Below are 72089 nucleotides of genomic sequence, written 5' to 3' on the forward strand. Positions count from 1 at the left end.
GCCAAAAGAATTCTGGCCCAATTCCTTTATTTGACCTTTTCATTGTTGTAATTGAGTGTTACTATGCATTGTCACATCGCCCAACTGTTAGTTATATAAAACACATCAACTATTACCTTCTCATGCTAATAGCAAGCATGTTTCCTGCACTATTTACACATGTCAAACACATGTTCCAAATATCAAGACAATCATATCTATCAATTGGAAATCAACCTTTACCAAGACTAGTAATCATGTCATAATTTATAGTCAACTCATACTCATTAAACATAACACTACAATTGTCACCTATTACACTCTAGTACATTCCATCTATCTAAACACATATGTGTTAGTAGAATCATATTAAAAGAAGATCGTTCATTCAGGAAATCTTATAGACACGTACTCATATCATGAAATTAATCAAACATTCAGACGACAGATACACGACATAATAGAAACCAACACTCAAACACCAATTAATGACGTAATAAAACATTCAAGCACCAGGTAAATGACACAAGAAAGCTAATACCTTATTATATCTCAAGGGAGGCCATCTTTACTGCACAATCAATCTAGATTAGCATGACATAACTTCACGACATATCAAATAAAAGATAAATAAGGTCATGATACCCATAATAGTCACTAGCTAACATGTTCACATCATAAATTCATAAGCATTTGTAATTTATGCATAGAAATCACATATGTATGAGTAGTATAGATTTTTACAACACAATGTCACAAATAATTCAACTCATACCTGAATGCCTTAACCCTAACCATCTGCATAGGCCAATCCAATTTAGCATGATACATATAACATCAAGATCTTAATGTAATAACCCTAATCATCAAGTTACTAGCACATAACAACAACAAGTTATATATCATGCTCATCAACTACAGATAAATTAACCATTAGGATAACTATCATATAACAAAAAAAAATTAACATATAACATACACATCAACAACATATAAAACAATCATCAAGTTATCTAACATAAAACAACAATAGCAATTCCTACAACCACATGTTACTATCATTCATGACTATCAAACACATGTGCATATGACAACACTAATAAGCTAACATCTATCATGTATGTAACCATAAAATTAATAGACACGTACATAAACCTAATGTATATAACCCTAATGCATATAACAATCCATTAACTAACATACCAGCATGCCCAACATCCAAACATGTATGACAACATGCTCTTGCCTCGTGGTCCAATGTTGCAACTTCACTTTGACTATCTGCATCTCTTGCTCTATCTCAACCAACAGATCAACATCATAATGATCGAGAACATCATGATGACCTAATTTGATACAGTCACCTCACAGTTCATGTCCTACCTACCATACATTCATAACAAATGCATATATAGCCATACACTCATGACGACACATCCCACAATAACGACCTCAACCTTCACATTACGACATCACTACAACCATGATCTACACCATATAAATGCAACACACACACAGAATACAAGCATAAGATACACGTAGGAAACTGACATGAATGCATGACCAACACATTTCCCATCCAGCCCAAGGGGTGAACCATGCTCTGATACCACGCTATGGTATCAAATATGACCTAAAGAGAGCACAACCTTGCTCTGATACCACTCTGTAAAATCCTTTCCCATATCTACCCAAGTAACCAACCAACCGAGGTAAACATGTGGCCAGATGCTACTATGATATGACTTAACGTTCTAGGTATCCTTAATAAAGTGGAATTGACAAAAACCCATTAAACATACCTTCCACATTGACAACAACACTCCCAAGAGCCATCGAAACTACACAAGTATCATGTCGTTAGGTCCCACTGATTTTTTAAGCTATTAGACCTATGGATGCTCCGATTCAATGGGCACGCCAACATCCAGAGAGCTCTGGGTGCTCCCACAAGTCTTCATGTCTACATCCATGGACTATTTCCAACTGACTTGTGTCAGAGTCTACAGGATTTAAGGCACTTTTCAAGGCCATAATTTTGGCCATTGCCCAGAACTTGTTGTAACTTCTACCATCCATTAAACATGTGAAGAGAAGACTAATAAACCAAAAACTAACTTGACAACTAGGCCTGACCATCCCCAACCGGGACTGACATTCTATCAAACACTTGGCATCAATACAATCTATAGGTATAGGATACAAGACAAAGCATGAATGGTTGAAAATTCTTATGAGACATGACAAGAAGGATCACCACCTTCTCCTTTGAACTGTTATGACATCACTTAGGTCTTGCATCCATCATTTTAACAATTACAAGTAAATACATTAAATAACCATGACATGAACCTAGTCACTTAACCATGCTTATAACCAACGTAAAACCATGAAAACAATAGTGAGATAAAAACAATTAAATCCACATACAAATAAGTACAAAAGAAAGATAACTTATATTTTATTAAAGATAGGAAAATTTAACCAGGTTTGGGACTTACACGTATCACCTGATAATAGACATGGCTAGACCAAATATTTCTTTCAACTAGTCACCCCTGTTCTATATTCCAAGCATGAATGTGGGATCTCGTGGAAAAACCAATCCAAAAACAACCAAGGGAATCTAGAGGTTAAATCACGTCCAACCTCACCATTCTGTGATCACACTAAAACCATTGCTCCGATCACAAAACTAAACCCAATTTGGAATGCCATCTGAAATCCATCACTATTCTTTAGGAAATTTTTGTATTCTTGTCTCTAAGGCTTTACCCAATCCAATCCTGGATCATGAGGCCCTAAACTGAGACACCTCCCTCACACTTTACGATGTATCCTGCCAAAACCGGTCAAGGTATTCCTAGGCCTTTTGGGAATGAACCTTGAGACCATGTCCACCGCAGATTCTGAAATCCATCCCGCAATTCCAAAGCTCAAAATGAAGATCAATGTACAAACACACTATGGCATATGAAAAAAGGCAAGGCTAGGCTAAAAACCACTTTCATAACCTGACAAAATGATTCCACCGACAACAAGAGAACCATACGCCAACATGCAAAGCCATGCATGTCAAAACCATCAAGGAAATCATACATGCAATATGTTGCGTGCAACTATTCCCGCTAAACTTTCTTGATCCTGCTCTTCCTTGAATTATCCTTTCTTTCCTTCCTTTTCGTTTTCTTTCTTTTCCTTCCTTTCTCCAAAGCTAGAGTGCTCCAAGAAAATTCTAAGCGTCCAAGAGTGAGAGAGAGAGAGAATAATCAGAGAGCTCCAAAATTGAACTGATGAAGCTTACATTAACCAAGCCTCCCCACTCATCCTCAGAAGCATTTTTACCAACGAGGCCTCTATTTTCTTTAATTTCCATTATTTTCCTTCTGTTTCCTCCTTACATGCAACCCATGATATTTCACCTCTCTTTTCTCCTATTTTCCTTTATTTTCATAAATAAATGTGCCAAAAATTCCTTTTTTCCTTTCTAATGCCTTTTCCTTTGCCTTTGCCAATTTCCTTTAGCCTTAAACACATCCAGTGATTCCCACTAGGATATATTTGCCCAACATTCAACTTAGAAAAAATGTCCCTTACCCTTGGTCAAGTATTTTTCCTTTATTAACTTTTATTACATGGAATTTTCACCAAGGTTGTTACAATTTCACTTGTACTAAAGTAGTTGAACTATTTCGGTTATTTTAGCCCTCAACATATTGAGAATGTGTTGTAATGGTTGCAATGATTATTGCATCTTGGTGGACTATTCCTCTAGATGTTAGCGAATCTTTTCTATTCATGTGTCTCTAGTAGGGTTGTACTATTACCTCTCTCTTAGAGGCTCACTTTCGTTTCCCCCTGCAGTAGAATAATCTTGACACACCTATAAATGGACACTCACCAGGCACACTCACATGCTTTTCGAAGGAACATTTGGGTTCCTCTCTGTTGTTGATAGTTAGAGCCAAGGAAAATCTTTAAGAAAACTATAACCGAGTCATATTCTAGATGGGGCTCTTATCCCAAATGATATGAGGTATAATTGGGACCACATATTGGGGATACCCCTTGAATGTTGGCAGGTGCAGCACTATCAAAAATTAGGTAATACTAAGTCACACACAGATATAAATTATCGTCACCTTGGATTTACCCCCGACGTGTCACTTATATCTTCAAAATTCATTTGTATCTTCCGATGAGTATATTCTCGGTGAATTTGTTTTGTATGTACCAAACAATGTCATATTTACCCAAGAAGTTTGAGGATACACTTTCCCCTAGTCCAGAGCTTTATATATCTCACTACAATTTTAATCATTAATTTGTTAAATTGTTACACGAATTGGAATTTTTGTCATGCAATAATTCAAAACATATTTGTCTTAAACATTCTAGGGAACAGATGGATATGTGATTGTTTTTCTAATTTCACAATTTCTCTTAGAGTAGGCAGCTTTGTATGTGTCCTTTGTGACATTGATATTGTGTCTCTTATGGGGAATTAATATTACCTATAGAATTATACTCCAAAAATATTTCATGTCAGGTGAAAATGTGGAAGTCTATTCAGTCAGTTGCAAAAGCAAGTGATGATCTAATTAAGGTGATTTTGTAATAACGACCGTGAAATTTCAAGGGTGGCATCAATATCATGGGCATATTCAACTATATTTTCACTTGAGAAAGATACTTCACTTGAACACATGTTTTTATAGTCGTCTGATTTGTCCGAAGGTAATAAACCCACTATGATCAACACTACTCCCATTGCATTCCACACATTAAGAATCAAATTTCACAACAATAGAAATGCTTATATAGTAAACATTCAAGTGTGTTTTGTACTTATATATCTACAATGGAAGAAATTGATTAAATTTTTTTCCAAGAACTGTTTTTATATGCTATCCATCTTGTATTAATATTTTCATCAAGAACAATTGTTTCATGAATTCATAACGTACATCACAAGGGGATGTGACAAACCTAGTTGAATCTTTTTTTTTTTCAAACTCTTTAGAGCATGTTCAAGTCACAATTACAACACTAAGATGAGTGTTTTCAACTTTAGCATGTATTGGAGAAAAGGTTGGTTGCTTATACAAATGCCCCTTTTTGGAAGTATATTCAACAACCATTGTCAAGCCATGAATGTCAACTAGAAATTCTGATTGCCATGTTGTCATTGTCATAGTTAATACCATTGTCATTGTCTTAAGTACTACTTTCCAACATCATATATATATATATATATATATAGATATATATCTGAAATTTCTGCACTCCTCTCTATACATATACCCCATGCCCAAATTTCAAAACCAGTGCACTTGTACCCACATCTTCTCCCTCACTCCACCAAATCATCCTTACTATCTAGGCATAGAGTTGTGTTTGAGCCTGGCTAACATCTACCAAGTATGTGTTTTGAATTATATTTGAAACTTATGCTTCAATTTTCACATCATAGTCATTGAGTCTGAAACATATCGATAGACATAGAGACCAACAACTTAATATATATCAGATTGAGTTATAGAGCCAAAAAGCCATAACGTTTTTATTCTATTGATTGAGTTGATGTTGATCCACCAGATGGAAAAGTAGTAAGGGTTGTTATGGTGGCTATAGCCACAGACCTAGAATCCTTTTGATCAGGCCTAACCCCATATTGAGAAAACCACAGTTAGGATAACAATATTATTTTATTGTGGAATTTCCAATATGACCTTAATCATTACCAATCAGTTCATTTCCAGGTTTTTGAATTGTAGTGAATCCTACAATAAGTTCATATTAGAAGTTGATTTAATTTCCCTAAACAATTAATAAAATACACTAGTCAACTCAAAGTGTAAGTCAACCCATGACTAATTTGTTAAGATTTAAATTGAATTTGAATTCAATATACCTCAATAATATTTCAACAAATTAGTGCTTGAGGTTTTCTCATGAGACAAACAAAAAATTGTGAATCACTTCCAAATGGATTAGATCAAATAGTGATGTGATTTCAACTCTTTTGAGCATTCCACCATAATATAAGAATGGCTCGTGGGATTCATATTCTTTCATTTCTATAAACCTAAGCCACATATTTACAAGTTTTGAGTTGTCCAACTTAAGATTTTATTCCACTCTATTTTTTCAAGAGGAACAACATCTAATTGTACTCTCGTGTGGATTATATCTAAACATTAACTTAAATATAATCCACATTTAAACATTAAGTTAAATAGAAAAACTAGTAGTTGATGATTGTTTTTTCTAAGAAAAACATGCAACCTTCTCAATGACAAACTTATTCTTCCTCTTAGCAACTCCATTCTACTAGTGAATCAAAGTTATATATCTTGACCATGTTATATTATTTTGTGTCTCAAATCAAATTTCTTTTATATGAACTTAGCAGAGTCATCTTGATCCATGAAATTTGAGGATATACCTCCCAAAAGTAATCATGATTGTACTCTATAAATCTCGTCTTACCCAGGTCAAATATAGAAAAAAATGTATGCATAAGCATTATTAAGCCCAAGGATGAGACCGGCTGCATGTTTTTAAATTGGCTTTACCTTTATACACACAAAATACTTGTTTCGAAATTCACATGTGTTTTAAGTTGGTTTGAGTATCTCTATTGCTTTCATTTTTCTGTGAACATTTTTTGTGTTTCGTTGTGTTTAAAAAAAGTCCTTGATATTACACTGAATGTTTCCCTTGCAAATAGAATAGAAAAGAAGTCAACTTCTTAATGATTGAGGCTTGGTGTTCACTAAGATAACTATATTTGTCTGCGTATTGTGCTTGATTCATATATCTTAACAAATTTATGTTTGTATCTATTCTGCTATGACAACCAGGTTTCACTAGAATTGTTGTGGGCTCAACATATTATGGGTCACTTTCCATTGTGAAGTTCACGACCTTCAATTTTTCCATGCAAGTTATTAGTTTTTGATCTTATTTCTGTTTTTTTATTGGTGGTTTCAAATGCTCTCGAGTCTCTACTCTCACGTCACTATTCAATTCCAGGTTTATTTGGGTTGGTGTCTTTCATTATGTAAGAATCTTGTAAGTTCTTAGCATTGTTTCTACTCATACTTCAAATTTACACATACTGGAGTTGTCTATAATGCGACTTTTTGAAGATTCCGGTGACGGAATCCGGCGGAAGAATTGAGGTCAAATCTTGATTTCTTGCAGTTAAAATGGTTTTTTAACTGCATATTTGGATTCAGCACCCTGAAAAACCCCTGGGACGCTTTCATTGTGCAGAAACTAGCTATCAAACTTGCGATTCCAATAATTCCTGCCGGATTTCGACCGGAAAAATCCGCCGGAAAGGCTTTCAAAAAGTCGCGTTATAGACAACTCCATACTTAAGGAGTTGTCTATAATGCGACTTTTTGAAGATTCTGGTGACGGAATCCGGCGGAAGAATTGAGGTCAAATCTTGATTTCTTGCAGTTAAAATGGTTTTTTAACTGCATATTTGGATTCAGCACCCTGAAAAACCCCTGGGACGCTTTCATTGTGCAGAAACTAGCTATCAAACTTGCGATTCCAATAATTCCTGCCGGATTTTGAATGGAAAAATCCGCCGGAAAGGCTTTCAAAAAGTCGCATTATAGACAACTCCATACTTAAGGAGTTGTCTATAATGCGACTTTTTGAAGATTCCGGTGACGGAATCCGACGGAAGAATTGAGGTCAAATCTTGATTTCTTGCAGTTAAAATGGTTTTTTAACTGCATATTTGGATTCAGCACCCTGAAAAACCCCTGGGACGCTTTCATTGTGCAGAAACTAGCTATCAAACTTGCGATTCCAATAATTCCTGCCGGATTTCGACCGGAAAAATCCGCCGGAAAGGCTTTCAAAAAGTCGTGTTATAGACAACTCCATACTTAAGGAGTTGTCTATAATGCGACTTTTTGAAGATTCTGGTGACGGAATCTGGCGGAAGAATTGAGGTCAAATCTTGATTTCTTGCAGTTAACAAAGGACAGGGCGACCCCCGAGGAAAAGACAATGAAGGAAAGCGTGAGTCTTTCGGGAAATGCGTAGTCTAAAGATGCAGATGAGGTTGAGGAGTTGCCTTGAAAATTATAGAAATTTCTGTTATATTTAGAGAAAATTTGGTAAGGATTTTTGTAAATCCAAATTATAGTTGTTAAATTTCAAAATTTTAAGTGTCTAAGGACGTTTTTTTATGGTGCTGAATCTATTTCCACCATAAAAACAAGATTAATCACTGTCTTTCAATTTTTTTTGAATTTTTATTGCCCAAATTACAACTACTTTTAACTAACCAGAAAATTCCTCCGATCCTAAGACGACTCCTTTCGAGAAAAGACAACTCCTCCGATCGTAAGACGACTCCTTTCTGGAAAAGACAATGGAGGAGATGAAGACCTTCAGGAAAGCCTTTTAATTTACTTTTGATGGATAATTCAATCACGATTACAGACAAAGACTTTGACACGGTACCTTGGTCAGCCGTCAGATAAAGGACAATCCATATAACAAATTGGACGCTTAAAATTGATTAACGATCTTATAAAGGTCAAAATATCGGAATCGATCATTGTCAATCAATTTCATATATATATATATATACAATAAGATATATTTCAAGGTCGTGGGATTAAAAAGAAAAAGATATGCTGCATATTGGGGTATATGGGAAAGATATACTCGGCCATGGAGCAGCGATTAATATGGGATTACGTTTAATTTTTACTTAAAAGATGATAGATGATTTGTTATATATATTGTGGAAAAGAACGGTGTATTTTATATGCGGTTTAGGATTCTCTAGATTATTATGGAATTATTGTTTTGTTATTAATTTATATTAACGAATATAGATTTATTTTAAATATAAATTTAATATGAGTTTAGAAGGATTTAATTTCTTTATTTGTAATTTTTTTATTATTTAAATATTTTGTATAGTTAATTTTTGTATAGTTTTTTTTTAAATTTTATTTTGGTTGATATGAGCAAAATTTCAACTTTAATAAAAAAGTTACATATCATACTCGGCTGTAAAATGAACCACTTTGCTCAATTAAAGAAGACATATCATAGCGGACTGTAAAATGAACCTTTCAATTCAATTAAAAAAGAGAATATGCATTTTTTTTACACTAGAATACAATCAATTCTTATAATAAAATCATAATATTGAAAATCAATTATATAATATTAAACACTCTCCAAATTAAAAGCAAAACATCCTAAATAAAAATTATGTATATTTTAAATTTTTATATTTCAAATCTTTTTGAAAAGGTTAAATTTATATCTCTTTTATATATAAAATTAATATAAAAAAAGTCCATTCAAAATGAATATGGAAACATTCTTTTCTATATAAAATTAATAGAAAAAAAAGTCCATTCAAAATGAATATGGAAACATTCTTTTATATATAAAATTAATATAAAAAAAAGTCCATTCAAAATGACTATGGAAACATTTTATTTATGGTAAATATGTAGATTTCTTTATTAATATTTTTTAAATATAATGTATTAATTTATTATAAAAAAATTATATATTACAAATTTTAATATCTATTTATACCGTCATTTTTTAGTATTCATGTATATTTTAAATAAGACTTTTCTCAACTAAACTATTAAAAATATTATTGACTTACATTACGACAAGGAAAGTATAAAAATTAAATAGTTAGAAAATTTTAATAGAAACCAATATATCATAAATATCAAAACACTTCATCATACATCTCAAATTAATTATTATTATTATTATTATTATATTTGTTAGTAAAAAGGTTAAAACTAATATATATAATTTATGATTTTAAATAAGTTATGTTACAATACACTAAGCTAATACTGTGAATTATAAATATCACATGTCTAAAACTTCCTAAGTCATTTTATATGACACAAATTCATACTAAACTCTTTTAAATTAATTAATTTAATTAAAACCACAAAATAAACATAATTTTTTTGAAATAAGTTTCAATCTTTCATTGGTATATTTTAATAATAATTTTCTAAATTTTTTTATGAGTTTAAATATATAATATTTATTTAATAATTTTAACCATCTTTCAAAAAAAATACCTATCCACAGAATTATTAATTTCTCTTTCTATTTTTAATTTCAATATCATTCAAAACAACCTATATGAATGCCATGTGAACATTCCAACAACTACACATGAAAGCACGTGAAGCTTTGTGAGAAATTGTAGAAGAAGATTGCAAGAAATAGTAAGGAACTCTCGACTCCTAGAGGAAATGACAATTAACAACGACAATTTGAAACACATTCTAGAATACAGACACTGACCGAGACCTTGGTGATGTGCCCCTTGACACCAGTCAAATAAAAAGAAGCTAACATTGGTACAAATTGAATGGCTAAAATTGTTGAACCAGTCTATAAAAATAGGAATTATCCAACCCAATCGTCGTTAATACTGTTCACAAATACACGTGAATAAGACATATTTCAATGTCGTTCATGGGATTCAAAATAGTAAATTATACTCCATATTAAGGTATAGGGTTTGATGAAGGGTAGATGAAAAGCGACATGCTTTAGATCGATCCGGTTTGAAATGCAACTTTTGAGTTTAGGGTTTAGGGAAAATTTCAAAACATTTACATCGAAGAATGTTCCCTGTATTTGCAAAACGTTTATTATAGCCGTAACAATAATGATATAATTTTAAAATAATCAAAATAATCATGATTATGGTTTAAATGTATTATTTAAATTGATAAGTGTTTTTTTTTAGCTTAAATTTTTATTTAATAGTTATAAATAGAAAGTGTCAATGCAAATGGAATTTCAAATATTAATTACATTATAGATTAGCATAATCACATTTATTAACATAATTGATATAAGTCAATAGACTTATACAACCACATTAATAATTATTATGTGTATTTTTTTAAATAATAAGTATTTATGATTATTAATAATTATATAAATAATAACTATATTCTTATATATTTATATATATTATTATAGGATTATTATATTAATATAATATTAATATTAACTCGTAATAATATTAGATTATCATTATATTATTATTATTATTATAATTATATTATTTCATAATAAAACTATGGGCCAATAATAATTAGAATTGTAATAAGGAAATTATTGTGTATATTGCTTTAAAGATTAACTATTTATGATGGTTAATAAATATATAAATAATAACAACCATATTCTTATATATTTATAATTATTATATTAATATTATATAATATTATAATAATATGATTAATATAATATTAATATTAATCATAATAAAATTATTAGTAATATTAATTAATAATGCTAATCACTGATGATGATAATAATAATAATAATAATAATAATAATAATTAATTATTATTATTATTATTATTATTATTATATAATATATTTATTATATTATTCTTATAATAATAATATTATATTATTACCCAAAGGATTAATACTAAAATCCCAAGAGATTATGAATCCCGGGGAATAATATTAAAAAAAGGGACTAATATTATTAACTCAAGGGATACAAACTCTAAGATAAATATTAAAAATACTAAAATAAACATGGTTGAATTAATCAAGCCTAGGAATTAATATTTGAAACTCAAGGGAATAATAAATCCAAGGGATTATTAATATTATAAACCCAAGACACTAATAAATCCATCTGTTTAATATTATAAACCCAAGGGATTAACACTAAAACTCTCAGGGGTTATGAACCCAAGGCAATAATATTAAACCCAAGAGACTAATATTATAAACACAACATTGGTTAACCCTAACATAAATATTGGAAACACTAAAAGAAACATGGTTTATTTTCATGGTGAGACAATCCTTGTCACAATGTGACATTCAACCATCCCTGACCATGCTTGGCTATAATTGACAATGGTTGACCATGATTTGATAATATAAACCTAAGGGAATAATAAAACCAAGGGATTGATATTATAAACCCAAACGAATAATAAACTGAAGGGGATAATACTAAAACCCTAAGGGATTATGAACCGAAGGGAATAATATTAAACGAATGGGACAAATATTATAAACCCGACGTATATAAACCCTAAGATAAATATTATAAACACTAAAATAAACATGATTAACCATCATTGATTTTCATATTGAAAAATTCCTTATCACAATTCCATGTTGGAGCATGGTTGACCATGGTTGACTTCATAATAAACCATGGTTGACTGCGGAATAATAAACCCAACGGATTGATATTATAAACCCAAAAGAATAATAAAGCTAAGGGATTAATACTAAAACCCCAAGGGATTGTGAACCCATGGGACTAATATTATAAGCCCAACAGGTAAACCCAAATATAAATACTACAAACACTGAAATAAACATGGTTTATTTTGATGGTGAGATAATCCTTTTCACAATGCGACATTCAAACATGGTTGATCATGGTTGGCTATGATTGAAAATTGTTGACCATGATTAATATTATACACCTAAGGGAATAATACACACAAACCCGACATTCCTAAACCCAAATATAAATATTACAAACACTAAAATAAGCATGGTTTATTTTCATGGTGAGACAATCCTTGTTACAATGTGACATTTAACCATGGTTGACCATGGTTGGCTATGGTTGACAATGGTTGACCATAATCGATATTATAAACCTAAGGGATTGATAAACCCAAGGGATTGACATCAGAAACCTAAAGGAATAATAAACCCAACAGATTAATTCTAAAATCCCAAGGGATTATGAACCCAAGGGAATAATATTAAACCCAAGGGACTAATATTATAAACCCAACGTATATAAACCCTAAGATACATATTATAAACACTGAAATAAACACAATCGACCATCGTTGATTTTCATATTGAGACAATCCTCATCACAATTCCATGTTGGACCATGGTCGACATCATAATAAACCATGTCTGGCTTGGGAATAATAAGACCTCTCTCAATTAAACTATTAAAAAAATTGTTGTTTTACATTACAACAAGCGAAAGCATAAAAATTAAATAGCTAGAAAACATTAATAGAAATCAGTACATCATAAATATCAAAACACTTTAGCACACATATCAAATTATTAATATTAAAAATAGTAATTATTATTATTGATAGACAGGTTAAAACTAATATATATAATTTATGATTTTTAACTATATAATTTTTTAATTTGGAAATAAGTTTTGTTACAATACACTAGCCAATATATGACTTATAAATATCACATCTCCAAAAATTCCTAACTCATTTTATATAACACTAATTCATACTAAACTTTTTTAGATTATGTTAGATCTAAGACTTTTGAGATTCATAATTAGAAAAAAATGTTTCAGATTAATCACATTGTAATTAAAATAATTAATTTAATTAAAACCACAAAATAAACATAATTTTTTTAAAATAAATTTCAACCTTTCATTTACATATCCTTAAAAAAAAATTCTAAAATATTTTATAGACTTAAATATATGACATTTATTTAATAATTTTAACCAATTTTCACAATAAAAATACTTATCAACATAATTATTAATTTATCTTTTTATTTTTAATTTCAATACCATTCCAAACAACATAATGAATGCCCTGTGAACATTCCAACAAATACGCATCAAAGCACGTGAAGCTTTGTGAGAAATTGTGGAAGAAAATTGCGAGAAATAGTAAGGAACCCTACCCTCGACTCCAGGTGGAAATGACAAGGAAGGAGATATAGACCATTACTAAGTCTTCAAATTTAATTCGTCCGTAATGGTCATGGTCTTTCTATTGACAACGACAATTTGAAACACATTCTGGAATACGGACACCGAACGAGACCTTGGTGATGTCCCCCTTGCCGCTTGTGAAATAAAAATAAGCTAACCATGGTACAAATTGAATGGCTAAAATTGTGGAACTACTCATAAAAATAGGAATTATCCCACCCAGTTGTCGTTAATACTGTTTACAAATACACGTGAATAAGACACATTTCAATGTCAGTTGATGGGATTCAAAATAGTAAATTATACTCCATATTAAGGTATTGGATTTGATGAATGGTGGATGAAAAGCGACATGCAGACTTGGCCTCTGGCTTTAGATCGATCCGGTTTGAAATGCAACTTTTGAGTTTAGGATTTATTGGAAAATTTCAAAACATTTTACGTCGAAGAATGTTCCATGTATTTGCAAAACGTTTATTATAAGAATAATAATAATTGTATAATTTTAAAATAATCAGAATAACTATGATTATCGTTAAATGTATTAATTAAATTGATAAATGTTTTTTTAATCCAAATTTTCATGGTTATAAATAAAAAATGTCAATGTAAATGGAATTTCAATTTCCAATATTAATTACATTATAGATTAACATATATAAATCTATATTTAGATTTCTGGAAAAAAAAGATTAGTCGTCGGGACATGGCCATAAATCGAGGTTTGCAGATGATTCCGCCTCCATCTTAAAGATAGCGTATCGAATTATAATCAACAAGAACAATAGTAATAATGCAGCATAGTTGTTTCTCATTGCTGGGATGACAATATTCTTCATGATATTCTAGCAATGACTGTAAAAAAATTATTTTTTCTTTGAATGACGGTGGAGAGAGCAACATTGATTAACTTAGTATCGTAGTTTTTGTGATAAAAGAACTATAATATTTTGATATTTATAGATAATAAAAGATGTTGTGGAATAATTTAATTAAACAAGGACAATTCACTTGTCTTAAATACTACATTAAAGTCTAAATAAATTGTAAAAATATGAGACATAAAGTATCAACATGATGCAAAATATAGTAAATATAAAAATATATAATTAAATTTAAAATTAAAATATTGTATTTATGGTTTATAATGAAATGTTATAGTTATATATATATATATGGGGTATGATTGACACATTCAATAACAACAATTTAGGGGTATTAAAATTAATAACCTTTTAACAATAATGTCTAACACAGTAACTTATCATTACCTATTTTATGCCTCATAACCTTGTTAATTTTATGTTAATAATATGAAGAATTATTTATTTTCCTTAACATAACAACTTATCACTATCTATTTTATGCCTCATAACCCTATTAATTTTATGTTAATAATATGAAAAAGTACCTATTTTGCAGTGTAATAAATTGTAAAAAAAAATTAGACAATCAATTGTTAATATCTACTTATATTACTCATCATCTGAATTATATTATATTAAACATTACGAAAATTTTAATCAATATATATCTATATAAATAGACTTTTATTTAAGAGTTTCTTTCGTTGAAAAGTGTTTTTATGATTAAATGTGCATCTTTGTTTTATATAAAAATTTTATAATAATGTTTTTAAAATAAACATGAAAATATTTTATTTATATTAAATATTTATAATAAATATAATTGTTTTTTAATTATTGATATTTATTAAAATTTTATATATTAATTATAATTCTAATTCTAGAATTAATTTTATGTTCATATAAAAGCGATTACGATTTGCTCTGATATCCATTTAGATTACATTTTTCAAAGTTGTAAGTGAGCTAAATTTTTCATCTCTCATTTAACCTATTTCATGTTTTCTTGTCTTACTTTTTATTTTTATTTTTTACTCTCTTATGTTTATGGTTTTTTCTCTCTTTGGCTTCCTTAAAAAATATAATAAGACATCTCCATCTAAACCATTGAAAAGTTAGTTGTTTTAGATTGTTAATGAGTTGCCTGAAATGTTCATTCTGGTCGATGTACAGTTTTATTTTAGCTTCACAACTATTCAAACGAAAATAGATGAACGCGTTGAATGGGCTCTGAGCATTCCAAGGGCTACACATCAAAGGCGCGTCAAGCTTTTCCACAAATTGTAGAAGAAGATTCTAATAAATAGTAAATCAAACCTAGACTCCTTCCAAATACTAAATCAAACCTTGACTCCTTCACGAAATGACAAGAAGGAGATATAGACCTTTTAGCAAAGTCTCCACGTTTAATTCGTCGGTAAGGGTTATGGATTTTTTATCAACAGCTCCAACTTGAAACGCATTCTCGAATAAAGACAAGCACCAAGACGTTGATGATGTGTCCTTGCCACCAGTCAAATAAAGAGACGCTATCCATGAAATAAGATAAGTGGCTAAAATCCGTGAACCACTCAATAAAAATATAAATATCCAATTCCGACCGTTGTTAATCAATTTTGGACAAGTCTACCGAGGCCTAGGAATTGCCGTTAGGGTTATTTTTGGTGGGGAAAAATATTTTAATAGATTTTGTAGATGGAGTGTCTAAATCATATTTTTAAAAGTTAAAATAGATTTAGCATTATCAAAAAAAATCTTGAAATTTAACTATTGTAACCTGGATTTATAAAAAAATTTGCTAAAATTTATCAAAATATTACCAAAATTTTCTTGTTAGGGAAAAAAACCAGTGCAATTAGAGTATAACATTAATTTTATATATGCCTTTAGCTAGATATATTTCAATTGCATTGCCTTCGAAGGCCTATATCAATAACCACCATTTTTTATCATATCAAATTTTAATTAAATGAGCATAAAATTATGTTTGTTTGTTTGTTTTTGTTTTTGTTTTGTTTAGTTTTTTTTGCTTTTGGCTGTGGTTCACGGACTATGTCCACAGAAAAATCTGCTTTGATCGACCTTGAAGGGAATCTAGCCCCACGGCTCACTATCGTCAACGGGTGGGCTGATTGACCCCGAAGGGAATCTAGCCTCAACGGGTGGGCTGATCGACCCCGAAGTGAATCTATCCCCATGGCGCACTAGCTAGGCTTGACCCCAGGGGACCTGCGCTGATCGACCCCGAAGGGAATCTAGCCCTGCCACCCACTATGGTCAACGGGTGGGCTAATCGACCCCGAAGGGAATCTAGCCTCAACGGGTGGGCTGATCGACCCCAAAGGGAATCTAGCCCCACGGCCCACTAGCTAAGCTTGACCCCAGGGGACTATGGCCACTATGGTGTTGGCATTATGATACAGGTGTTGTCCTTGATGGCAACTCTCTCAGAAGTAAGATACAGGTGTTGTCCTTGATGACAACTCACTTAGATGACAAATCATAGTGCAGCAGGTCAAGAGAAAGGTATACGCAGTTTAACCTTGATGAAAGTGTGTATACACGTGGGTTAGCAGAACAAAAGGCACGTATACGTACACACGCAGGTTCACAGAAAGAAAGGCACGTACATGTTGGAAAGCTAAGCTTTGGTCTGTGGTATTTGGTCCATGGTATTTGGTCCGAAGTGTTGACCCCAGGTATTGAGTCCAAGGTATTGGTTCTACATGGTTTTGGACCATGGTATTAAGAGAAGCCTAAACCTATATAAGGAGAAGATAATTAGGCCAAAAGGAGTGTGTGTATTGAATATCTGATGAAGTGTAAAATCTAGTATGCTGGCTATGGGTTTGTGATGCTTAGCTTGATCTGAATAAAGGATGCACCTATCCGATTGATGATGGATGATGGATTGGGATCATGAGGCTTGGAATATATTATCATTATGTGCTTTGATCATGGATGGACTAGATCTGAATTATTGATGCATGTTTTATTGTGTGAACGTTATGATCTGGGTATGACTGATGTCTGGAACAACTCCAAAGTTATGAGTAAATATTTGTAGATCTGTACGCGGGTTGGCTTTTGTAAAAGCGTGTATGTACACCGGTTTGGTTCATCATAGTAACGTATACATTATGAGATATGATATTTGAAGTTACAGTTGGATCTGGTTATTGTTGCAGAGTTCTGTTTTCTGGTTACTGTGTTTTGATGACGGGGTTTCAGTATTTCAGTATTGGGTGATTCAGAGATTGATGACGCAGGTGTAGTTGATGGGTGTATTGCAATAATGATTAATTTTGTGCTTCAATGTTGTTGATGGGTCCAGTATGAAAATTGGATGAAACGTGGCCTTCAGATTATGGTGTTGTGCTTTAGGAGTATCCAGTATGAAAATTTATGAAACGTGGTCCCTGAAGGATCAAAGAAGATTGTAGACTAGCGCCTACATATTGGTAAACATATCGGCCAGTACAAGAGCCAGGGGGTTGTAGCTCCATTCCAAGAGCAGCTGGAGAACGAGTGAAGGTTGGAGCCTTTAGTAGGCCAGCGCCTACGTACTAGTAAATGGATCGGCTAGTACAAGAGCTAAGGGGGGTTGTAGCTCCCTTCCAGTAGAAACTGGAAAACGAGAGAAAATTGTAGCCTTCTGCAGGTAGAAGCCTCGTATTGGTATAACTACACTAGTACAGAACCATTGTAAAAAGAAGTTTCTTACTAAAGAAGATAGAGATGGATTGCAACAGGTGGTTTTCACCCACATTGGGTTTCCACCTTATATCATGGTGTTCATGTGTGCTTCTTAAGTGTGATGATCTGTTCTGTTTTACTGCACCTATTTACTGTCTACATGCTTAATATTGTTCTGATGCACTCGTTAAATATCAACATATGATGAACTAACTGAATCATAAGTTTGTAGGAGATACGCTAGTTGCGTTAAACACAGTTGCGTATACACGTGGGTTGCCTTAACTGAAGTAACATATATGAATCTGTTAATGGAAATGAAAAGTTTATTGATTTGCTAATACTGATTCACCACCCCCCCCCCCCCCTCTGAGTATTATTTTCAACATATGGTCAACGGGTGGGCTGATCGACCATGAAGGGAATCTAGCCTCAACAGGTGGGCTGATCAGCCCTGAAGAGAATATAGCCCCACGGCCCACTAGCTAGGCTTGACCCCAGGGGACTATGGTCAACTGGTGTGCTGATTGACCCCAAAGGGAATCTAGCCCCGTGGCCCACTAGCTAGGCTTGACCCCAAGGGCTTCGAGGAGAATGGACCTTGTGACATCTCGATGGCTAGGTAGTGATTTTGACCAACTGAGCTAACCCTTGGGGGTAGCATAAATTTATGCTAAATATAGACTTAATATAATTTCTTCAAGTGCAAATTTTTTTATGAGAAGATATTATTTAAAAAAAAAATTATGCTTATTAAATATTTTTTTATTTTCAAAATTATTAAATTCTTTCATAACCCAAAAATAACACTATACATCTTACTGGGTGTATAATAAGTCTCCAGGCTCAAAAAACTGAAAAAATTAGAAAAATGTGTATCCTCGGGAATCAACGGTACAAAAACTCAGACAATAGAATTAGAAAAATATTTATCCTCCGAATCAACGGTGCAACAACTCAGACAATATAGAATGAATGATTCAACGTATCTATCTCCCTCTTGTCAATATAAATACAAATCATTCCGTTCACTGGAGTGGAGCAAAGCATTTCTTCCTTTTATGTTTCTTCCACCTCCCCTATCTTTCCTTTGTGAAACTATTTCTCTTGGTTGATATGGCAGGAGTTGGGCAATCAGTTGTTTCATATCTTGTTGTCACCTACACACACCAGATTCTTTTGTCTACGCCTCTGTTATTGTTTTCTGTTTTTGTATTCCTTTCTTTGATGGAATGCAGGCATGTAACCAATTTTAATTCGGCGCAACCGTTGAATGGATTGAAAATAGATCTTGTCAATAAATATTCACTACTCCTTTCAAAGATGACATCCACCCAGAGATTGAAACGATCAGTCCAGTGCAATTACGAAAGACTTGAACAACTGCAAATCAATTCTGCAGTTACTAATAAATTTCAGGCTGATGATCAAAAGATGGATATCCATGCTCTAGTAAGCCCAGTAGACGGAGAATTTCTCATGAACATCTCCATTGGTACGCCATCTTTATCTTATTATCTAATTATTTATATGGGCAGTGACCTAATCTGGCCACAGTGCAATCCCTGTAACGATTGCTATAATCAGCCAACTCCGCTCTATGATCCTTCCTCATCCTCGACATACAGTCCGGTACTTTGAAATGATTCCCTGTGTAGTAACTTTTCTTGCCCTAGTGCACAGTGTGAATACAGCTTTACGATAGATTTTTCGGTGAAAATCACATGAGAAAACATTTGTCAACGCGTTTCGAACCAACTAGTGTGGTTCATCGTCAGGACAAGTTGAAAAAACAAATCCAGCTTAGCATGTTAAATAGTTAGAGCAGAGCCACCAACGGTTAGCTGGGCAAAAAAAAAAAAAAAAGAATAAATTGACATAGGACCACGATCAAATTTAGTTATATTAGGTGTAAAAATTATATATATATATATATATATATATATATATATATATATATATATATATATATATATATATATATATATAGATATAATTTTTCGACAAATGTTTTCTCATGTGATTTTCGCCGAAAAATCTATCGTAAACTTGTTATGGATCACAGAAGCCTCAACTCTACAAGTGAATACAGCTATTGCTATGTTGACAAGTCATTCACAAAGGGGATCCTTTCGTACGAGACCTTTACTCTTTCTTCTCAACAAGTTTCGAGTCGAAAAAAGCGTAATTGTATTTATATCAGAAATATAAATATAACATTATACCAGTACAGTTGTTCCTCATATATATGAGACTATACATAGGAATGGAGAATTAACACCAAAATTAACACCAAAATTATCTCCAACCAAAATTGGAAAGCATCAAAACAGAGCATGCCAAGAGAATAGAAAACTAACAGCCATTAAAGGCCAGAGTCTAAAATGGTCTCGCTGATCAAAGAGAAGACTAAAATTAACCACTGAGAAACAAAAAGGATCATAACAATCTGCTCCCCGCCAAACAGAAAACCAGATTGCAGACATCAAGCTTGGAGAACCTGCTTTCACTGGAAATAGCAAAATTAGAGGATGATGAACTTCAGCATCCGGAGAGAATCATCTGAACTTAATCGAAAGAAAAACCAAAAATTGATGAAAGAGCCAAAACCGAAGCAAAAGCAAGGTTAGAAATCGGGAGGAAAGAAGTCCTGGATGGAGAAAATATCGCCCTCATAGGAAACCTGCATGAACCATAAGCTTGGAGCCGCCTGAAGACCCCTTTTTGATAAATCATCTGCGCACTGGTTAAGGTCCCTTTTGATGTGATGAATGGAAACTCCCTTGGATCTGCTCCATAAATATTTGATCCTGTCAATCCATCCAATGAGCTGTGGATTCCTTATGATATTCTTACCAAGAACACCATCAACCATGACCTTCGAGTCACCAAAAATGGAAACATCCCTGGACATTTATCTCTTTTAATTGATTTCATAATCCCAAGAAGCTCTTCCTCAGAGATTTGTTGAAAAATTTTATCATTAGTTTCCTCATCAAACATCTTTGGAAAAACTTCAATGCCCCATAGAATATCATGAAACCTACATTCTTCAGATCTTTGGTACTGTTTACCAAAAAAACTTACTGCCTCATTTGATATATCCTGCTGGGAATAAATGAACTGACCACTTCCATCTCTTATCTTCCATATGGAATTATTTTTACGCCTCACATTTGCAAAGTTGTGAAAAAACTTTGTATTCTTATCCCCTTCTTTTATCCATATCGCTCTATTTTTCAAACGCGAAAAAGATTCCTCTTGCTCTAGAATTTTTATTTTCTTTTTTTGCAACTCCTTAATAAGATATCTTGTCTCAAGAGATAAATGATGAGCAGCCATCACCTCCGACACCATGTCTAAAGCCCTTTGAAAGCTCTTGAGCTCTTTTCTGTTGGCTTTCCTTTTCTCATATTGTCATTTTTTCACCACCTTCCGCATATAAACCATTTTGTCCCTAAATGTCATCAAGAGCATGGAAGGACTATTATTTGCCAGCTCGTTCCATGTTTTTTTGATGAGGTCATTAAAGCCTGGAACCTCCAGAAAAGAGGTATTAAACTTGAATGAGTATCGTTTCCTGAAATTTTTTTCCTTCCAGCCTAAAATGATTGGCCTATCATCAGAAATGAAGATGTTTTCAATTGATGAGAATGGCATACCCATACAATCAATCATACTAGCATGAATAAGGAACCTATCTAGCCTTTTAGCAACATAAGCTCCCTCAATTCTGCCATTTTCCCATGTCGGGATCATTCAAGGAGGGAGGATGTCGACAAAATTTCTCTTAAGTAATTCATTTTTAATCCTTTCGGCAAGAGGATCCTTCTTCCTTTTACTAACCATATCTCGTCCATGCTTAAAGTGAGGTTTAAATCCCCTGCAATCAAAAAATTTTCCACATCAAAAATTTCAGAATCCAAAATATTCTCTCAGAATAGCATTCTTTTCTTGTAGGGGGCATATATATTGAGGATATTAATAGGAAGATTGTGTCCTCTCATTTTTGCTAAGATCAGAATTCCTGCCAAGCATCTATATGTTTTTGCCTTGATCCAGGATGGATCCCAGAAGACTACTAACCCTCCCGAGAGACCAGTCGCTTCGATGGCAGAGATGTGCCATGAAGGAAACATCTTCCTGAAGTAAGAAATAGCAACAAAGGAATCATGCATTGTTTCCTGTATTAGAATAATTTTGGGACTTACTGAACGAAAGAAATTTTTTAGGGCCAAAAACTTGGGTCCTGCCCCCAAGCCTGTTATATTCATGGAAATGGAAAAATTCATATTGGAGATTTTTCAGCCTTGCTTGCTCTAAGAGGCTTGTCTTCAATCATGTCTATGATTGGGACTTCAACAAGAGATAAATTCCGGACCCCTCTGCCCTCACGTCTCCCCCTGAAGTGCCTGCTCCCCTCTTTTGTTTTCCTCCTCACTGTGATGTTTCTAGCTGACTTCAGACTAATTTGAGGGGACAATTGAGATTGGCGTTTATGAATTGTAAGCGCCCTGAGCTAAAGTGATTTTTTATTTAGCAGGAAATCCAAATCGCTGCCTACCGAATTCGAGGGCGAAGATGTAGGCGAGTTTTCGGGTGTAGGAGTAACCATATTCTCTTTTCCTCTTTCTATTGAAAATTTTTTATTATTTGGAGAAGGAGTCGAGCATTGGATTAACTGACTTTCATTACTGGTCACTTTAACAGGATGCGGAATCGGGCGCGGGCATGGGATATCATGATCCGAGGTGGGCTCCAAAGGAGGCATAGAGGGGGATATAGGCTCCTGGATATTTGTATTAAAAGGAGTGACGTGGTCCGAGGCTGGCTCCACAGGGGGCATGGATGGGGATATAGGCTCGCGAGGAGCATTTGAAACATCAGGAAGAGATGGGAGCCGATGATCTTTCGCAGAGAGATTCGGGTGGACTTCTGATCCTGAGAGAGACAAGTTCTTTGAGAATGAAGATCACTCTGACTCCCTGCAAGGAGAGGTGACTTTGTAAGGCTTTGCTACAAAGCGATGATGGCTGTGCTGTTTTCGGCTATTTGACAGGTGTCTTGGACAATTCTTTATTAGATCCCCAGTGTGGTGGAAAGCTGTACATCTAAAGGGAATCCCCCAGAAATCGAGCCTTTGCCTGATTTTTGAATCCATCCACTGAATGTCTATATGAGCCGGGAACCCTCCTCTGAATGGTTTGTCTATTAATATCCATGCTACTCATTTGTCTTTCTCACCTAAAACCCAAGGATCGACATATACACATCTTCCGATTACATTACCAATTTCAGCTAGAGCTTCCTTTGACCATAATTCTAAAGGTAATCCGAGAAGCTAAATCCAAATTAAGTTATTAGATGGAATGTTTTTCAATGGATTATAGCCCATATACCATCTATGTAAAGCCAAGAAGCTTCTCTTGTAAACCCATTGAAGTTTTAGAATGATTTCCAGGTCATTTGAGTTTAGAAAGTGAAAGAAATACCATTCTTTCAGTAACCTGGCTATAATTGGAACATATCCAATTAACGGCTTCCATTGCTGCTCAGGTTAGCACCTCATCCTCGAGTCATCTAGTTCCGGGAAATGCCATCTCCCGACTAAGGCCTTAGTTTGGAGACTTTCAATACAATCTGTCAGATGACTATTTTCTATTCTGACAACAGTGGGAGGGGGAATAGTCTTAATAGGTTTATTATTTCGCTTAAGACAGTTCTCTTGCCAGGTCTTTTGGGAGAAGTCATTTCCGACCTGACGGATAGGTCTATAAGGGTTATATTTTAACAGACCTTTCTTCTCATTTTATGGAACCAAGGGGTGAATCAGCATCTCCTCCAGCGTGGATTGCCACTCACTATCCACTTTGGCAAACTTATGTGCTGATTTCGCCTGTATAGTTGCTTGAATCATCGCCTCCAGATTAGAAGTGTCAGTCATTATTAATTCCTCCACCTACTTCTGAAAACGAGGGGATCACGAAAAATCCAGGGAAGATATGGCCCAGGGTGGACTGACAGGAAATGACAGATGGGGTTGAACAAAAAGCCCAGAGAGAGAAAACCTTGATCTTCAAAATTCTGGCTACAGTACTGACCCGTGAAGCCTTGGGATCAAGATACCCCTAATTTGAACTTTAAGGAAATTAATTATAAGTCCCTCGATCGGATTTCCTATTAAGAGGATGGTCTATGTCATTGACAGGATTCTGACAGCCATAAGGAATTTTTGAATTATGACGGCTTGGCTTAAATCAGATATCTGATCTGTCCCCGCAGAAATTTTGAGAAACCAGAGAAAGTACTAATCTTTCCTTTGCCCAAAATTCTTAGTCAGAGAAGGATTTAAGGCTTGTACTTTTGAAGGCAAAAGCCAGCAACCCGGAAAAAAAACCGACCCAGAAAATTCCATGGGGATTCAGGCAAGAGTGTGAATGGGCCTAAGTTGCAGGGATCAGAAGGATTCAACTAGCTGAGACTTTCAGGATGATTCCTCTGGGCAGACAATACAACAACAAACTAATTGACAGACACACCACCAGTGGCCAATCTTAAACCGAAAGTCCGAGCAAGGTTTTGAGATGACGAAATATTTCTGAGGCTTGAGTAACGATACCCATGATCGTCTCGCTTCCACAGACATGGGAACAAATTGTTGAAATCGTAATTTCAACTGCAGCGACAGTTGAACAGGGGGCCGCGAACATTTCAGCAAAACTGCCGTTAGAATTTCCCCGCAAGTTCTATTTTGCTCATTCGCGATGCGATCAAATTGTAGATTGCCATCGCATATTAACTTGTTGCACCCCTGCATTGCCTCGATTGCGATTTCATGATGTGATCTGATCACATATCGCAAATCGCATGATTCAACGGTTATGGCAGCGGCAACACATCTTTTCTTTTCCGCCAATGCGATGGTGCGATATTGTGATGGGCCATGCATTAAATTCCGATAAAATATTTTCAGCCGTGTAATTAATGATATTTACCGCGGTTGGTAAATGTAGGTAAATTTTTTATTGTTTTCTATTTTACGGAAGTATGGGTACAAGCAAAACATATGTAAGATATTTTTGTGTTGTTCAATATATATATATAAAAATGCAAGGGCAGACACAGTAGTAGAGAATTAAGAGAGTGAGTTTTGTAATTTCTAAAACGCACAGCAGTGCTGAGATAATGAAATTGGTTTCTGGAACTGAAGCGTTCCTGTTGTAACCCCTCTGAAGAGGAAGACTATTTTGTAACCATTTTTTTTTGTTATCATTAAGATCCTGCATTGAAACAGAGCGTTGTTCTCTGTGCAATTTCTTTTGTGTTTGAAATTACCAGAAATTTTTAAACATGGTATCAGAGCTGGTCTAGGCACTCAGTAAGTCAAAAATAGAGTTTTTTTTTTTCACTGTAGGAGCTGTAAGAAGCTTATTGAGCAGATTTTCTCCAGCAGCGAAAGTTTTTTGCTTGTTTTAATTATACAGTCAGTATCTCTTCTTTACTTATACAGGTTAAGATGGCAGATGCTGGAACTGGTTTGACAAATTCCCAACTGCAACAGTTTAACGGGAAAAATCACAGTTATTGGTCCATAACAATGAAAGCATTGTTTGCTTCTCAAGGAATATGGGAGCTAGTTGAAACTGGCTATGGTGAACCTGTAGATGCAACAACATTGGCTTCTTTGACAGTAGCAGAAAGAGACTAGTTGAAGAGCGACAAGAAGAAGGATGCCAAAGCCCTCTTTTTTCTCTTCCAATCAGTACATGAAAGTGTTTTTCCATGGATTGCAGCAGCAAAAAAATCCAAGGAGGCATGGGATATTCTCAAAACTGCCTATCAAGGCATGGAGAAGGTGAAGACTGCAAAGTTGCATATGTTGAGGAGAGACTTTGAAACACTCAGCATGAAGGAATCTGATACAATAGGTTCATTCTTTACTCAGGTTATTGGGTTGATAACCCAGATAAGATCTCATGGTGAGATTCTTGAAGAAAGAAGGATTGTAGAGAAGATCTTGAGATGTTTACCCTCAAGGTTTGAAGCTATTGTGGTAGCAATAGAAGAAACAAAGGATCTCTCACAGTTCATAGTAGATGAACTAAGTGCTTCTCTTATGTCTCATGAACACAGACTGAGTAGAGGAACAGATTCCTCTTTTGAGCAAGCATTCAAGACTCAGATGTCTTTTGGCCAAGGAAAAGGTCGAGGCAGAGCAAATAACAGAGGTCGTGGAAGAAGCCAAAACAAAGGCAGAAATAATCCTGCAAGCACAAGCGGAAGGAGCTGCAATCAGAACCAAGATGAAGGTTCAAGCAAACAACAAGCTCATGGACAAAGGTATGACAAATCCCAAGTCCAATGTCATTATTGTAAGAAATATGGGCACTATGCCAATGAATGTAGGAAAAAACAAAATGACATGAATAGTAGGTAAAATGCTAATTTTACAAATGAAGAAGATAAGAATCCAAATATTGTGCTGTTAACATGTAACATAGCACAAGACAAACAAGAAGATTTTTGGTTCTTAGACTCAGGTTGTAGTAATCACATGACTGGAAATATTGAAATGTTTGCCAATCTGGATGAAAATGTGAAATCTGAGGTAACAACAAGAACTGATAGTAAGATATCTATCAAGGGTAAGGGCAGAGTCAGTATCCAAACAAGAAATGGAGAACAGATGATTGTGCCAGAGGTATACTGTGTACCTGGTCTGAAATGTAATATTTTGAGCATTGGACAGCTCATTAATAAAGGTTACAATGTGTTCTTCAAAGATGATATGTGTACAATCAGAGACATACCTCCAAGTAAGAAGATCATTACACAGGTGCAGATGACCAGCAATAGAATGTTTCCTCTCAAACTCAGGGCAGATTTGAAGGAAGGAAGAACTATTGCAGCTGTAACACAAGAAGTCTTTTAGGAACAAGTGAAAGATGAGAATTGGTTGTGGCACTTGAGATTTCGACATCTCAATTTCGGAGGCTTGAATCTATTTCACAAAAATGGAATGGTAAAGGGATTGCCATTGATCGAGAAACCGGACAGCCTTTGTGAAGGCTGCATCTTGGGCAAGCAACAAAAAGAAAGCTTTCCAACAGGAAAGAGTATAAGGGCAAAAGCACCCTTGGAAATTTTTCACTCTGATGTGTGTGGACCGATGCAAATACCATCATTTGCCGGAAATAAATATGTTTTAACTTTCATTGATGATTACACCAGAAAGACATGGGTGTATATGCTGAAACAAAAGAGTGAAGTGTTTGAGAAGTTCCGCCACTTCAAAACTCTTGTTGAGAAGTAGTGTGGGCATTATATCAAAGTACTCAAAACAGATAGAGGAGGAGAGTACATCTCCAAAGACTTTCTGCGTTTTTGTAGAGAGAATGGCATACAAAAGCAGTTCACCGCGAGGTATACACCTCAGCAAAACGGTGTTGTCGAAAGGAAGAATAAGACCATTCTTGACATGGTCAGAAGTATGCTGAAGGCAATACACTTGCCGCATGAGTATTGGGCAGAAGCTATTACTTGCGCAGTTTACATCTTGAATAGATGCCCAACTAAAGCTGTCATGAACAAAATACCAGAAGAAGCATGGAGTGGTCAAAAGCAAACTGTCACTCACATGAGAGTATTCGGTTATGTAGCATATGCACATGTACCGGATCAGCTAAGGAAGAAGCTTGACAGTAAGGGGGAGAAGTGTGTCTTTATTGGCTATTCTGATGAGTCAAAAGCATACAAATGCCATAATCCATCCACCAAGAAATTGATAGTAAGCAGAGATGTGCAGTTCATTGAAGATGAAGCTTGGGATGGAAGCTTAGAGAAGACAGTGAATGTGAAGACAATTGTGTCTCACGAAGAAGAAGAGGAAGGGACAGCAGCAAATAATCCTTCCTTGGTGGTTCCTCCTCCACCACATCAAGTACAACAAACCACACCACAAGCTGGAATTCGAACAGCCTTGAGAAGTCAAGGAAGTTCTTCTCCAAGCACACCATAGGGATCAGAAATACCCTCAAGTTCGGATGGAACTCCAAGCACACCAAGAAGACCAAGATTCAGAAATCTGAATGAGATTTATGAACAAGGAGAGGTAAGTAACAATACCAGTATGAATTCATTATTCGCTTTGTATTGTCATGTTGATGACCCAATTCATTTTGAAGATGATGTAAATGAAGATAAATGGATTGAAGCAATGAATGAAGAAATTGGTGCAATTGAGAAGAGTAAAACATTGGAGTTAGTGGACCTCCCTGAAGGCAAAGATACCATTGGAGTTAAGTGGGTCTATAAGACCAAAAGCAATGCTGAAGGCAATATTGACAAGCAGAAAGCAAGACTTGTTGTGAAAGGCTACAAGTAGCAACAAGGCAAAGACTATGATGAAACCTTTGCACCAGTAGCAAGGATGGAAACAGTCAGAACAATGTTGTCTATTGCGGCACAACACAAATGGAAGATTTATCAGATGGATGTTAAATATGAAATTATGAATGGAGTGTTAAAGGAAGAGGTTTATGTTGAACAACCTCCAGGCTATGAAGTTGAAGGCCAAGAGCATAAAGTCTGCAAACTGAAGAAGGCTCTTTATGGGCTGAAGCAAGCTCCAACGGCATGGTACAACAGAATAGATGCTTATCTGATTGAGAATGGGTTTGATAAGTGTGATGGTGAACCCACACTCTACATAAAGGAGAATGATGGTAAGATTCTTATTGTTGTTTTATATGTAGATGATTTGATTTTACTAGCAATGATGCTTCTCTCATTGCTGATTTTAAAGCAGTCATGAAAAGTGAATTTGAAATGAGTGACTTGGGCTTCTTAAGATATTTTCTTGGAATTGAAGTAGACCAAAGTGAAAATGGTGTTTTCATTTCTCAAGTTAAATATGCAGAAGCAGTGTTGAAGAGATTTAACATGCAAAAAACCAAGGCAGCTGTTGATTTTCATATTGAGACAATCCTCATCACAATTCCATGTTGGACCATAGTCAGCATCATAATAAACCATGTCTAACTTGGGAATAATAAGACTTCTCTCAATTAAACTATTAAAAAAATTGTTGTTTTACATTACAACAAGGGAAAGCATAAAAATTAAATAGGTAGAAAACTTTAATAGAAATCAACACATCATAAATATGAAAAATACATCTCAACTTATTAATATTAAAAATAATTATTATTATTATTGATAGACAAGTTAAAACTAATATATATAATTTATGATTTTTAAATATATAATTTTTTAATTTGGAAATAAGTTTTGTTACAATATACTAGCCAATATATGACTTATAAATATCACATCTCCAAAAATTCCTAACTCATTTTATATAACACTAATTCATTCTAAACTCTTTTAAATTATGTTAGATCTAAGACTTTTATGATCCATAATTTAGAAAACAATGTTCAAGATTAATCACATTGTAATTAAATTAATTAATTTAATTAAAACCACAAAATAAACATAACTATTTTGAAATAAATTTTAATCTTTCATTTACATATCCTTAAAAAAAAATATTCTAAAATATTTTATAAACTTAAATATATAACATTTATTTAATAATTTTAACCAATTTTCACAATAAAAATACTTATCAACATAATTATTAATTTCTCTTTTTATTTTTAATTTCAATACCATTCGAAACAACATATATGAATGCCCTGTGAACATTCCAACAACTACGCATCAAAGCACGTAGTAAGGAACCCTACCCTGGACTCCAGGTGGAAATGACAAGGAAGGAGACATAGACCATTACTAAGTCTTCATATTTAATTCGTCCGTAATGGTCATGGTCTTTCTATTGACAACGACAATTTGAAACACATTCTAGAATACGGACACCGAACGAGACCTTGGTGATGTCTCCCTTGCCGCTAGTGAAATAAAAATAAGCTAAGCATGGTACAAATTGAATGGCTAAAATTGTGGAACCAGTCATATTTTATGTTAAAAATATGAAAAAATACCTATTTTCCATCGTAATAAATTGTAAAAAAATAATTAAACAATCAATTGTTAATATTTATTTATATTACTCACAATCTGAATTATATTATATTAAACTTTACAAAAATTTTAAACAATATATATCTATATAAATCCACTTTTATTTAAGAGTTTTTTTCATTGAAAAGTGTTTTTATGATTAAATTTATAAAATTTATGTAATAATGTTTTCTAAATAAGCATGAAAATATTTTATTTATAATAAATATAATTGTTTTTTAATTATTGATATTTATTAAAATTTTATATATTAATTTAATTCTAATTCTAGAATTAATTTTAGGTTCATATAAAAGCGATTACCATTCTCTCTGATATCTATTTAGATTACCTTTTCCAAAGTTGTATGTGTGCTAAATTTGTCATCTCTCATTTAACCTATTTCATGTTTTCTTGTCTTACTTTTTTTTTTTTTTTTACTCTCTTATGTTTATGTTTTTTCTCTCTTTGGCTCCTTAAAAAATATAATGAGACATCTGCATCTAAACCATTGAAAAGTTAGTTGTTTCAGATTGTTAATGACTTGCCTGAAATGTTCAGTCTGGTCGATGTACAGTTTTATCTTAGCTTCACAACCATTCAAACGAAAATAGATGAATGCGTTGAATGGGCTCTGAGCATTCCAAGGCCTACACATCAAAGGCGAGTGAAGCTTTTCCACAGATTGTAGAAGAAGATTCTAATAAATAGTAAATCAAACCTTGACTCCTTCACGAAATGACAAGAAGGAGATATAGACCTTTTACAAAGTCTCCACGTCCAATTCGTCGGTAAGAGTTATGGATTTTTTGTCAACATCTCCAACTTGAAACGCATTCTCGAATAAAGGCGCGGACCAAGACGTTGATGATGTCTCCTTGCGACCAGTCAAATAACGAGACGCTATCCATGAAATAAGATAAGTGGCTAAAATTCGTGAACCACTCAATAAAAATATAAATACCTAATTCCGATCGTTGTGAATCAACTTTGGACAAGTCTACAGGATGAAAAATATAAATATCTAATTCCGATCGTTGTGAATCAATTTTGGACAAGTCTAGATGAGGAAGGGTAGAATTGTTTGTATAGTAATTTTTGGTTGGAATTTGGGTAAAAAAAATTAATAGATTTTGTAGGAGCAGTGTTTAAATCATATTTTTGAAGGTGGAAATGGATTTAGTACTATCAAAAATTTAGGGGACACCTAAAATTTTGAAATTTAACAATTGTAATCTGGATTTACAAAAATCCTTGCTGGAATTTATCAAAATATTACCTAAATTTTCATGTTTTTCAGGACAAAAATGCAGTCTGGTTGGACAACTAAATCAATTTTATATATACACTTTTAGCTATATATTTTTCAATAAACCACCATTTTTTATCATATTAAATTTTAATTAAATAAGCATAAATTTATCTTAAATAAAAATTTAATATGAGTCTAGAAAAATCTAATTTTTCCAGATGCAAATTTTTTTATGAACAAATATTATTTTAATATTTACGCGGTAAGGCGTTTCCCTCTGAAATGAACTTTCCTAAAAATCTACTTGCCATCGCTGTGTGCCATTAGATTATTTGTTAGACGATTAGAGGATTGTTAATCGTTGGATCAGGCAAGGTAGTTGAGTGGTTGCAACTGTTCACAATTTGATTTCCCTCAGTACCCTTTTCCTCTTCTCCGCTCTGGCTTCCCGTGCTGCCGCGACAGACCTCTGAAACGGGCTCCATCGAACAAGGGTTTTTCAAACAACATCGAACAAGGGTTTTTCAAACAACATCAGTTAACTTAACGGGATAGAGCAGCATTGACAGCTATTATATCCAGGAAGGGCTTGTTGCTTTCCAGTCAGTCAAGACAGAAGCATACAAGCGGAGAGATTATCAATTACATGAGTGTAGATGTTCAGAATGTTACATGTTTCTGTTACTATATGCATAGTATTTGGATTTTCCCTCTTCAATTTGTTTAGGCCTTCATTATTCTATATCAGACGTTGGGCTTGGCAGCATTTTCAGGGTTGGCAGCCTCATTTGTAGTTATGTTGCCAAATTTCCCACTTGCAAAATTGCAAGAAAAATTTCAGGAGAGAATAATGGAAGAAAAAGACAAAAGGATGAAGGCCACATTGGATATTAAAAATTATGAGGATCTTAAAATTGCAGGCTTGGGAGACAATATTTCTTCGGAAACTAGAAATTTTGAGGCAAGCAGAATATAATTGGCTACAAAAATATGTTTACGCATCAGCTATCACAACATCTGTTTCCTCTGTTGGACCAATATTTATCATTGTTGCAACTTTTGGTACGTGTATGCTTATAGGAGTGGCTTTGACAGCAGGGAGAATTCTTTCTGCACTCGCAACCTATGGGACACTTCAGGGAGCTATGGGCATCCTTCCTGGCTTAATCCCTCAGATTGCTCAAACTAAAGTGTCAATAGATCGCATTGTGGCCTTTCTGCAAGAGGAAGAGCTGCAACACGATGGGGTAGAAAAGGTATCAGAGTCAACAGACTTCGCAATTCAAATCCAAGGAGGGATATTTTCTTGGAATCCCGATTCCTCTGGTCCAACTATAAGAGGTTTAGATGTCCAACTAGAGAGAGGCATGAGGGTTGCAGTATGTGGAACTGTTGGTTCAGGAAAATCAAGCCTTTTATCCTGCATATTAAGTGAAATACCAAAAATATCATGCTCTGTTAGCTTAAGTGGTACCAAAGCATATGTCCCTCAGTCTCCTTGGATACAAAGTGGGAAAATTAAAGACGCTATTCTCTTTGGAAAGCAGATGGATACTATTAGATACAATAGTGTACATGATGCTTGTGCATTGAAGAAAGATCTTGAACTTTTTCCTTATGGGGACGAGACAGACATTGGAGAAAGAGGGTTAAATTTGAGTGGTGGACAAAAACAGAGAATACAGATTGCGGGTGCTTTATATAAGATGTAGACATTTATATTTTTGATGACCCTTTTAGTGCTGTGGATGCACATACCCGAAAACATATTTTCCAAGTATGTTTCTCTTATCCTTTACAAACTGTAGGTTTGCTGAATTAATTAGTTTTAATGTTTTGATGAAATGATGATGGTCTACAGTAGCACTCTGCAATTCATTGTTTAGTCTGGATAATATACATTGCTGGTTGTGCCGCTGCAAATTCATGTCCATAAACATTTAAGAAATTGGACTTGCTTGTTATAGGAATGCATACTTGGTATTCTGGGTTCAAAGACTGTAGTCTATGTAACTCATCAAGTGGAGTTTTTACCCTCTGCTGACATCATTCTGGTAGGTTTGAATTTCTTTCATCCTGTTCTAGTGATATTAAAATTTTCAATGTAATTGGTAAAGGGATAGTGGGTTAATTGATCATTTATTGAGAGGAGGAGATAAGTGATGCATATTTTGTTGATGTAAATGATATTCTTCACAGGGAAGGCGAGATGGTGAAATTACTCAGGTTGGCAGATATGATGACATCTTACAATCAGGCACAGATTTTGTGGAATTAGTTGGTGCACATCAGAAAGCTTTGAAAAATATTTCTGCTATGGAGAAATCTGAAGTGTACACATCAGAGAGATTTGTTGAAAGCTCATGTCCTGGCAATACAACTGCAGTGAAAAATGTTGCTGCCAGTGACACACTGGAGCAGTGCGGTGTTCAGAACTCAATAGATGTAGAGGAAGAGGTTGAACCAAAAAACCAAAAATAAAAATTGAATAAAGAGAATAAAAATTCACAGCTTGTACAAGAAGAAGAAAGAGAGAGGGGCAGGGTAAGCATGTCGGTATACTGGTTTTACATTACTGCTGCATACAATGGTACTTTGATACCTATAATACTTCTGGCCCAAATAATAAGTCAGCGACTTCAAATATCTAGTAACCTCTAGATGACATCGGAAGCCTCTACAAAAGAAAATGAGAGTTCCCCTATGAGAAAGTCCCTTTTCATTCTGGTTTATGTTGCTTTGACATTAAGCAGCTCCCTGTGTGTTCTTGTGAGGTCTATGCTTCTTTCATTGGTTGGACTTAAAACTGCTAATCAGCTTTTCAGCACTCTGCACAGGTGTATATTTCGTGCACCAATGTCATTCTTTGATGCAACTCCATCTGGGCGAATACTGAATTGGGTCAGTTGACATTTATTGTTTTAATAGGCTAATACCATTCCTGAGAGAGAAGGAAATATAGGCTTATAAATCTTAATGAATTAATATAGAGGCTTCCTTTTTTGTGATATTTACTCTGGGGACCTTCACTAGGAAAGATGATATTTGCAGTGGGTGTTAGTTGTGTTGTATCTCTTCTATGAGATCCATTTTAGTAAAACTGATCTGGTTTATTTTCTTTCTTGGTTGCATGTATGCAGACTATTGAGAGTGATTTGTTACTAAGTTCTTCTTTATGTTTTTTTTGAATGCGTAGTATGTACACACTGCAGAATCTCAAGGCCTATACCTTGCCACTGTTTTCTTCTTAGTATCGTACAATCATCTCAGTCTGTTGTCATAATTTATTCGTGTATACCTTTGAATTAGAATTTAGGACCATGAGTTGGGCATGTAATGAAGGGATTTGTAGGTCAAGGATATTATTTTCTATTAGATAGACTACGATTTTATCACTGCATGCTTGAATTAGTTCTTACCTTTAATTGATGTTTAGAATCCCTCTTTATCTCACCCATTTTGATTCTCCTCTAAGGAGGAGAGTTGAAATGCATTTTAAATTTATCCTGAATTTTGTTATATGCGTTTTATTGTTTGGATACCTAGTATCCTTTCTTTAACAACACAAAATAATTAAGTTTAGGGCATTATGCTCTATTATATGTTTTTCACAGGTATCTATGAAACAAAATGAAGAGGAAATATTAGATCTGGGAAGAAAGTATGAATCTATGGGAGGTCAACGTATGAAACATGAAAATTGTTAAATAAAGCAATTGAATAACATGTTAACCATAGATTTTAAATCTTTTGTTGAGTTGTCTATTTTGCAAATAAATGGAAATGGTATTCATGACAGGGTTGATTTTTTTAGTAGTCTCTGTGGAAGTTGAATCATCTCAACGTTATAAAGTTGAAGGAGGCTATTAAGGAGAATAAGTAGGGGACGAGACAAACATTGGAGAAAGAGGGTTAAATTTGAGTGGTGGACAAAAACAGAGAATACAGATTGCGGGTGCTTTATATAAGATGTAGACATTTATATTTTTGATGACCCTTTTAGTGTTGTGGATGAACATACCGGAAAACATATTTTCCAAGTATGTTTCTCTTATCCTTTACAAACTGTAGGTTTGCTGAATTAATTAGTTTTAATGTTTTGATGGAATGATGAAGCTCTACAGTAGCACTCTGCAATTCATTGTTTAGTCTAGATAATATACATTGCTGGTTGTGCCGCTGCAAATTCATGTCCATAAACATTTAAGAAATTGGACTTGCTTGTTATAGGAATGCATACTTGGTATTCTGGGTTCAAAGACTGTAGTCTATGTAACTCATCAAGTGGAGTTTTTACCCTCTGCTGACATCATTCTGGTAGGTTTGAATTTCTTTCATCCTGTTCTAGTGATATTAAAATTTTCAATGTAATTGGTAAAGGGACAGTGGGTTAATTGATCATTTATTGAGAGGAGGAGATAAGTGATGCATATTTTGTTGATGTAAATGATATTCTTCACAGGTAATGCGATATGGTGAAATTACTCAGGTTGGCAGATATGATGACATCTTACAATCAGGCACAGATTTTGTGGAATTAGTTGGTGCACATCAGAAAGCTTTGAAAACTATTTCTGCTATGGAGAAATCTGAAGCGTACACATCAGAGAGATTTGTTGAAAGCTCATGTCCTGGCAATAAAGCTGTAGCGAAAAATGTTGCTGCCAGTGACACACTGGAGCAGTGCGGTGTTCAAAACTCAATAGATGTAGAGGAAGAGGTTGAACCAGAAAACCACAAAGAAAAATTGGATAAAGAGAATAAAAATTCACAGCTTGTACAAGAAGAAGAAAGAGAGAGAGGCAGGGTAAGCATGTCGGTATACTGGTCTTACATTACTGCTGCATACAATGGTACTTTGATACCTATAATACTACTGGCCCAAATAATAAGTCAGCTACTTCAAATATCTAGTAACCTCTGGATGACATCGGAAGCCTCTACAAAAGAAAATGAGAGTTCCCCTATGAGAAAGTCCCTTTTCATTCTACTTTATGTTGCTTTGACATTAAGCAGCTCCCTGTGAGTTCTTGTGAGGTCTATGCTTCTTTCATTGGTTGGACTTAAAACTGCTAATCAACCTTTCAGCACTCTGCATAGGTGTATATTTCGTGCACCAATGTCATTCTTTGATGCAACTCCATCTGGGCGAATACTGAATCGGGTCAGTTGACATTTATTGTTTTAATAGGCTAATACCTTTCGTGAGAGAGAAGGAAATATAGGCTTATAAATCTTAATGAATTAATATAGAGGCTTCCTTTTTTGTGATATTTACTCCGGGGACCTTCACTAGGAAAGATGATATTTGCAGTGGGTGTTAGTTATGTTGTATCTCTTCTATGAGATCCATTTTAGTAAAACTGATCTGGTTTATTTTCTTTCTTGGTTGCATGTATGCAGACTATTGAGAGTGATTTGTTACTAAGTTCTTCTTTATGGTTTTTTTGAATGGGTAGTATGTACACACTACAGAATCTCAAGGCCTGTACCTTGCCACTGTTTTCTTCTTAGTATCGTACAATCATCTCAGTCTGTTGTCATAATTTATTCGTGTATACCTTTGAATTAGAATTTAGGACCACGAGTTGGGCATGTAATGAAGGGATTTGTAGGTCAAGGATATTATTTTCTATTAGATAGACTAAGATTTTATCACTGCATGCTTGAATTAGTTCTTACCTTTAATTGATGTTTAGAATCCCTCTTTATCTCACCCATTTTTATTCTCCTCTAAGGAGGAGAGTTGAAATGCATTTTAAATTTATCCTGAATTTTGTTATATGCGTTTTATTGTTTTCCTAGTATCCTTTCTTTAACAACACAAAATAATTAAGTTTAGGGCATTATGCTCTATTATATGTTTTTCACAGGTATCTATGAAACAAAATGAAGAGGAAATATTAGATCTGGGAAGAAAGTATGAATCTATGGGAGGTCAACGTATGAAACATGAAAATTGTTAAATAAAGCAATTGAATAACATGTTAACCATAGATTTTAAATCTTTTGTTGAGTTGTCTATTTTGCAAATAAATGGAAATGGTATTCATGACAGGGTTGATTTTTTTAGTAGTCTCTATGGAAGTTGAATCATCTCAACGTTATCAAGTTGAAGGAGGCTATTAAGGAGAATAAGTTGGGGACGAGACAAACATTGGAGAAAGAGGGTTAAATTTGAGTGGTGGACAAAAACAGAGAATACAGATTGCGGGTGCTTTATATAAGATGTAGACATTTATATTTTTGATGACCCTTTTAGTGCTGTGGATGCACATACCAGAAAACATATTTTCCAAGTATGTTTCTCTTATCCTTTACAAACTGTAGGTTTGCTGAATTAATTAGTTTTAATGTTTTGATGGAATGATGAAGCTCTACAGTAGCACTCTGCAATTCATTGTTTAGTCTGGATAATATACATTGTTGGTTGTGCCACTGCAAATTCATGTCCATAAACATTTAAGAAATTGGACTTGCTTGTTATAGGAATGCATACTTGGTATTCTGGGTTCAAAGACTGTAGTCTATGTAACTCATCAAGTGGAGTTTTTACCCTCTGCTGACATCATTCTGGTAGGTTTGAATTTCTTTCATCCTGTTGTAGTGAGATTAAAATTTTCAATGTAATTGGTAAAGGGACAGTGGGTTAATTGATCATTTATTGAGAGGAGGAGATAAGTGATGCATATTTTGTTGATGTAAATGATATTCTTCACAGGTAATGCGAGATGGTGAAATTACTCAGGTTGGCAGATATGATGACATCTTACAATCAGGCACAGATTTTGTGGAATTAGTTGGTGCACATCAGAAAGCTTTGAAAACTATTTTTGCTATGGAGAAATCTGAAGTGTACACATCAGAGAGATTTGTTGAAAGCTCATGTCCTGGCAATAAAGCTGCAGTGAAAAATGTTGTTGCCAGTGACACACTGGAGCAGTGCAGTGTTCAGAACTCAATAGATGTAGAGGAAGAGGTTGAACCAGAAAACCACAAAGAAAAATTGGATAAAGAGAATAAAAATTCACAGCTTGTACAAGAAGAAGAAAGAGAGAGAGGCAGGGTAAGCATGTCGGTATACTGGTCTTACATTACTGCTGCATACAATGGTACTTTGATACCTATAATACTACTGGCCCAAATAATAAGTCAGCTACTTCAAATATCTAGTAACCTCTGGATGACATCGGAAGCCTCTACAAATGAAAATGAGAGTTCCCCTATGAGAAAGTCCCTTTTCATTCTGGTTTATGTTGCTTTGACATTAAGCAGCTCCCTGTGTGTTCTTGTGAGGTCTATGCTTCTTTCATTGGTTGGACTTAAAACTACTAATCAGCTTTTCAGCACTCTGCACAGGTGTATATTTCGTGCACCAATGTCATTCTTTGATGCAACTCCATCTGGGCGAATACTGAATCGGGTCAGTTGACATTTATTGTTTTAATAGGCTAATACCTTTCCTGAGAGAGAAGGAAATATAGGCTTATAAATCTTAATGAATTAATATAGAGGCTTCCTTTTTTGTGATATTTACTCTGGGGACCTTCACTAGGAAAGATGATATTTGCAGTGGGTGTTAGTTGTGTTGTATCTCTTCTATGAGATCCATTTTAGTAAAGCTGATCTGGTTTATTTTCTTTCTTGGTTGCATGTATGCAGACTATTGGGAGTGATTTGTTACTAAGTTCTTCTTTATGTTTTTTTTGAATGGGTAGTATGTACACACTACAGAATCTCAAGGCCTATACCTTGCCACTGTTTTCTTCGTAGTATCGTACAATCATCTCAGTCTGTTGTCATAATTTATTCGTGTATACCTTTGAATTAGAATTTAGGACCACGCGTTGGGCATGTAATGAAGGGATTTGTAGGTCAAGGATATTATTTTCTATTAGATAGTCTAAGATTTTATCACTGCATGCTTGAATTAGTTCTTACCTTTAATTGATGTTTAGAATCCCTCTTTATCTCACCCATTTTGATTCTCCTCTAAGGAGGAGAGTTGAAATGCATTTTAAATTTATCCTGAATTTTGTTATATGCGTTTTATTGTTTGGATACCTAGTATCCTCTCTTTAACAACACAAAATAATTAAGTTTAGGGCATTATGCTCTATTATATGTTTTTCACAGGTATCTATGAAACAAAATGAAGAGGAAATATTAGATATGGGAAGAAAGTATGAATCTATGGGAGGTCAACGTATGAAACATGAAAATTGTTAAATAAAGCAATTGAATAACATGTTAACCATAGATTTTAAATCTTTTGTTGAGTTGTCTATTTTGCAAATAAATGGAAATGTTATTCATGACAGGGTTGATTTTTTTAGTAGTCTCTGTGGAAGTTGAATCATCTCAACGTTATCAAGTTGAAGGAGGCTATTAAGGAGACTAATGAACTCTTTTTAATATTTGAATACATGGTATCCTCAACATTTCTCGAAGTCTCAAATTATTTTTTATATCATGATGAGTATTAATACATTTGTGTGCCTTGCTCAATTTATCTATTTTATCTAGCTTATCATGTAAAGTGAAAATGCATTCCTGGAATTGCTACTACAAGTCAGTGATTAGTGCTCTAGTTTCCATACATTTCTTCTTTATTTTCAAGTGTTATGAAATCGTTAAGTTGGTATTCTAAGCATCAATACACTTTTTTTTGGTTAACTAAAATTGTTGTCATTTTCATTAAAAGGAGGTTGTAGTCACACTGTAAGGTGAATTAATATAAAGAAAAATTTCTGTCTAATATTAGGGTTTCAAAATGACCCGAAATTTCAAAATGAATGCCTACCATCTCAAAAGTTATTACATTTATGGCAACGTAAATAAAAAGCTTTATACAGTAAATCCTGATAAACTGAGTTGGTAACAACTTCCTTACAATGTGTAGTAAGACCTGGAGTTAGAATAAAAAAAGCTCACTAAGGGCATAGTCTACCTAAAAGTTGAATGCTAGGGCTACATTATCATTTGCAATATCTCTTTTCACTTGCTGGACTATTTCTTTATCTTTAACAGAATCGATAGAATCTTTGGAAGAGAAGTCAGAGGATGTGAGCTCCTAGCAAGACCCAAAACTAATTCATCAATCATATTGAATTATACTTGTTTTCTCTATTTTCTTGTCTTGATGAGCCACGAATTTTGATAAGTTAGTGTTCTTGTATCACTGAAATTCAATAGGCCTTGTCATCTTGCTACTGTAGTGAGAAAATGCCACTTTTATATCCTCAATATGGCGTGTGCTCCTCTGATCTTGAAGCAAGTCTAGAATTTCATAATAGATAGTGCCTATGACCTCCATTGTTTTTATAACCTTCATGTTGAACCAATTCCCAATGCCAATGAAAGTACTCGGTGACTTCTAGGCATACCATTGATGGATCAAATGAGGTCATATCATTGAGGTGGAATCCAATATTGGAGGCCCAGTTCACTTGGAAAGATGGATTAAATCCAAACTACTGGACCTTACCAGACTACTGACCTGAGGAAAGTAATATTAATTCTAAAAATCAAAATGAGTTGTCATTCCTTTAGTGCCTGCAGATATCAAACATAAGTAAATAGAAAATCCCACCTTCACTGCTCAGAGCCATCATTTCATTTAATTATTCGTTCCTCCCCCACACACGTAGGAATGAAAGATAAGGTCTGGCTAAATTTACTGCCCATCTGATGAACTCAAAAGTGACACACCATTTTTCCATAATCTCATTAGCATTCATATCCTATGGTTTGTAGAACTTAATATCATGGGAGGTAAGAGTTTGATAGGAACCCCCACCATTTATACTCAGCATTCCAACACTTATTTTCACAATCTCCTTTTCTATGGTATTATTCAGGCTATCGCAGGCCCTCAAAACCTGGTATTATTCTATAAACATAAAACTGTTTGAGATCCCTTAACCTCCTGTTAACAATCTGGATTAACTTGGGTTTCACATCTCTTCCTAATTATGATTGAGGAGTCTCCAATTACAATTAATTTCTGATTCCCCTTGATTAGATATTTTCTAGACCTTGATAATATATTAAAATGTCATCACTTCTGCTTGGTTGTTGGTGGATTCTCCTAACTCCCAAGAAAACCTTACTTGGAAATTTTGTTCGAGGACAGATACTAACAAAGAGTTGTGATATTCAGGTATTAGAAGTTGGAAAAAAGACCAGGATACATCTATGGGTTGTCCCAGAAACAAGGGGGTCTCGTAAATCTCAAATTTGATGTCTGGTTAAGTCATGACCTAAAATTAGATTATATATATATATATATATATATATATATATATGTAAATTTTAGAAGATCCAGAGAGTATACAACTTGATAGGGGTAATGACATATACAGTATAATAAATATATGTAAAAAAAAGCTATGCAAAACAAATGCCATGGAGATTAGAAAATATTAACTCAATAGTTTGGATTCTGTTAATATAAAGATGCCAGTACAAAATGAGTGGCTTATCAGCGTTACAAATTATCAGTCACTCCACAAACTGATATATTATCAAACATATGTTCACCTTCAGAACAACGTAATTTAACAGCAGTTTACATTTTCCAATTAGAAATTTCTTCACCGTGGTCAGCCCACCCTCTAGCAAACTGTAAAAAAATCCAGCTAAAGATGAAAATTATGAAAACCCTGTTCAGAAAACAAAAATTCCTGATGGCCTGGGTTCCACATCATATACAAGTGTGTTCCATTTGGGTTTTGGTCCTGATGGCCTGTCTATATTTGTGGTATCCGTTTCACTTTCCACTACCACATTACTTTTATCTAGTGGGATTTTACATTTCTTTGGCTGTTTTTGAAAATGAATTCTTCCTTATCGAAACATCTGGTTCTTCTCGTTGCATATATTCAAGATCTTCCAAGCAATGCCCAATAAGCTTTTCTAGGTAATCTAAGGACTTCAGATGTTTTATGAGGAGTGATCTCATAACACTGTGTTCTTACTGCCATCAATTTACCTATGGTGTTGCAAATAATGTGATTGGCCACCCTTATAGGGATCTTATCATCTTTCTTGGTTTTAGAGGTGGTTTTCTGAATACCTCTTCCCAACAGAGATTAGAGATGATGCTCATCTCTGCTTGTGTCTACTACTGCATCAAAATTTCTCTTGCCCATTGTTAATGTAGGTACCTGTAAGCCTTTATGAAAAAATGTATTGTTTTTGCATATATTTGTTCTATTGTGAATTTGTGATCACCATGTTCATCTTCATTGGCCGTCCAAAAAATTATAGACAACTCCATTAAAATCAAAACATAACATATTTAATTTAAAAATAATTTATTTTACTACATTAAGCGCTTAATTGAGTTGATTAGTTGACTTTTGAATCAGGTGATTCGAACGCTTCTTGTGCCGGAGCGGCTCTCGCTAACCGATTGAGAAAGAATAATTTAATGGCAGTACTGGTTTGGTGACCATTTTTTTAACTCTAATTTAACTCAGGATCCGTACCAGGGCTTGGCTTCAGGTTCAGGAACATGCATATAATTATCAATCAAATGAACAGTCGGAAACGCTCATGGCATCTTATATTTCGACAGGTCCTACAATTTCAAAATGTTCAAGTTGTCACGTCAAAATTGGATGATGATTATTTGCTTTTAATACTTATCATTTTAAGCATTATGTAGAGTCATAAGTGTTACATTTTTTCACATATCAATGATTATGCCAAAGAATTCCATTTTATTCGGGAATTATTATAATTTTTTTTTTTTTTTTAAATTGAGTCTGGCAATAAATTAATAAGTGTTTGTTGAAAATAAGGTATATAATAAGACTTAAACATAGTTGGGATTTGTGAATGGAAATTTTGATTGATAAATAGAAAATTTATATTGAAAGATTTATGTGATAGTTAAGATTTGTGAATGGAAATTTTGATGGCTCAATAGAAAATTTATGTGATTGATAATTTTAAATTTAAAACAAATTATATTATTTTAAATTCAAATAAATTAACAATATAACATATATCAACTATATTTATTAATATAATTATACTACTTTATAAATTCCCTGCCTATTATGTATACTTATTATATATTCCAAAAAACAATATATGACAACAATACCATATATCCTAAAAGTAAATAAGACCCTCACAAGTTATTACTGACTATCCATTACAAACAACATGTGAATCCCCACTTCAACCCCTGAGCTTCAGTAGATTGCAGATTCCCTGACTATTCGGGAATTGGACGGACACCATGTCTATCCAATTCCTGAATATTCTGGGAATCTGTGATCGACTTAAAAATGCCCCACTTCAATGGCGTCACTTGATAACAAGACCACATTTATTCAAAAAAAACTACGTGAAGTTGAGATGTTTACTGCATTTCCTATCGTATAAACTATGGCAAAATGTTCTGTACATTCTTTCAGACTTTCACATATTTTTCTCTTTGCACATAGCATGGTGTTAGCTAAATCGGGTCAGTAACAAGCTCTCTGTTTCTTGGCAGGCATCCACTGATCAGAGTGCAGTGGACACATTGATTCCTTCTCAACTAGGAGAATTGGCTTTTGCATTTATACAACTTTTGGGGATCATTGCAGTCATGTCTCATATTGCTTGGCAGGTCTTCATTGTGTTTATACCAGTGGGTGCAAGTTGTATATGGTATCAGGTATTCTCTGTATTTCTCAATAATAATAAATACGAACTTGCAAATTTTAATTTTATGGGATCATTGCAATCATGTCTCATATTGCTTGGCAGGTCTTCATTGTGTTTATACCAGTGGGTGCAAGTTGTATATGGTATCAGGTATTCTCTGTATTTCTCAATAATAATAAATACGAACTTGCAAATTTTAATTTTCTCAGAGGAACATAAATTGGCGATAAGAGAGTTTGATTTCTACTTCAAGGTTTGCTGTAGGTAGATCCAATAATCTGATTGAAAAGGATGTTATCAAATAGATTAAGTTGCATCAGGATTCTATCATGACAACAGTTTATCTGTATTTCTTTGTTTCCATTCTTTTGGGTTTTTATAGTAATAAGAGAATTCTTGTAACTCCTCTGACCTTCCTTGCATGCAACAATACTACATAACATCAGCTAGGGAACTGGCTCGACTGGCATTAGTTTGTAGAGCTCCAATCGTACAACATTTTGGAGAATCAATCTCTGGAGCAGCCACCATTAGAAGTTTTGACCAGGAATTTCGATTCATGGAAAGAAATCTCGAGTTGATTGATATATATATATATATATATATATATATATATATATATATATATATATATATATATATATGAGACCTAGTCTCCACAATGTTGGAGCCAATGAGTGGCTTGGCATTCGGATGGATTTTCTGTCAAATCTTGTGTTTGCATTCTTTTTGGTGTTCCTCATTCGCTTGCCTCAATATGTAATTAGCCCAAGTAGGTACAGAAGCACTATCTTGTAAGAGACTAGTCTCCACAATGTTGGAGCCAATTGTCTTGGCATTCGGATGGATTTTCTGTCAAATCTTGTGTTTGCATTCTTTTTGGTGTTCCTCATTCGCTTGCCTCAATATGTAATTAGCCCAAGTAGGTACAGAAGCACTATCTTGGCTTACAATTATTTTTCCTAAACTAATCTCAGTAGACTAGACATATTGTTTATAATGAAATATGAAAGTAAATGAAATGGCACCTTAACAGGCACTGCAGGGTTGGCAGTAACATATAGTCTAAGTCTGAACATGGTACAAACCTGGGTAATATGGTGCCTTTGTTATGTGGAGACCAACATGATCTCAACGGAGAGAATAATGCAGTATTCATGAATTCCTAGTGAGTTACAAGAGATTATAGAGAATTGTAGACCAAACTCCAACTGGCCATCTAGAGGAACGATAGATCTAACTCATTTGCAGGTCAGAACTCAATACAAATAGACTCTTTTTCATGCATTCAATGCTAGTAATTTGCATGTCAGTTCATCTATAAATTTGATCCATACAATCAGGTGCGTTATGGACCACATCTTTCGCTTGTCTTGAAAGGCCTTACATGCACTTTCCCTGGAGGCACGAAGGTGGGAGTTGTGGGGCGGACAGGAAGTGGCAAATCTACTCTTATTCAATCCATTTTTTGCATTGTGGAACCAACAACAGGCAGAATTGTCATTGATGGAGTCGACATCTCATCCATAGGCCTCCATGACCTAAGATCCAAATTAAGCATTATTCCCCAAGAACCAACAATGTTTGAAGGCACTATAAGAAATAATTTGGATCCTCTCGAAGATTGCTTGGATGATGAGATTTGGGAGGTTAGTTCTGCTTCATATTCTATAAGCATTAGTATCAATTTTAGCACCAATTATTCTTTCCTTGAAGAATATAGATATTTCCCTGAGGATATTTCTGTAAGTTTATTGTTTATGAATCTACTTCGATTTTGCTTGTGCTTTCAGGCTTTGGACAAGTGCCAACTTGGTGAGATTGTACGAGCAAAAGAAAAGAAACTTGATTCCTCAGGTCTGTGTGTCTTTATCACATTCAATGGAAGTCCTGAAGGAGAAAAATAAAACCTTTTACAGTAGCTATTTCTGCTATTTTCTTTCCATCTTAGTGCTCATGTTTTGTTTATTTTTTGGTGTCCTTGAGACCTACCTTGTCTCTAGGACCCCCTTTTTTTAAATGAAAATTGAGAATTGAATTAATGGAATGATCTCTTGTACACTGTCTGAGAATGGAGGAAACTGGAGTGTGGGTCAATGCCAGCTTGTCCGTTTGGGACGGGCACTACTAAAACAAAGTTGGATACTGGTCCTTGATGAGGCAACTGCCTCAGTTGACACTACAATTGATGGGTTTATTCAGCAAATAACTCGCCACCGATTTTCTACCTGCATAGTCATTACTATAGCACATCGGATTCCATCTGTTATTGAGAGTGATATGGTTCTCCTATTAAAGGATGGTATAACATTTATAAGTTGTTTATTTTCTAGTGTTTTGTTACAGTTACTATTTTTTTGGACACATTTCATTTTTTACTTACTTTGTATTTGTTTTGAATCAGGACAAATTGCTGAGTATGACACTCCATCCAAACTACTCAGCAACAAATTTTCTGCATTTGCAAAACTTGTTTCAGAGTACTCCATCCAATAGATATCTTAACTAGAGCTTTGGACATTGGTCATATTGGGTTTACAATAGAATGGAGAAAAATCTTCATTTCCCTAAAACTCAAGCTGGATAAATGTACAATATAGAGATACAATATAGTAGACTATGAGCTACCATGTAAGCTCATTATTTTCTGATAATATTCTATATTTAGGTCCTTAAGAAGAGTTCAATAACTCTTATTAGTGACTTTGACTGACTTTGACAGTTATGATTTTTCACTTGTTATATACAAATGGAGTTTACCCTTTTTCCTGTGTAACTTTTGTCACTTCAACAAGGTAATCAAGGTAATATTGGAGAACTCCAGACAACTTGGATTTGTACAGGCAGTGCAGTTGGATGTAAGGTGCCTCTAACTAATTTTTCTTTTTTTTTTTTTTTGTCTGCTTTGATTCTATTATTTTGAGTTTCACATCTGCATTTTTTTGTTTCTATTTTAGTTCTGACCTCTATATGTAGTAATACTATGCCAATTCACATCAACATTTTATTCTCATTTCTACCAAACAAGCTATGTTATACTTGTCAAGGTTCATAGGTCTTGTTATTTATAGGTCTTAATAATAAGTGATGGCTAATTGTTAATGTGTTTTTTTCCTTCATGCAATGAACCAACTCAATTTTATTCATAATATTTTGCAGTTATAAACTTTTAAAGTTACCTAATATTTCAATGAGTAAGAATTTGAGAATTCTACTATGTAACCATCAAATATGCCCAAAAGAGGGAAAAAATATAAGAAAAAATGAGAGATGTACAAAATAGACATAGGCTTTCTGTTCTTTAAAAGCAATTTATTTTTTATTTAATTATATTTTCCTTTTTTTTTGTGTAATTTTTCTTTTTGAATAATGATGAAAATATTGGTTTGAGTGGTTGTTATAACTAATATTCAGTTTAACAAGTTTTGTTTTTTTTGTTTTTTTGTTTTGTTTTTTTTTTTTTTTAATTAAAATTTTTAATATAAAAAAAACTTCAAAAAATCTTTTAATTCACCTAGTTGAGGTAAATTTTCATTTTTATCAGAGTTAAAACTTCACTTTAGCTATTGGAGGAACTTGCACACATTTTTTTTGGCACAAAAATTAAATATGTTCTTTTAAAAAGTTTCATACTCCATTAAATGTTTTAAAGTCACTATGATAAAAGTTCAACACATTCACTATGATAAAAGTTCAACACTAACTGACAAAAGTGTAAAGTGTCTTTTTTAAATGAAAAGTATAAATTGTCTTGTTTAAATGAAAAGTTGTGTCTTGTTTAAATGAAAAGTTTAGAATGCATGTGATTGATTATAAGAGTGACTCTCAAATTAAAATTGAAACTTTGAAAACAATAAAGTGTCTTCTTTAAATGAAAAGTATAAATTGTCTTGTTTAAATGGAAAGTTGTGTCTTGTTTAAATGAAAAGTTTAGAATGCACGTGATTGATTATAAGAGTGGCTTTCAAATTAAAATTGAAACTTTGAAAACAATTCCATGAAAGTACAGGGAGCTATCTCCTTTGTATGAAAGTATAGGGAGTTATCTCCTTAGTTTAATGTTCTTTCCATCCCAATTAAAATGTAATGAGGGATCATTCCAAACTTTCTATAGAATTCATACTATGCTTTCTCCCCCATTTAAAACTTTCTCATCATTACTAAGGGTTCAGGTTTTAGTGGAGTGAAATTTGGAACTTAAGGCCATTGAAAGATCAAGTGTTTAAATTGGCTACTAGGGCCAAATTCCACCTTCGGACAATTCATTTGATGGAGATGATGATTGCATTAAATTTCACTTTATGAGAGAGAAGATAATTGTTGGGAATACTTTCTATAACCTAATTGTTGGCCATACTTTCTGTAAAATAATCTAATAAAAATAATAAATAATTTTCACAAAACCGCTATTCTTGATCGTTTTTGTTGCAAATTCAATTGCTTGCCAGTGTTAAATACTTACAAAATGGAAAAAAATATAGGTATAATGAAAATGATGAGCACATTTTTATCACATAATTTGCGACCTAAAACCAGAGAACCATGTTTAAAATTTAAAAGTGATAGATTGTAAAGGAAATAAATAAAACATAATCCCGATTATAACAAATTAGCTGTAAATTTTTGTCCGTGGAAGATTTATTTGCATAATGAAAAAGGCAATATGGGAGATTTATTTGCATAATGAAAAAGCAATATGGGAGATTCCAATCACGTTCCAAGGCATTTTTTAAAATGTGGATGTGACAAAAGGTTGTTGTGGAAGGTGCTCTTTGTATATGGGAAATTTCTTGATCATTTTGTATAATCCTAATGTTGATAGATATGTCTACTAAGTGGTTCCAGTTAATGGGGCATTGATTTGAGGGTTCAATATATTTTTATTCTTTATCAAAGTATTCTTTTGTTGTATTTGTGTTCTTCAATTTATGCCTTACGGCGTTTCCTTTGCAACATCTGGTGCAAATGCTAGTTTTATAGTTATTAAATATTTTTTGTTTTTAAATTTGTTTAAATTTTTATTTTTAGTGAAAAAATTGTGAGCACAACAAAAATAACATTACACATTCTACTGAGTTGAATAACATTACACATCCTATTAAGTTAGGTTGGTTGAATAACATTACACATCCTACTGAGTTGGGTTGGTTGTAGAATGAATATCTGCCCTTAAAAAAAACTGAAAAAGTTAGAGAAATATGTATCCTAGGAATAAATGGTACAACAACTCAGACAATAGAATTAGAAAAATATTTATCCTCCGGAATCAACGGTGCAACAACTCAGACAATATAGGATCAACGGTAAAACAACTCAGACAATAGAATTAGAAAAATATTTATCCGCCGGAATCAACAGTGCAACAGCTTAGACAATATAGAATGAACGTATCTATCTCCCTCCAGTCAATATAAATACAAATCATTCCATTCACTGGACTAGAGCAAAGCATTTCTTCCTTTCCTGTTTCTTCCACCTCCCCTATCCTCCCTTTGTGAAACTATTTCTCTTGGTTTATATGGCAGGAGTTGGACAATCAGCTGTTTCATATCCTTCTGTCACCTACAAGCACCGGCTTCTTTTGTCTACGCCTCTGTTATTGTTTCCTGTTTTTGTGTTCCTTCCTTTGATGGAATGCAGGCATGTAACAAATTTTAATTCAGCCCAACCGTTGAATGGGTTGAGAATAGATCTTGTCCATCAAGATTCGGTGCTCTTTCCAAATATTACTTCCGCTGAGCGTCTGAAGCGAGCAGTTCAACGCAGTTATGAGAGACTTGAAAAACTGCAAATCATATCTGCAGTTGCTAATAAATTGCAGGTTGATGATCAAATGAAGGATATCCAGGCTCCAGTAAAGTCAGGAGATGGAGAATTTCTCATGACCATCTCGATTGGAACGCCATCTATATCTTATACTGCAATTCTGGACACGGGCAGTGACTTAATCTGGACGCAGTGCAAACCCTGTAGTGTTTGCTATAGTCAGCCAACTCCAATCTATGATCCTTCCTCATCCTCGACATACAGTCCGGTACTTTGCAATGATTCCCTGTGTAGTAACTTTTCTTGCCCTAATGCACAGTGTGAATACAGCTATCACTACGTTGACAAGTCGTTCACGAAGGGGATCCTTTCGTACGAGACCTTTACTCTTTCTTCTCAACGAGTTTCACATATTGTGTTTGGCTGCGGCCACAATAATTGGGGAGATTCATCCGCTCAAGAAAGTGGAATAGTAGGCTTTGGACGAGGCCCTCTTTCCTTGGTCTCTCAGCTGGGTCCATCCATGGGAAACAAGTTTTCTTATTGTCTCGTCTCTGTTAATGATTCTTCCAAAACCAGCCCTTTGTTCCTAGGTAATACCGCTATATTGAATGCCCCCAATGTCAGTTCGACTCCTATTATTCAAAGCAGCAAAATACCAACATACTATTATCTTTCTTTGGAAGGCATCAGCGTCGATGGAAAATTATTAGCAATTCCTGCTGGTACTTTTGATCTCCAATCTGACGGATCTGGCGGACTTATCATAGACTCTGGAACGACATACAGCTTGCTGCCACAGAATGTTTATGATGTTGTGAAGGATGCCTTGAACTCATTGATTAATCTCCCGCAGGCCGATGGCTCTAGGGTTGACCTGGACCTCTGCTTCCAACACGGCAACTCAAATTCTGTATTTCCCAGTATGACATTCCATTTCAAGGGAGCAGATTTTGAAGTTTCCAAAGATAACTACTTAACTGATATCGGCAGTGGCGTGCTCTCCCTTTCAATCTTATCGAATAGGGACATTAATCACCCCAGCATATTTGGCAATCTGCAACAGCAGAATTACCAAATACTTTATGACAAAGAAAGGAACATACTGTCGTTCGCGCCTGCTGTTTGTGGCAGCGTTTCTAACTGAGCAAGCACGCAGTTTCTCTTTCCTATTTAAGTATGCGTTAGGGTTTCCCTTCTGGTGACATGTAATATACCTATTGTGATTAACCCCACGTAAAGTAATTTTAAATTACCAATCAGTTAATCAAACCTGCGTAAAAGTAATTTTAAATTACATATCAGTTACAACTAATTCTTGGCATGGGTTAAATGGATCAGCGAGCACCCTAACAGGGGGAAGAGAAGGTGGATGGAGAATGCGGTGCTGGGAGACAGACAGAAGAAAGAGGAAAATCTTTTCCAAGAACAGGAAAAAGGAATGAAAAGGAAGGTTAGTCTGGTGCACAAAGTGTGCGCAAAACCTGTTGAGGGCTGGAGGCCTGCAGGATGGCTCGGGGGGAGAACTCCATCTGAGTGATGGGTCTCATGGCTGGGTGGACGAGCAGAACTAAAGTTCAGGTGACTTATTTGTTTGAGAACCATTCCCAATTCTGGCAAACCAGGTACGGTCTCAAAACTGTAAAGCCTCTGAACAACGAATATATATGCAATAAATACTAAGAAAATCAAATAGGAAATACGCATTACATTTCCTTAGAAGCTGTAGCTTTAATGTGAATATGCAGATGCAGTTCTTATCCGTATGGTAGACTGTCATTAACAAACGAGAGTAGCTACAGAATAACCCAATACATGAGAGTAGTAGAACAAGAGAGAAATTACCAAGGTTCGGTATTGGGTGACGGAGTCGAAATACCCTCACGGGTTGAAATACGAAAACTCTGTTAACAGTAATCATAATACTAAATGCTTGAAAGGAAACAAAACCTTACAATAATAGATTGACCAAATACGAGGGTTAGAACCTCTGAAACCAGGTGCAGCGGCACCGTCAGTAATTGGTAGATATCATCGATATAAGAATCTCAAACCCTACGGGTACCGGGTGAGGGAATGTCGTGGAAATAAACATGCATATGCTTTAGATTATCAAAGTCTGTAGATAAGTTATTTATCTGAAACAAGAACCAGTCAATACCCTTGACCGTGAACAAAGGTTAAACCATTTGTGGATATGGTAGTGGTAGCTGGTCCATGAAATTATATGGAAAGAAATATTCATGATCTTTATAAAGTACTGAGCATATAAGAAACGATGAGAGCATTATGTTATTTCTACAACCATGCATAAATCTGTGATACGGATGTAAATCATATATATAGCTGTGCATGGAGTCATAACGAAGGAATACAGTCGTTTAAATAACCTATTACAAATAACTGTGAAAGGGTTTATTAATACCCATATGCGGATTCGGTGCATGCAGCCGAATGAGCAACACTCATTATACAAGAAACTGTGTATATAATCGACATTGAATAAAAACGGCATTCCTTGAAGAGTAAAGCCTAGTATAGAACAAAACTTAGAATGCATGCTGTGCATACGGCATAAACCATGAATATACAGCGTAAGAATGAACATGCATTATGAGAACAGAGCAAGACTGTAAGTACAAGCGTAAAGCAAGATTAATATGGTCTAGCCGTCCTCTAACAAAAAAGAACATGAAATCAAAGCCATAACTGGTAAATCCTATGTTCAGTATAGATATTAATGAACTTCGAGAACAAAGTAATATTCATTACCAAAGCAAATTGCTATGAAGATTATACAGTTTTCAATACTCTGTCTATACATAGCTCGATTGAAAATTTGATCCTCTTTTCAACCATAAGAGTAAAATACTAATATCATGGGGAGATAACCCTGAAAGGAAAATAACGAAAATTATGGCAAAGTATCTGCTGCAGGGTTTGAGCGCGGAGGCTCAACCCGCAGCCTAAGCTTAGGAAAATATATGTATCTGTAGACTCGGTAAGCCGAGACAGAGATCATAACACTGTAACTTTTAACCATGAACATTGATTCAAAAACCAAGCCCTTACGGGTCAAACATATATAACCTCAGTTACTGTCAGAACCTAAGAACATGAGGGGGCAACTGTGAGGATTCTCGACAGAGAATACCTCGGCAAATAACACAAGGAGGCCCGCGTTGGAGCGGCGGCCTGCAACAAATCGAATACCATGTCTTAAATTGATGAAATCTCAGATATTAAGGAACAAGCAACGGTATAAGCTTTACTTACCTGTAGCCAAGAAGGCTGAGCCGTCGTGGGTGGCCAGCTTTGCTCTATGGAAGGGTATGCACGCGCCAACTGAACCTCATAGCAACAAAAGACCAGGAGTTAATGACACAATCCGATAACCTCTGTAATTGAAATAGATATGGTAAATTGTTAGCTCAATGCAATTACAGGCCGAGACCCATACTTGTAATGGTCGTAGGACGGGTTCGACTAACTCCTGAGCGGTTGCAGAGCAAAGTAGTGCTGCTGGTAAGCGAAACCCCAAGCTGGTATACAGAGCCGGAGCAGAATAGAAGTGAACAGGTAAATGAACCCGGAAGCGTGGGAAGGGGTATAAGTATCCCCATAAACCCTTGACCATATAACAGCCGTTCGATTGCGGGATGTAACCTGAACCGTGGAGTCAAGGCGGGAAATGAAATTGTCAAGTCCAAGATCCCTGCTCCCAAGGTATCACATGGCCGGAGGAGCCAGGGCACGCCACATAGCCCTTCCCGGACTGGTGTCTTAAAGGCAAAAGTGAAGTGGTGGTTGTGAGCGCTGTGGCCGGACCATCACAGGCCACGCCTTGTTAATGCACATGTTGACTAAACATTGATAACATATGGTGGGTTGGGTGTAAACGACTTTCAAATACAATGTGCAGATTCAAAACCCGAAAAACCATAATGTGTTCAATGATATGGTGAATTTAATATATGATAGAACCATAATGTGTTTAATGATAAGGTGGGTTGACATGTGGTAAATTTTTTTTATGTACATGGTAATAGAGGTGTGACAAATGGTATCAGAGCTAAAGGTTGCAATACTGGCGCCTTTGGGAATTGGTAAGCGGAAAGGATATCGAAGTACGCCATCAGTAGGCATTAACTCAGGTATGAGTTTAATCATTCGCATATTCATTTATGTCGTACACTACTTTTGGCATGACAGGTGTGATTCATGTTTATAACTTCTTTGAGAAGTAGGTAATAAGTTGTTGCATAACTACGTTCATAACGTTGGATTCCTGATGAGGATAAAAGACAATGAAACTTTTGTCGCACTTAAGAACAATATTGAACACTCATTGAGGAGGTGACGATCAACTACCAACTTTTGATTTGCACATATGGCAATAACAACAATGCATATATTGAACTAGATTGAAATTACAATGAACGAAACTTAATAGACCAATGCATGAATATAAATCAGGGGGAACATCCTTGATTAGGATGAAAAAAAAAATTGGCTTAAAAAAAAAGACATTAGAAGAACCCCTTTAGATATTGAAAAAACATGCAATGGGTCAAGCAGCGAGACTTGAGTGTCATAACTAACTTTTGATTTAGCCTTGTCATGGATGCATGAAGATGATTGGTAGTTGAGATTGGTTAGTGTTGTATGACTAACCCATAGAATTTATATGCATTAATTGAATTGGACTAAGGTTGCTACAATTCGTAAACAAGTAAAGTTGATTGATGACACATGCATGGAATGTGTGTGTGAAGATTCTACTCTCTCTGTGCTATAGTTCTAGTTGTTTATGAGAAGAGTCTTAATTTTATTCACCATGACAATGCATGATGAATAGTATATGCTTATGTCCTAATAGTTTTAATGATGATTACCTTCTAATTAACTGAAATCCATTAGCATGGTATGTGCTGATGTTAATCATTACTTGTTGGGAGATAAAAACCATTGGAGCCTCGATTAAATGATGGTTGAATTTATCTCTACCATGGGAATGATGGATTTCTTATGCATATTGCATTCCAGTGTGAAGTTAAGGGTAGAGGCATGTTCAGTGGGTAACATTTCTAGGACCCATTCATGGTATAATTACATGTGATAATTATTCATAAATAGACTACCTGTGTTAATACAGTTGTCAGCAAACTCTAATTACCTTCCCCAACCATAGATGCTTCCAAAGGAAAAGGGAGCAAGGAGAAGGAAGAAGACCGTGCTGTAGAGACAGACGGAGATGGGAAAAGAACTCGCTAAGTTTGGTGATGACCAGATAAAGCAAGCTTTGAGTGTTAGAATCTTGCGGAAGACTCTAAGTCTTGGGATGACTAGATAAGCGCTCGATGTGCATGTGAGTATTCCTTTGACCATGCTTAAGGAGTTGGGAAATGATAACTATAGAGTGTTGATGTTAATGATTTTCATAATGTCTCCTTGAACTCATTATTCTGAAATGGTCACATAGTAGTGTTATGATAGTTGTTGCATATAGCACCAAATGGTAGCTCTAGTGCATGTGTGACACTTAGGAGATTATGCTTCTGATTGCATAAGTAGAGCAATTGCTTCCGGTAGGGGTGGTTTAACTTGTTAGTTATGCATGTTGATCCAAGGATAAGATAAGTGTCTTGTTCACTTACTTGAAGAACACGTATAAATGTTTTACATGATTTCTTAGTAGAGAAAGTATTTGAATGCATGCAATAAAAGAATGGTTCTTTTATAGATTTTCTTGGTAAAGAAAATGTGTTAAGGCATGCAGTTAAAGATTGATTATCTTGTATGTTTTCTTGGTAAAGAAAATAGGTAGTTTCTATTAGAAAGACTCCACGTGAGTCTTGTGTATGTGAAATGCTTGTCTCTGGTCTATAAAATCCTTGTTAAATATGGCCAAGTATCTTCTTGAGAAAGAGGATGAGGTATATAAATGTCCTGAGAACATAGCATGGAAGGTGGCCAAGTTTGCTTGAATTAAAATATGTATCTTTATGTGATAAAAGCTTCTTGAAAAATATATATATATATATGCTAATTGCATTATGATTCTAGTTAGTCTCTAAATTCTAGTGAAATGATTGTGCATTACATGCATGATAAAAGATAACTAAGGATGTGCTTCTAGGCACATAGATATTTATCCCTAATTTCTTGAGGAAAGAATATATTACATATATACATAAATATAGTCTCATCCTAAGAGTATGCATACTTCATGTATGAAGATAAAGGATTTTATGAGAGTTCTTGAAAATGGAAATAGAGGTTCTTTCCTTTAAAGACACATTAGAATAGTGTTCATACAAGAACCAAAATCCTTACTTGTTTCATGAGAAGAACTATGTGCATTAAAGTAAAGTAATTGTGTTAGGAGAACACATGTTGCATATTGGTAGCTATTTTGACTTTGGAATTATGAGACTGTGCGTACTTAGAGAAAGTGGTTATGATAGCTTCCTTGAAAATAATAATCTCTTGGAGAGATTGTCTTGTTGGAAGAGCTGTGTTGACTGCTTGATTTGATGCATAAAGGATAAGTAAACCTTGTTTTTGTATCTTGGTTTTTATGCCGAAAGATAGACCTCTTTAATAATTTCTTGAAAGGGAATCTTGAGAAATCCTCACACCGGAAGATAGAGAAATGAGGATTAAAATGACTTCCTTTAAGAAAGAGGTATGTGGTTTGTCGTATGAAATGATGGTGGTCTTCTAGTGAAGGGAATAAGTGTTGCATACATTAAAGAAGGGCTTATATGATAAGCAATAGTATGCACAAAGATTAGTCATTGTGACATAAGAGTTATGTTCTTGTATGTTAGAGAAATTATGTTTAATTACACTAACGATGCATGACTAAAGCTAGCCATAGTAAACGTACGATAATACTCCATTAATGATGATTTGAATTGGAACAACAGACTATGGCAAAATTGGGAATGTTGAGAGTATTAACTCAACTGTTGTTGATATTTATACATTAATGAGTATTTGCATATGTTTTTATACATGACAATATTGTATGCATGAACATTCTGGGAAATGGAATACGTGTTAACTGATGCATATTTATAACTAACGTTGCTGATGGGATTAAGTAGTGGTAGCTTAATGGCAACAAGAAAACTCATCACATAAATTGCTGCAATGTGAAATGCAATTATAAATGAGAAAGAATGATGTTATATGATATGCATGAATTATGTTATGTGGAAAATTTGCATGCATACAACGTGTATGATGGATATGTTTCCCATCAAACTTGATGTTGTGGACCCATGTCGGGGGTTAAGTGTAAATGCATGGTATACATGCATGTTTGTGATGCTAATGATAATGTTCATATGGTTCATTGTGTAAATTACTATGAGAAAGAGTAATAAAAGAGAAATTTAACATGACAGACAGTTACCTGCCCGGAGTTGGGTTGATGGTACTTGTCTGCCCTGACTCTGAAAGGCTTGAATGCCTTGGGTTGATGACAGTTACCTGCCCGGAGGGGTTGATGGTACTTGTCTGCCCGGATTGTGAAAGGCTGGAATGCCTTGGGTTGATGACAGTTACCTGCCCGGAGTTGGGTTGATGGTACTTGTCTGCCCTGACTGTGAAAGGCTTGAATGCCTTGGGTTGATGACAGTTACCTGCCCGGAGGGGTTGATGGTACTTGTCTGCCCGGATTGTGAAAGGCTGGAATGCCTTGGGTTGATGACAGTTACCTGCCCAGAGGGGTTGATGGTACTTGTCTGCCCGGAGTTGGGTTGATGGCAGCTACCTGCCGGAGGGGTTGATGGTACTTGTCTGCCCAGATTTCCTCTCCCTGGAATTCCTGAGCTGGCTGGCCAGTGGAATTCCATATTAGACCTGGTAAGGTCTCTATCAAAGAAACTGTCTGGATGTGTAAATGACTCGATTTGGTTGTGAGAACCAGTTTCCATGGGTTGGAAATTCTTTAGTCCATTGTGGACTCATGGCTAAAGGAATTAACTAATCAGCCATATGTTATGTTAAAAATGAATTTTACATATAGTTGTGTAAAATATGTTATGCACATTTAATAAGAAATGAGCTTAGTGCTCAATAAAGAATAAATGGAAATTCTAATTCCTTTATTGTGTTATTAATGTTGTGAACATCTTAGTGGGAGCTAAGACAATTCTTGCTTGATGCAGTGATTGACTGTTTTGATGATTAGCGAGCTAAGTGCTCTTTTGGTACTTCTTGAAGTACTTTACGGATGTCTTCAGTGAGAATTCGTTCAGTGTGCACGTGAGCAGTGATTTATCATTTGATGATTAGTGTTAGTGCTCTTTAAGTACTTGTAAAAGTACTGTGATTTAGAAAGCATCTAACATTGCACAATTGATTGCTAGTCAAAGTGTCTCATTTGACTCAAAATATAGTGACTAATGGGGTTGAATTTGTTAGTCATATATTGTAGGAACTACTTACCACGGAAGGTTGAAGAATTGTCCAACCCCTATTAACAGGCTTACATGAAAGTATTCATGATTTCCAAGCATAAGATGGTAAGTTATGGTAAGTTGACACAGAGAATTGTTTATTATGAATGGATAAGGGCCAGGTGGTGGCGATTAGAAGTTGCATATTTTTGCAAATTATGAATGATTATGACTATTGATGCTTATAACTAATGATATTTCTTATGACTATATCATTACTATTTTGTTTGTCGTCTTTTCTTGGAATGAAGTCGTTGATTTCAAAGAGAAAGGATCACATTTTGTGTGGATTAGATGGTAATACCACGAGTAAAATATCAAGTTCCGACGAAAGATGAACACCGAGGATGGTGTTCCTATTAAGGGGGGGAGTATGTAATATACCTATTGTGATTAACCCCACGTAAAGTAATTTTAAATTACCAATCAGTTAATCAAACCTGCGTAAAAGTAATTTTAAATTACATATCAGTTACAACTAATTCTTGGCATGGGTTAAATGGATCAGCGAGCACCCTAACAGGGGGAAGAGAAGGTGGATGGAGAATGCGGTGCTGAGAGACAGACAGAAGAAAGAGGAAAATCTTTTCCAAGAACAGGAAAAAGGAAAGAAAAGGAAGGTTAAGTCTGGTGAGGACCAGATAACCTGGCACAAAGTGTGCGCAAAACCTGTTGAGGGCTGGAGGCCTGCAGGATGGCTCGGGGGGAGAACTCCATCTGAGTGATGGGTCTCATGGCTGGGTGGACGAGCAGAACTAAAGTTCAGGTGACTTATTTGTTTGAGAACCATTCCCAATTCTGGCAAACCAGGTACGGTCTCAAAACTGTAAAGCCTCTGAACAACGAATATATATGCAATAAATACTAAGAAAATCAAATAGGAAATACGCATTACATTTCCTTAGAAGCTGTAGCTTTAATGTGAATATGCAGATGCAGTTCGTATCTGTATGGTAGACTGTCATTAACAAACGAGAGTAGCTACAGAATAACCCAATACATGAGAGTAGTAGAACAAGAGAGAAATTACCAAGTTTCGGTATTGGGTGACGGAGTCGAAATACCCTCACGGGTTGAAATACGAAAACTCTGTTAACAATAATCATAATACTAAATGCTTGAAAGGAAACAAAACCTTACAATAATAGATTGACCAAATACGAGGGTTAGAACCTCTGAAACCAGGTGCAACGGCACCGTCAGTAATTGGTAGTTATCGTCGATATAAGAATCTCAAACCCTACGGGTACCGGGTGAGGGAATGTCGTGGAAATAAACATGCATATGCTTTAGATTATCAAAGTCTATAGATAAGTTATTTATCTGAAACAAGAACCAGTCAATACCCTTGACCGTGAACAAAGGTTAAACCATTTGTGGATATGGTAGTGGTAGCTGGTCCATGAAATTATATGGAAAGAAATATTCATGATCTTTATAAAGTACTGAGCATATAAGAAACGATGAGAGCATTATGTTATTTCTACAACCATGCATAAATCTGTGATACGGATGTAAATCATATATATAGCTGTGCATGGAGTCATAACGAAGGAATACAGTCGTTTAAATAACCTATTACAAATAACTGTGAAAGGGTTTATTAATACCCATATGTGGATTCGGTGCATGCAGCCGAATGAGCAACACTCATTATACAAGAAACTGTGTATATAATTGACATTGAATAAAAACGGCATTCCTTGAAGAGTAAAGCTTAGTATAGAACAAAACTTAGAATGCATGCTGTGCATACGGCATAAACCATGAATATACAGCGTAAGAATGAACATGCATTATGAGAACAGAGCAAGACTGTAAGTACAAGCGTAAAGCAAGATTAATATGGTCTAGCCGTCCTTTAACAAAAAAGAACATGAAATCAAAGCCATAACTGGTAAATCCTATGTTCAGTATAGATATTAATGAACTTCGAGAACAGAGTAATATTCATTACCAAAGCAAATTGCTATGAAGATTATACAGTTTTCAATACTCTGTCTATACATAGCTCGATTGAAAATTTGATCCTCTTTTCAACCATAAGAGTAAAATACTAATATCATGGGGAGATAACCCTGAAAGGAAAATAACGAAAATTATGGCAAAGTATCTGCTGCAGGGTTTGAGCGCGGAGGCTCAACCCGCAGCCTAAGCTTAGGAAAATATATGTATCTGTAGACTCGGTAAGCCGAGACAGAGATCATAACACTGTAACTTTTAACCATGAACATTGATTCAGAAACCAAGCCCTTACGGGTCAAACATATATAACCTCAGTTACTGTCAGAACCTAAGAACATGAGGGGGCAACTGTGAGGATTCTCGACAGAGAATACCTCGGCCAATAACACAAGGAGGCCTGCGTTGGAGCGGCGGCCTGCAACAAATCGAATACCATGTCTTAAATTGATGAAATCTCAGATATTAAGGAACAAGCAACGGTATAAGCTTTACTTACCTGTAGCCAAGAAGGCTGAGCCGTCGTGGGTGGCCAGCTTTTCTCTATGGAAGGGTATGCACGCGCCAACTGAACCTCATAGCAACAAAATACCAGGAGTTAATGACACAATCCGATAACCTCTGTAATTGAAATAGATATGGTAAATTGTTAGCTCAATGCAATTACAGGCCGAGACCCATACCTGTAATGGTCGTAGGACGGGTTCGACTAACTCCTGAGCGGTTGCAGAGCAAAGTAGTGCTGCTGGTAAGCGAAACCCCAAGCTGGTATACAGAGCCGGAGCAGAATAGAAGTGAACAGGTAAATGAACCCGGAAGCGTGGGAAGGGGTATAAGTATCCCCATAAACCCTTGACCATATAACAGCCGTTCGATTGCGGGATGTAATCTGAACCGTGGAGTCAAGGCGAGAAATGAAATTGTCAAGTCCAAGATCCCTGCTCCCAAGGTATCACATGGCCGGAGGAGCCAGGGCACGCCACATAGCCCTTCCCGGACTGGTGTCTTAAAGGCAAAAGTGAAGTGGTGGTTGTGAGCGCTGTGGCCGGACCATCACAGGCCACGCCTTGTTAATGCACATGTTGACTAAACATTGATAACATATGGTGGGTTGGGTGTAAACGACTTTCAAATACAATGTGCAGATTCAAAACCCGAAAAACCATAATGTGTTCAATGATATGGTGAATTTAATATATGATAGAACCATAATGTGTTTAATGATAAGGTGGGTTGACATGTGGTAAAAAAAATTTATGTACATGGTAATAGAGGTGTGACATGACACATGAGGTTCGCAAGGACTATGAACAGTGAATTAATTTACTCTGTAATAAGCATCAATATGTCATACTCTTCGATATAGATCGTCGAAGTTGTATCGGGGATATGCTGCTTCAATATTTGTTCTATAATTTTTAGTATAACATATTGAGGTGATTTTGTTGGGTGATATTTGTATTCTACTTTTGATATTAGTTTATGGAGGTTTTCAAATTCAGGTTACTATCTTTGGACAAGAGTATGCCTTTTAAGTGCAAAGTTATAGGTGAAAATGTTGGGATATGTTAAATTGACCCTTTGATTGGTTGTGGTATGAATGTTGATTGGTTGTGGACAATAAAAACTTTTTTTTTTCAATTATTTTATATAATAATACGTAAAAAAAAATTAATCGAATTATAATATATACACCTTTTATTTATAATTTACAATTTCCATATTAAAATGTTTTGTTTTATTAATATATTTTAAAAAGAATTATTTATAGTTTACAATGTCCCTATTAAAATGTTTTGTTTTATTATTAATATATTTTAAAAATAAAGTACAGTGATGTGTGGTTTAACCGTAAGTCAAACGGGCGAAGCCTGGGAGACCAAAGTTCAAATCTCATTGAGTACAGTGACCTGCTGTGGTGGCGGCTAGAGGGGCGGACCCCCCTGACCGTGGGTTTGCTCTTGCTAAAATCATAGGATCTTAGCATACCCGACTTGCAGGTGGTTGGTTATGCTTTTGGTGTTATAGTGGCAGCTATGAGGTTTGATCCTGGGTCTCCCATGGATTAAACTACATAGTTACCGATTCACCATGTGGTTAAAAAAAAATATATATATTTTAAAAATAAATTTCTATAACGGTAAAATATATATTTATAATAATTATAGAAAAGGTGTACTAATAATTATTTGTAATATACAAAATAATTTTAACGATTTCAAATATACCTAAACTTTTTATATCTTTTATGACTTTTTTTAAAAATATTACCAAATGGTATATAAGAAATAAATTTAATCGTTTTCATCTCTAAATAGAAGGTATGTAAATCTTCAGTTTATTGTAGGTTTTTTTTTGTTTTTTAATTTTAAGGGATAGTTCTTAATATTTAAAAATGGTAGGTTCAGTAAGTGTAAATTATTGTATTTTTTTCTATAAAGAATTTGAATTTATTTTATTAAATATAGGAATTATTAAACACTGAAAAATATTTAAAATAAGTAGTATTTATTATAAACGGAATAAGTTATAAAATTTTCAAATTATTGGAATGAGAAGTGTATTTTATAATTTAGTGTCAATGCACAATATTCATAATATGGAGTTGACTTACATTATTTTTAAAATAAAATTAAAATATTATTTGAAAATAAATAAACATTATTTTATTGTAAAAATAAAAAATAATTATACATATTTAGTTTGTATTGATTAAAAGAATTATAAAACATCAATAATCTCAAGTTGATATTGCAATGGAGTCACAAGGAAATATTGTAAAAATATTTCACTAAATTTCAACTATAAATGAAATATTTCAATGTCCATATCAAAGTAATATTATTTTATTTCATATTTAAAAACATAAAATAATTAAAAGAAAAAACTTCTATTTTCATTTTTAAGTGTTAGAAAGATGTAAAACTCTTCTAGTTACAAATGTGAATTACTTCAACAAGAGAGAGATATGTAATTCATTCCAAGCTAAATATAAAATTAAGATATGGCATTTGAAAAATATAAGAAATAAATTAAATATGTATTTAAAATATAGTAATAACAAAAAACATTTCAATATGGATAATTTGCTTCGTAAATAAAATATTTCAATTTCACTATTTATATATTATACATGGTAAAAAAAATGTGTATATGTTATAGAAAGCAATTAAAAAAAAGTAAATTCTTATGGTTATAACATTTTAAGTAATCTTACTATTCCATATTTGGGCTATTTTTCAAGTATATTTTTCAATTAATTTTCCTTTACTAAAGATCTGTTGGAATTCCAAGTTTAAACTGTGTCCAAGGAGATTTTCAACGTATAGAGAGGATGAGATTTTCAAAGCATAGAGAGGAATAAAACCTCTTCAGGTTCAAACTTATTTTCAAGTTTTGCACTCTAAAAAAGATTTAGTGGTGCATATATCTTGTGAGGAAAATTAAGAAAGTATGTCCACACACATATATATTCATTAGATTAATGAGAATTTACATATAATATATGCATATAAATTCATTAAGGAACCATGCTTGATTTCAGCATATTAAAAAAACAAAAAGCCCTGTCTAACCTAGAGATTACAGTGTGCAAAGACTCGATATGACCATCTTGTCATAGATGGGAAACTAGATGGTCGCCTTGAGTGATGTGAAATCATTTTATAACAACAAAAAAACCAAATTATCATGCAATAAAGCAACAAACACTGAAAAACTCTATCTGAATCCAGGTAGTGTTCCTAGCCATGCTGAGAATTAACTGGAAGGATGATCCTGATCTTCTTTTAGCAGCGGGAAGAAGAAGAGAATGATGATCAGACAAGGTTTGAGGCTACCCCACCACTTAGGAGATTAGGTAGGAAAGCTCAATTGCCTACAAGATATAGGGAAAATGCTTTTATAACTAGTATGATGAATATTGTTGAACCTTCTAGTTATAAGGAAGCAAATGAATGTAGAGAATGGAAAACAGCTATGGAATAGGAATATGAATTTATAATCAGAAACAACACTTGGGAACTGGTTGAACTTCCTAGAGGGAAACCAACCATAGGTTGTAAATGGTTGTATAAACCAAAGATTAATGTAGATGGAACTATAGATAAATTAAAAGCTAAATTGGTAGCAAAGGGGTATTCACAAAAGGAAGGCATTGACTATGAAGAAACCTTTTCCCCTATAGCTAAACTTAATACCATTAGAATGTTGATTGCTTTAGCTACTAAGAAACATTGGATAATTCAACAACTAGATGTAAAATCTGCATTTTTAAATGGAGAATTGAAAGAAGAGGTTTATTTAGAGCAACCTGAAGGGTTTGTCCAAAAAGGGAAATAACATTTAGTCTCTAGGTTAAAGAAAGCACTTTATGGACTAAACCAAGCACCCAAGTCTTGGTATGAAAAGATTGATTCATTTTTTCTACAATTTGGCTACAATAGAAGCAAAAATGACCCTAATATTTATACCATGCAAGATGAACAAGGGCGCATAGTGATGATTTCTTTGTATGTAGATGATTTGATCATTACATGTGATGCTACATATCTGGTCAAAGAAATCAAGCAACATATGTCACAGGTATTCGAAATGAAACACCTTGGTGAATTAAGATACTCTTTGGGTCTTGAAATGTGGAGAGATACAGGAAAACATTTTTGTCCTAGGGAAATTATGTCAAAGGAGTATTAGAAAGATTTAGGATGGATCAATGTAAGCCTGCAACAGTACCACTACAGCAGAACATCAACATGCAGAGTGAGGATGGCTCTAAAGAGGCAGATGCGACACATTACAGACAGCTGGTTGGGAGCCTTATCTACCTGACCACTACTAGACCAGATTTGGCTTATGTAGTCAATGTGCTAAGTCAATATATGTCGAAGCCACTTGAAAGTCATTGGAATGCAGCGAAAAGTGTTTTAAGGTATCTACAAGGTACTGTAGATTATGGTATTATTTATAATGATTCATCTGATATTAGATTGACAGGATTTACAGATTCACACTGGGCTGGAAATGTAGATGATCGCAGATCCATAACAAGATATGCATTCAGCATTGGATCCGGGGTGATTACATGGAACAACAAGAAACATAACACAATTTCCTCGTCTTCAACGGAAGCAGAGTATCAAGCTATGTGTGCAGCAACATGTGAGGCAGTTTGGTTGCAGAGACTTCTCCAAGACGTTGGGGAAGAACAGAAAGAGGCAACAACGATTAAGTTCGACAAGCAGAGTTTAATCAAACTTGCCAATAATCCAGTGTTTCACAAAAACACTAAACACATTGATACTCAGTTCCACTTTGTCAAGGAGAAAGTGCAATCAAAAGAAATCCATTTGGTATATTGTAATACCTGTGATAATGTTGCAGACATTTTCACTAAGCCTCTTGGAAAAATCAAGGTTGAAATGTTTAGGGAGATGTTAGGCATATTTGTGAACCCCTTCTCTAGTAAGGGGGAGTGTTAGAGATAATGGAGAATATCCTAGAATAGTGAGTTGGTTCACAAGACCTTAGGATAGGAATTAGTTTCTATTTTTTAGGTTATGGTTCTAACTTCCCTAAATCTATGATTACTATATATTGTGTAATGTACATGAGCAATGTAGAGCGTTCTACAGAGCCAAACTCTCCTGGTTCAGACTCTCTTTTGTAGAGATGACTAGTGGGTTTCATTTCATTTAATATACAACATTGCATTTTTTATCACAAAGAACAATACTCTTAGCTATTAGAGGAATGAGAAGGTGCAAGAGGCAAGGGTGGTGGAGGGAACTGAATTCCTAGATAAACAACAAGAACTCGTTGTAGTATCCCAAGCACATTTATGTCAAATATTTACCTAGGATATCTAGTTAACATAAAGTGTTTTTTTATGTGTTGTCCATCATCTAATATCAAGAAATGATTTCCTCAATAATTAGTTACAACCTAATTATTTCATGTTCATGAAACGAAAAAGAACCATGAGAACAAGATGGGAAGAGGGTTTATTTTCATTCGGAGAAGTTTTTGGTGAGGCTCGAAGCTAAGCTCTGTAACTCTCGTAAGGACTGGTACAATTGTTTCTTACAATGTTTGGCTTCCAAATGACACTATCATATCTTCTTGAATGGCATATATCATGCACTACGAGGGTTTTCACATGTGATTTCTTCTCATATTTTAATGGAGCCGCGTCATAATGAAGGAACACCCTTCTTTACTAGTACTATACCTTTCCATGAGTAGAAAGAACCTTGCCATGAGTATAAAGAATTGGGACTGAGTCTTTCGGATTAATATTTCACAAAATAGAGAGAAACCCCTTATATCTTCATACCAATTCTCATCGAGGGATATATATATATATATAAACTCATGGCAGTCTCAAGCAACCAGAAGTTAGGAGGGCTCCTAATCTCTTCGGGTAAACCACGATGTATTTTTCTCAAAATATAAGATATATGATAGTGGGAAAGGGGAGTGACAAAGCTCCATCTTATTGTTTTATATTTTCTTGAAGATTCTCAAAACTCTTTACAAAAGCCACTTTTTCTCTAGCTCCGTGGAGGTCTATCCACACTATCAAAATGCACTTCCATAAATAAGGTCATGAAGAGCTTCATAGACATAGTTGTGCACATGAAGTAAGGTATGCGTTAATGTTTCATGTAAATATATGGTTTAATTGTTTATTTTGCCATGGAAAATTTATTATAAATTTTACATGTATGGTAAAATTATTATATAGTTTATATGAATGGTAAATTTATTATATAGTATGCATGTGTGGTATGGAAGGTTGAATAAATGGAGTGATGTTATTTATCAATTTGTATATAAAAATTTACCCTAGGATGCATTTGTTATTTTATAATCATTTACTTAATATTTTTTGGGTTATAAATAAAATATATGTTTTATAGAATTATTTAACGTGTAATAAGTTTTTATAGTTAATGTGAATATTAAATGCCTAAGAAATATGCATAGATATATGATTTTATATTGAATTCAAATATTTTAGGCATGAGAGATATGCATATATAAGTTTCTATTATTAATGTAAATAATTAATGGATGAGATAAAGGCATATGAAAACTGCACATAAAAGGTTAAGAAGTCACATTATTGGTTCACAAATATTATGTGATTGCATGCTATTATATTCGACTTATTGGAATAAGTGAATATGTTATTTTATGATATTATGTTTGACTTATTCAAAGAAGTAAGCTATTTGAATGCACAAAACTAGAACTATTAAGTTTTCTATTTATTGAAAGGAAATATGTTACTTACATGCCTAAAAATGGAATTATTACATTTGATATTTCTTGGAAAGAAATATGTTTTGTACATGCATGAAAATATAACTATTGTGTTTGTTCTTTTGGAAAAGAAATAAATTCTTTGGATTCATGAAAAGTACAACCATGGTTTTGGATTACTTGAAATGAAATATGCATGAAAAGAATGACTAACTCATTAGAGGATCATCTACCTTCCATGCATGGAAAGAATAGTTATTGAGTGACATCTCTTGAAAGAAATGTGTTATTTTACATACATGAAAAGAATAGCTATTACGATAGACCTCTTTTGGAAAATTTATGTTTTTGCATACAAGACTCCGTTAATTTCCTTTGCAAATAATATACATTTACATTCGATAAATGATAGCATGGTGTGTTAACCTTTATTGGAAAAGATTATTTTGGGAAAGAAAACAAATTTGTATGCACAAAAACCATAATAATGTCTTGGTTTCCTTGGAATATATATATGGGTAATGTTGGTATGATTTATTGCAGTATTTATATGGAAAATAAAACTATTTTTTGAAAGCCCTATTGTGCTACATTTCCTCAAAAAGGAAACATGTGATTGCATGCTCTATTGTGTTAAGAATTCCTTTGGGAAGATTCCTTTGGAAAGTATTTGCATTTGCATACATAGAAACAACATTCATTCTGTTAGCTTTCTTTATGTATTTGCATGAACCAAAAGTAATAGGTTAAGGGCTAGTTCTTTTGATAAGTTCTATTTAAATTCACACGTAATAAGATGATAGCTGATGTGTTAGTTTGCTTTTAAGGAATTTCTAGACAATTGTGGTGATTTGTCTTGCAAGAATGTGTGCTTGTTTGAGGGGAAGAATAATTCATGTGGTATTTATTTATAGGCATTCTTTGATGGTTATATGGTTATAACTAATGCATACGCAGTGTTGTTAAAGGAAGCATGTCACGATATTTTGTTTGCATTTCATAAATAGATGGTGAAGCATCAATAGTGTAGATCTATGAATTGGTTGATTAATACTTGATTTAATCCTGATACCAAAGGTTGTTGATAATAGCAGTTGCAGGAAATGACTACGACATAAGAAAATATGGATTATGTTTACCATTATGGAAGGAAACCATTTAGTGATCTATGCATATTGAAGGAATGTTAGCTACAGGATAATCCACTGATGGGAAGAACCCGACCCTAAAGAAACAATCCTCAAGGGTTTATGGGTAAATGATGTTATGATGATTGTAATAGCTTATAACGAGTTATGTTGTTTTTGAGATGATATTTTTTGTAATATTTTATGAAAATGGTCAATGGATGGACTTCTTTTTAACCATTGAGTGAGGGGTGAATACGCTCATCAGAATTTAATAATAAAATTAAATATTTTCTGGTTTTCACCCTATGGGGTTTCTAGGGTATATCAGGGTATAATGATGTGGTTTTATATTGTGTTATTCTTATTATGTGGATTCCCATGATTTTATGTTTATAATATTAATGATATGATTAACTAATCTATTCAAAGGAATTATGAAAATAATGAAAGGCTACATCAAAAAGCTTATGTTAATATGCTACAACAATGATTGTTAATGGTTATGTAACTTTCTCTTCCTTACTAAAGTTACTCCATGTAATGATGAATATTTTACCTAATGGTTAATGAGGAATCACACAATTACTTGTGGGTAAATATTGTAAAAAAATTATAACTCCACGTATTTTCATGCGAGGTTACCATGGGATGTTAAAAGTGGTATCAAAGATGAAGGTTGCAACATTAGTGCCTTTGGGAATTGTTAGGAAGAAAAATAAATAAAGTTCTGCTATCAGTGGGCATGAACTCATGTATGATTCTAACAATATACATATCGAAATATGCAGCAAACTACTTTGAGATTTGATGCATGATGCATGTTTAAAATTGCATTGAATAGTAAGTAATAAAGTCTGCTACAAAATTGTGTTCATGATATTGGAACCTTGTTGAGGATAAAAGACAATAAAACCTTTTTTGCACCTATGAACAACCAGAGTACTCACCAGTGAAAGTGAGAGTTGACTACAAACCTTTGCATATATGAAAATATTACTAATACATTTAATGAACATGAGTAAAGTTACAATGAACTAGTTATAAAGAATAAATGCATGAATGTAAAAAATGGGGAATGTCCTTGAAAGGGACGATAGAGTGTCTTAAAAGGATATTGAAAGAACCCATTTTGTTGTTAAAAATAAACAATGAGTTGAGTAGTGGGACTTGACTGTACTAGATAGTTGTTGATTGAGTCTTGCCATGGATGATTAGTTAGTGTTGCAGGACTAACTATTAAAACTTATGTGCATGAGTTGTATTTTATTTAAGCTTATTTCAAGTTGTAAACAAGTGATTATAGTAGGTACTTCATGTGTTCATCTGTTGGTAATAGTGCAGTGTGGGATTTGGGAATGTTTGGATTGTTACATAACGGTTATTGACATTTACACATCAATGAATATTTGTATATATGTATATGCATGACAATGTATATGCATGAAACTAAAATGATTACGAAAGTGAATACTTGTTTAAGCAATGCATATTTATGACTAACATTGCCAATGGGATTAAGTAGGAGTAACTTAATGGAAACATGAAAACTTGTGAAGGTAAAACATTGCAATGTGGATGGCAATCGTAAAAAAGAAAGTATAATATTATGATATGCATGATTTTGTTATTTGGAAAATCAAAATGTAAACTACCTATATGTCAATTATGTTTCCTATCATTCTAGATATTGTGGACCCATGCTAAGGGTCATGTATAAATGCATGGTGTATGTAGATGTTTCTTTTGTTTTAATGATAATGTGCATATGGTTCATTATGTAAATTATTTTGGGAAAGAGTGATAAAAAATAATTTTACATCCAAGACAGTTGTGGACAGTTTGGAAAGGCCAGGAAGCCTTGGGTTGATAAAGGTTTCCTGCATAGATTTCATATCCCTAGAGATAGATGATCTCAGTAATGGAAAAGAGTTGGCCAAGATGGTGAAGAGGGGAAAACGCCCAAGGAGACTATGTTGATTTTCGAGCCTACTGGAGGAGGCCCAAAAATTCCTCATAGATGGGACACGGTCAGAGGAATAGAAAGGATGCTGCCAAGAGGAATCTTGTATTGGATCCTTTGTGGTCATAGGAATCCTTGTGTTGGTTGACAAGTGGAAGTCTAGACTAGACCTAATATGGTCTTTGTCAATGAATTTTTTGGATGTGAAAAATACTTAATCTAGTTGTGCAAACCAGTTCCCATGGGTTGGGAGGAGCATTATTTTGCCACTATGCTTCTCATAGTAGAACAAATTAACTAATCAGTTATATGTTGTGTTAAAAATGATTTTTCTATATAATTGTGTAAATATTTTAAGTACATCTTGACAGGAAAGGATCCTAGTTCTCGGTAAGGAATTATTGATAGTATAGTTCCTTTATCGTATTACTAATCTTTTGAATGTCTTAGCAAGGTCTAGGACAATATATACTTGGTGAATTTATTGATCATTTTGATGATTACAGAGCTAGGTTCCTTCTAAGTGCTTTTAAAAGTACAATGTGGATATCTACAGTCGGAGTTAAAACAATGATCATGTGGTGTAGTGATTTATCATTTTGATGATTAGATGGTTGGTGCTCCTTGAGTACTTGTGGAAGCATTGTGACTAAAATATCACTTGAAATTGCATGAATGATTGATAGTTTATTTCATTTGATTGAAAATGTTATGACTAATGTGATCATGTTTGATTTGTTGATCATAGATTATAGTGTGTTTGTTATTGGGTTTTTAAACCATTGGAGTTCTTGCATAAAAGTGACATGATTTTTAAGAGTATTTGGTAAGTAATGTGTTGTAGCGGCTACAACCACCTTCCAAAATTTTTCCTTAGCCTCGTTTTCGAGCCTCCCTACCAACCATCCTTAGCAACATGTCTTGCACTATCAAGTACATAGGCTTTAGTTGAGTTTCAGTAGCCTCCCAGCCTGTGCATGTCAACTTATTTGTATCCCACCCATAGGTTGTTATGTCGAACATAGAGAATTTTCTAGATGAGATTCTCCCCCTAAAAATTGCGTAATTTTGAAGGGGAACACCTTCGCTCTAGAAATTACAGAATCCTGCTGGGCTCCGAAATTGCACAATCAAGCCAAGAAACCTTCCCTCCAGAAATTGTGCAATCCAGCCCAACACTATGCTCCAGCACAGAAATTGCGCAATTCTGGGAGGCAATGATCTATTGGCCCCAGAAATTACACAATGCCCAAGGGACAACCAGCCTTGCTTAGCCGAGAAACTGCGTA

General features: G+C 34.4%; 1 protein-coding gene, 1 long non-coding RNA gene and 2 pseudogenes across 6 annotated transcripts; all 4 read left to right on the top strand.

Moving 5' to 3' along the window:
- Positions 1-19623: 19623 nt before the first annotated feature.
- Positions 19624-44727, top strand: LOC149263789 (ABC transporter C family member 3-like; annotated as a pseudogene). Its single transcript, XR_016250294.1, has 8 exons — positions 19624-19932; positions 22363-22448; positions 22844-22907; positions 23011-23067; positions 31998-33356; positions 33547-33633; positions 38301-39002; positions 44091-44727. The product of XR_016250294.1 is annotated as an ABC transporter C family member 3-like (transcript).
- Positions 34058-38160, top strand: LOC149263790 (putative non-intrinsic ABC protein 5). 4 transcript variants are annotated; one of them, XM_089426713.1, is made up of 5 exons: positions 34058-34480; positions 35810-35896; positions 36042-36386; positions 37638-37878; positions 38069-38160. In XM_089426713.1, exons 1-4 carry the CDS (start codon positions 34241-34243, stop codon positions 37641-37643), a joined length of 678 nt encoding a protein of 225 aa, XP_089282839.1. In that variant the 5' UTR covers positions 34058-34240; the 3' UTR covers positions 37644-37878; positions 38069-38160. The 4 variants fall into 4 exon arrangements, 3 of the variants coding, with proteins under 3 accessions (XP_089282839.1, XP_089282836.1, XP_089282832.1); XM_089426710.1 differs by lacking the exons at positions 37638-37878; positions 38069-38160 and adding exons at positions 36680-36743; positions 37453-37631; XR_016259295.1 differs by lacking the exons at positions 37638-37878; positions 38069-38160 and adding an exon at positions 35194-35619 and having other exon boundaries at positions 34349-34480; positions 36042-36089.
- A 403-nt stretch (positions 44728-45130) lies between the features above and the next one.
- Positions 45131-46953, top strand: LOC149263791 (uncharacterized). Its single transcript, XR_016259296.1, has 3 exons — positions 45131-45894; positions 46039-46547; positions 46650-46953. It is a non-coding gene; the product is annotated as an uncharacterized LOC149263791 (long non-coding RNA).
- A 2810-nt stretch (positions 46954-49763) lies between these two features.
- LOC149263792 (aspartic proteinase nepenthesin-2 pseudogene) lies at positions 49764-51158 on the top strand (annotated as a pseudogene).
- The last annotated feature ends 20931 nt before the right edge of the window (positions 51159-72089 follow it).

The sequence above is a fragment of the Pinus tabuliformis genome, chromosome 6 (assembly GCF_031772625.1).
Source record: "Pinus tabuliformis cultivar Carrire ecotype Pingquan chromosome 6, CPIR1, whole genome shotgun sequence".
NCBI classification, from domain to species: Eukaryota; Viridiplantae; Streptophyta; class Pinopsida; order Pinales; family Pinaceae; genus Pinus; species Pinus tabuliformis.

Coding starts and splice junctions, on each gene's coding strand:
- LOC149263790 (XM_089426706.1), top strand. CDS start 34,241: ATGACATCGGAAGCCTCTACAAAAGAAAATGAGAGTTCCCCTATGAGA. Junction 34,481..35,809: donor CTGGGCGAATACTGAATTGG/GTCAGTTGACAT, acceptor TGCTTGTTATAG/GAATGCATACTTGGTATTCT. Junction 35,897..36,041: donor CCTCTGCTGACATCATTCTG/GTAGGTTTGAAT, acceptor TATTCTTCACAG/GTAATGCGATATGGTGAAAT.